Source organism: Episyrphus balteatus, chromosome 1, assembly GCF_945859705.1.
Source record: "Episyrphus balteatus chromosome 1, idEpiBalt1.1, whole genome shotgun sequence".
In the NCBI taxonomy this organism is placed as follows: Eukaryota; Metazoa; Arthropoda; class Insecta; order Diptera; family Syrphidae; genus Episyrphus; species Episyrphus balteatus.
The window spans coordinates 119,153,004-119,225,092 of NC_079134.1; the positions used below are offsets into that span (position 1 = coordinate 119,153,004).

General features: G+C 32.6%; 2 protein-coding genes across 8 annotated transcripts in view; both read left to right on the plus strand.

Moving 5' to 3' along the window:
• Positions 1-2,423: 2,423 nt before the first annotated feature.
• On the plus strand, positions 2,424-39,953 carry LOC129906269 (titin). 3 transcript variants are annotated; one of them, XM_055981944.1, is made up of 6 exons: positions 2,424-4,294; positions 10,506-10,781; positions 17,650-17,732; positions 20,499-20,596; positions 26,071-33,273; positions 33,796-39,953. In XM_055981944.1, exons 1-6 carry the CDS (start codon positions 2,780-2,782, stop codon positions 39,843-39,845), a joined length of 15,225 nt encoding a protein of 5,074 aa, XP_055837919.1. In that variant the 5' UTR covers positions 2,424-2,779; the 3' UTR covers positions 39,846-39,953. The 3 variants fall into 3 exon arrangements, with proteins under 3 accessions (XP_055837919.1, XP_055837920.1, XP_055837918.1); XM_055981945.1 differs by having other exon boundaries at positions 26,071-31,968; positions 32,491-39,953; XM_055981943.1 differs by having other exon boundaries at positions 26,071-39,953.
• Positions 39,954-61,860: 21,907 nt separating this feature from the next.
• LOC129906270 (zinc finger protein 665) overlaps positions 61,861-72,089 on the plus strand; it is a 21,616-nt gene continuing 11,387 nt past the window's right edge. For 2 of the 5 annotated variants that reach the window (XM_055981947.1, XM_055981948.1), the window contains exons 1-3: positions 61,866-62,697; positions 68,566-68,696; positions 68,760-68,842. In XM_055981947.1, coding sequence (XP_055837922.1) covers positions 62,572-62,697; positions 68,566-68,696; positions 68,760-68,842 — 340 coding nt within the window. In that variant the 5' untranslated portion in view covers positions 61,866-62,571. Of the gene's footprint in view, positions 62,698-68,229; positions 68,428-68,565; positions 68,697-68,759; positions 68,843-72,089 lie in introns of those variants that run through there. The other 3 variants (XM_055981949.1, XM_055981946.1, XM_055981950.1) reach the window with 3 other exon arrangements.

The following is a 72,089-nucleotide window of genomic DNA, read 5'->3' on the forward strand; positions in this document are numbered from 1 at the left end:
ATTTGAAGTAGGTATATTTGTTATTTTTTTAGGAAAGAAAATGAGGAGGACATACGAATATGAAAGAGTTGAAAATTGGAGGAGATTTGTTATTGTTATAGTTTTTTTTTTTTTTTTGAAGGAGAAGGATGTTTGTTGTTGTTTGAAGGAGTTTTTATCTATAAATCAATTCACTCTCATATTTTATTGATTATAATATTATTTCTTTTTTAATTTGCTTTTTATTAAAATGTAATGCTTAGCAGAATAGAAAAATTGATCTTTTTTATTTTTTTTTGTCCTATGGGACATTTGAGGTAGGACAAAGTACCACCTCATTTCAAAAATTGAGTACCTACCTCATACAAACTCATTTTAAATTCGTGTCCTATCCATCACTAATACTGATCAAGAGCCCGACTAAACTATTGGCCAATAGTTAGTCTTACCCAGTCGAAGAAGTCGAAACAGACATACAAAATAGGTAAACATTTTCCTTAACTTTCATTTAAATTTTAAACCTACCCGTACCGGGTTCTCTAAAATTAGTTTCGATTTGTAAAAGCTTCCATAAGAATGAGTTTCCCTTCTCAACAATCGAGTCGTTGTTGCCGGTTACCCGGTTGGGGCTGCCGGCTGCGTGTGAAATAGACTTAAAGCGTTTTTGTAGAAAATTAAACTTAATTCAAGCAACGAGAAAGTTGTTCGATGATGCAATAGGCGGCGTGAACGCACACAGTTATGTAGTGCCGTCATGAGTTTCTTTATAAAAATTTAATTATTTCACTATTTTTTTTTTCGAACTGACTTCTAGCAAGAAATTGGTATCAAACATAAACTTCAAACAACCTCATTGACAGCTTGCCAATTGGCACAATATTTCTGTATGATATAAACGCTGACCATTAGGGAAGAATAACCTATCTATATTCAATTTCAACTTTTCCTGATGCATTTTTTTCTGACTCGTTCCATAATAAAAAAAAATATATATTAAATACAAATACTAATCTGAAGTGAAATGCAAGCGAAAAAACTAACAATAAGTAAGCTCTTGCTCACGCCAAGTACGTACTTATGCGTGGGGTATTTAAAAATTACTTGAACGTGTTCCTTGGCGCCGCAATGGCCCGCCATGCCAGAAGTCTGCCCAGATGATTCAAACTTAATTTTAGTACAGAGACATATTGCAATTGCTTCTTATAAACACAACACAAGCAACTGATGAATTGTTACAGTTCAAAACTAAAATAACAAAAAAAAAATAAATAAAACTTGAACCAACATAAGATTATTATTATTCATAAACCGGTATCAGTCTGTTACGAACCATTCGTTGACTTACCATTTTTCATGGCTTTTTTAGGAAGAGGTCTCGCTACAGACAGACGTTTCTGAATTTGTATCATGAAAATGCCTACTCACAAGAGTATATCGGTCGGTATACATATATAAATATGTGTAGTCTGATTTAAAGCCTTTAAAAAATTATATTGCAAAATGGAAGCTGTATGTCAAGTCGGTATGTGTAGGTATTTGTTTTTATTTTGCAAAAACTAAAAAAACAAAATAACAACTTAAATAATGAACTAAGCAATGAAATTGAGACTGGGGATACTTTTGTATTTATATACTTGTTTGTATAAGAAAAACTGACATCATACTTTAGTCTCAAAACCCCAGACCAAGCTTTTTTAAGCGATCGTATTCGACTAAAAAAACATTATTTTGCCCTGTTAATGCATACAAGGCTATAGTATTCATTCTGATTTTATTTTTTTTTCTACATTGAATCTGTGTGTAGGTTCATTTATATCTGCATAGATACTTTTGCGGTCAGTTTTTTTTTTTAATAATTGGGCTGGTTTATATGTATCCATCCACTTTACGCTATTATTTTGAATAATACCTATCTACTAAACAAGGCTACAAGCAATAATTAAATTAAAGCAAAGCTAAAGTGGAGATTTGATATACCTATAGTGTTTTTATTAGCCTAGAGAAGACAACCACAACAGCAAACAATCTGAATTGTTTATTATTTTTTTTTTTAGTAAACTACACATTCAACTTTCAAAAAGGTTAAAAACTCGTAAGAACTTCATGAAAGGTGTTAGACAGGTTAAATTTCTACTTTGTTAGCTTCAGGTTCGCAAAAATAGTTAAATAAAGATTCACAGACTTTGGAAAAGATTTAAGCTTTTGTCCAAAAATCACCTCGGGTGTCTCCAAACAGATATACCTAATTCGTATATGAAATAGACAGTTTGTTAAATTATTAATTTGAAGCTTTTTTTTTGTGTTTTGTTTGTGTTTTTTTAAATCAAATGATTACTATCGGTATAGAGACTAAAAAAGCACAGATCGTGGTTGTATTGTGTAGGAAGGCAGGTAGGCGCGCTTGGCCTACGCAGGTCTCTTCCAGCTTTGGTTGTGCTGTTGAATGTGTAGACTTGTAGACACTTAATTCAGATACTCCAGCAGAAATGAATTTCAGTACGTTTTCAACCGAGTTGTGTGTCGGTCGCATTTAATCCGCATTTCTATATTTTTTTACCCTGATTTTTTATAAGAAGAAATAAAGACATATACATTCCCTAAATTAAGATTAATTGTTGATTCTGTGGTTCGTTGCGGTGACTGTTATTAGGTGGTGACGTTGTGAAATTTTATTCAGTGAAAATATATACATACATATATGTATATTAATATTTAAGGTGCATATAAGTTTTTAATTTGAATATTAAAAATATCCATACGCAAAAAAATTTTATATAAAAAAAAATAATAATAATAAAAAATGGTGTCTAAAAATAATAAGAAAAAAACCGGTAGTAATGCTGGGGATAAGAAAAGCCAGATATCAAAAGTATCTGAAGCCTCTGCAACCGAAATTTTAAATCCCACAGTCGGTAAAAATAAACATTCCGAAGAATTATCAATTATGTCTAAAAACAAAAGTATCACACAAACTAGTAAATTTAAGCACTCATCGACTGAAAAATCCTCTCAATATTCTGAGTTTTCGGATACGAAAATCATTCCAGCAGATGTATCATTTGATACAAATCCTTTGATCGAGGATATTATTAATTTACCATCAACATCGGGTACTAAAATGTCTTCAGCATCAAACGAACAAAGTTTTGAAACAACTTCAAGCACAAACGAAAATAAAGAAGGACTCATAACAACATCATCCGAATCAAAAGCACAAAAATCCCAATCAGCTTCCATAGTAACAGATAACCAAGAACTTACGACTATCTCATCAGATTCGAAATTTCAAAAAACTCATTCAACAAGTTTAATGGAGAGCCAAGGACCAACAACAACAAGAATGATTTCAGACAAAAATAGTGAACACTCGCAAACTGCCTTAGGGGTTTCAACTTTTTCATCAAAATCAGAGCAGTATAAATCGCATAGCTCGAATACAATGAAAAGTGAGAAAATTTCTCTGAGTGAGGGCGCTTCCGCCACATCAACCACTCATGCATCGGGCAGTATTGTTTCTAGTTCAAATGAACAAAGTTCAAAATCGATTAATATTTCTAGCATTGAGCAATCATCATCATCACACAGCCAAACCAATATATCTGATCAACTTGCTACCACCATATCATCGACCGATTCAGCAGCTTATACAAACTCAAAAGCCCATTCATCATCGTCGACTACTCAACAGTCGTCATCAACATCAAATATACTTGCTTCCTCACATTCAAGCACCTCTATTTCCAAGAGGTCCTCTGAATCAACTTCTATTACAAATGAACAAAATGTTGTACAACGCATGTCCGACAATCAAACCGAAACTAAAAATCAATTATTGCTGCAAAGTGCAGGAAATAATAAAATTAGTCAGAAAAATGTAGAATCTATTGAGTCAGTTGCAAAAGAGCAAGTTTTTGATCATAAAACAAAAACTTGGACTGATTTTAATGAAAAGACTATTGTTAAAAATCAACCATCTTTGTTACGTTACGTCAGCCAAGATTCGGATGGATCCTATAAAGTAACATACAAGAAAAAAATATTTGACCGCAGGAACAACAAGTGGAAGGTGGTAGAGCAGAAAGTAGTTGACAGTGCACATGATGTAGGCTACCCTGAAATAGGCGATGATGTCACCAACAGCACAACCACAACTTATACCACAAAAGTTTACGACACAAAGCTTGGCAAGTGGAAAATCGTCGACGAAAAATCGTATGTGGACCCAAAAGCTTTCGTTCCCACTGATATTGCTCGTGAGATAGAGAAAGATAATACCGATGTAGCTAATATAACAACTACCACAGAAGTGACAAAGGTAAGCTTTTTCGCTCTTATTTTTTCAATGTTTAAGTGGTGGTTTAGTCTCAATGTCTCAATGACATACATATGTTTACATACCTACGTTATGAAAACTGAAATTATTAGGTATTTTTAAAAAAATAATCAACAATAAATGCCGAATACTTGAACCGCATTCAGCTGATTGGATGATAAACAAATTTTTATAATGAGAATGTTTTGAGGAAAAGATAGATAAGTTATGTCAATTTCGTTTAAGACGTTTTCTTTTTTTTTATTGCTTGCTCTTGTTGTAAATACTTGAGTAATCAGTTATTGGAATTCTTTAAGTTTGAAGCGCAACAGATGTTTTTAAAATATTAAAATATGTATACACCGGCATTATTTATATTTTTAAAAACTTAATTAGGTGTTACAGATAAAATAAATTGTCCGTAATATGTTTTGAAGTTTATTGGTAGAATGTTATAGTTCGAGTTTTTTAACTTTAATATTTAATTCAAGAAATGAACAAAAAAAAAATAAAGGGCTGTTACTCAGTATCTTTCAAATTTCTTTTTGTATTATGTATATGTAATTTGCTTTTGAGTAAAATTACTTTATAAAAAAATTATGTTTGGTAATGTCCCTGATTCTGAATTGTCTGCGTCCATTGATTTATTCAATTGAATTTTCGATGAATTTTTGATTCGAATTGAACCACCCTCTATGATGGAATGTATTAAGCACTTTTGTCCAGTGTTTTGGAAAAATATTTAAAAAAGCTTTTTATAAATTGAATGAATACCTAGCTAGACTTATGTGTCATATTACCTTAATACAATAGTGTATCTCATTCTCATGATTAATACGAAACAAAATACTCGTACATACGAGTAGGTACATCATAAAAACACCTGTTTATAAAGAATAATACTTTTACGTGGGATGTACTCGTTCGTATATTTGTTATGTAGGCCAATAAGTAAATAAATTTAAAAATTTATGAGATGATTTTTACGCTAAAAAAAAATAAGCCAACAATTTTTGTATTTATTTATTTAAAGTATAAAATTTTTAATAAGTTGAATCACCCAGGAATTCTAAGAAATAAAATCATTACATTTTGAAATTTGCATCTACTTTCTACGGAAAATTTCTCATTTACGAAGGGGGGTGAAAAATTTCGCAGAATGAAGGGGTTGGAGAAGCAATGGAATTTGTTTACCAAGTTTGATAATAAACGGGTCATTAACTGTGCTTTCGTTGAGTTAGCAAGTGAATCGGAGAGATAAATTTAGTTTATGGATACAAATCAAGGGGCACGGTAGTGCCCAGCCAAGTTCTCTAGCAACTTTGGCACTACACCCTTATTTACAGGAAACAACTCAGGCCATTTTCGACCCCCTCTAACTTCCACACCAAAGATGCTAGAAATTTCAAACTCTCTACATTTATTGAGCTTGTCAAAACAAAACTCCTTACAAAATTTCAGCCTTTTACGATGAGTAGTTTCTGAGATATAGGGCTTCAAAAATCACAAAAACCGTAACTGACTGACTGACTGACTCACTCACTCACTCACTGACAGATCATCAAAATTATGGAGAACTTCCCGTTAACGTAGAAACTTGAAATTTTACACGGTGATAGGGCTTGTGGTGTATACAAAGGGAAAAATCGAAAATTTGAGATTTTCACTTCAGGGGGCGTGGCATCCGCCCATTTCCGCTGAATTGTCATCAAATATTATAGAGCACTTCTGACTATCGTAGAATCTTGAAATTTGGTAGAATGGTAGAACTGGTAGTTTATACAAAGGAAAAAATTTAAAATTTGAGAATTTCAGCCAGGGGGCGTGGCATCCGCCCATTTCCGCTGAATTTTCATTAAATATAATAGAGCACTTCTGATTATCGTAGAATCTTGAAATTTGGTAGAATGGTAGAGATGGTAGTTTATACAAAGGAAACAAATTTAAATTTGAGAATTTCAGCCAGGGGGCGTGGCAACCGCCCATTTCCGCTGAATTTTCATTAAATATAATAGAGCACTTCTGATTATCGTAGAATCTTGAAATTTCGTAGAATGGTAGAGATGGTAGTTTATACAAAGAAAAAATTTAAAGTTTGAGAATTTCAGCCAGGGGGCGTGACAACCACCCATTTTCACAGAATTTTCATCAAATATAGAGATTTTGAATTCTACAGCCATACCTTGCAAAAAGTAGTGAAATCACAACAAAAACATTACTGTTAAAAAAGTAGCCAAGTTCTCCTATGTTGAAATTATGCTGGCACAAAAAGTACTGAGATGTAAAAGTGTACCAAGTTCTAAAGTTTGGGTTCAAATTCGTATCAATAAAATTTTGATTGTTTACTTGGCAATTTTTGAAATAACTTTAAAAATCGGTAATTAAAAGAAAAATTGTCAAGAGAACAATCAAAATTTTATTGATACGAATTTGAACCCAAACTTTAGAACTTGGTACACTTTTACATCTCAGTACTTTTTGTGCCAGCATAATTTCAACATAGGAGAACTTGGCTACTTTTTTAACAGTAATGTTTTTGTTGTGATTATTATTTTCTAGCTATGAGTAAGGCCTTGAATAGACGAGGACAAAACCCGGCAGATTATTTTGAGCGATGGCATTAGGCATTAAGGAATCATCTAAGAATTTTTGGAAAGCATTTGAGTTTGATATTTCATGTAGAGGCACATTGCGGCAAAACTTAAAAAAATATGTACTTATATTTTTTTATTTTAATTTTTTATCTGGGTGCCGCATTTAGAAAAATGCAGTTTTGTGATTTTCTCGGCTTCTGTTTATTGTAGAACGAATTTTCTGTGGTGGTGCAAAAGTTTTCATAAAAACTGTACTTTCTTGTACATATCTACGCTGTAAACTGTTTTAGTTATATCCTGACGACTTCAATATTTTGTTTGGTTAAAATGGTTTCAACAACATTTTTTAAACAAAAAAAACAAAATATACTTTTCTGATGGTTTATTGGCCACCGCTTTTGAAATATTAACGTTATAAAATGCAAAAAAAAAAGTTATTTTGAATGTTTTCGAGGTTATACTTATATGTGAGGTAATTCATAACAACGAATTTTGTAACGGTTTCTATAAAGCCAAAACTATAATTGACTGAAGCGTCGGATGAAACGGAGGGGAACAGCGCTCGCAGTCGACGGATGAAAACTTATCGAAAATACAAAGAAAACAACAACAATTGACAGTAGCTTCCGACTCCATCCGCCAATTTAGAGTTCTGGCTTAAGAACTGTATACTATAAAACTGTTTAAATATTTTCAATATCTCTTTTATTGTCAGATAGTTAAAAACTAATTTAATAAGTAATAGTAATAAGCTAAAGACTTATATTACTTAAACTTAAGATATTATCTTAAGCAATAAAATAGATATTGGGAAAATTAAAACAGTTATTATTGGATTGATTCGTTGTGCAATAAATCAAATATTGATAAAATAAAACTTACGCCACTACAATGCTTCTTTGTAGGTCCTCGACGTCCTTGCAACTTAATTATGTATATTAGACTGATTCAAAAAAAAATTTTTTTTTTGTTCAAAGCAGTGTTGCCAGAGAATTTTAGAGGCAAGGAGCCGAATTTTAGAAGTCTTGGAGCCAAAAATCGCTTAAAAAACTCATATTTTTTTCAAACTTCAAATTAACTTAGATATATGTACATTATGATAATATAAACAAAAAATATAAAAAAATAATAAAAAAGAAATAATACTCGGCATTAAATTTATCAGACGTCAAGTTAGATTCTTTAATTTTTATTTTATGAGGCGTTCAGAATAATAATGGGTCAAGTCCATTTCAGATTGTGCATTATTCTGAACTTTGAGAAGCTTTTTCTCAGAAACTAAAGGAACTTTTGAAATAAATGTTTCACAGATCGATAGCTTTAAAATATCTTTCTTTTATTTTATTTGACATAAAATGAAAATCTTAATTTTTAAGACCTTAAAACATCCAACCTAAAGAGAAGTGCACTTGACCTATTATAATTCTGAACGCCTCATAATATATGAATGAAAATGGAAGTAGGTACATTCACAATTGCGCTTTTCAGCAAGACGTCAGATTCTACTTCGAAGAAGTTTAGTTCTACTTCGAAGACTTTTAAGGCGTGATCATAATAATCAAGTTCTTTTATTATAAAAGTTTTTAATTTTGAAGGAGCCGAAAATCGCCAAATTGAAAACTTAAGGAGCCAAATTTTGATAAATCGGAAATCAGAATTTGAAGGAGCCGGAGAATACTTGAAGGAGCCGGTTTGGCTATAAATAGCCGGTCCTGGCAACACTGGTTCAAAGCATTACCGAAAATATTGTTTGAAATGACGAAAAAAAAAATACTGTAAAAGTTTCAGCCCTTAATGTTAACATTTAGTACCGCCGCATCGCAAAATTCTATTTCCCATACGATTTGTATGAATCAGTCTAATGTTTATGTGCTCAAGAATGTATGAGTCAGTTTTACGTATAAGCGACCTTGTTTGAGTGTGTGCGACCAAAGTACGAAGCGACCTTTTCATAATTTCAAATAGCGACATTTTTCATTTTATAAATTGTTAAAATAGATTTTCCGAACTCGGCCTATATAAAATGCAAAATACACCTACCTAAGCATTAGGGCGGTTATTTTTTTATGGTAAATGTGTATGCTCCCAGAGGGTAATAATAAGCTTGTAAAAAAGAAAAAATACTCAATAAATTTCAAGTCTCTAACTTAATTCTAACCCGTGCTTAAAGCACCTTAAATATCTTGCCAAACAAGCTATTCCAGCCAAACAAGCTATTTGTTCGAAATATTTGAAACTTGCCATTCTTATATTGCAGTATACCTAGTAGCTATCTATTGTTTCAAACTTTTTACCTTTTACAATTATTCTGGAATATCGGCTCAGCAAAAAACTTCAGGTTTCTTATTAGCAATAATAATAAAGAAAATTTTATAGTCGCTAACAAATGCCCAAAAATGTTGTTGCATTTAAAACTCTTCGGCAGTTATTTGACAATTTTAGTTTTAACTTCTTAAACTCCGTTTCAAGAGGAACTGTATCAAAAGATGGATGTATCAAAGCCTGGATTTTTAGAGTTTTATTTTATTCGTAATTCCCATGGAAAAGACAACATTTTTAATAAATTTCGTAAGGGTAACTTTCATATTATTGATTTTATCGGACTCATCGCGGATTTTCCCTATTTCCCAAAAAAACCACCCTTTAACCTTAAATACTTGTATACACTGTTTGGGTTCTTGGTTTCTGTTATAAATGAAACATTGTTACCAATTTTCATTGGTGTAACAAATAGAGATTCCGAATTTCATCATTTCTTAAAAAAAAAAACACCCTTTCACTCAAGATAATTTTGTACACTTTATAGATTCTTAATTCTAATACCAACCAAAACTTTTTCACCAAGTTTTGAAAATTAATGAAATATAAGTCAGCTGTTATGATACCTTTCTCACACATAACTCAACCCATCCAAAAAACACCCCTTCACCAAAAATATTTTTAAGAACTTTATGAATCCTTTGTACCTGCTTTATCTAAAATCTTCATCCCGAATTTTACAAGTATGTTTTTCACATAGGTTTCGGTTATATTTTACCTGTTGAAGTAAAAAAACAAGGCAATAACTTTTCTTAGAGCAATCGTATTGAATTTATTTTTATGTCATTCTCATTAGAATCAGCATCAAAAAATACCCTGTAAACATGTTGAGCTTCACCTATTCTTCTCCCAACTTTTTTTATAGACTTTAATGTTTTGTTCTTGTCCTGTAAAACAGTATTAATAATAGGTACAGTATTAAATTGATGAGGTCAAACAATTGTTTGGCCCCCTTGCCCTTTTTTCTGTACATAAATGCAAAGAATATCATGCACATTTCATTTATTGGATTCTCAGTGAGGTTATGGGCAAGTACTGTTCCTCTTTTAGACACTTGTTCTTAGAAATGTAAAATTGGAACGTGATTGGGCACAACACTGTGTAGCCACGGCCTTTCAAAGGTCTCACAATGCTATATAAGTTTTAAAACTTAAAAAAATATTTAAAGTTAAATTAAATTAAATGTGAAGAAATAGAATATACTTTGAACTATAGAAACTTTAAATAAAACAAAATTTAAAAAACAATTCAAAAATACCTAATATTTTTGTCAACTTACCTAATTTTTATTTTATTTTCAGATATTTGATGCCAGCATCAACGATTGGCGTGTTGTTGACGAACGAACTCATACAGACGTTATAGAAAAAATAGTCGATCCACCAAAGAAAATAGTTTATGTTGACGAATATACCAACATCGAGAAAGATACTCAATATCTGGAAAATATTAAAAACGTAACTGACATATCTAACAAATACTCAGAACATAAACATATTTCGAAAAATATATACGATGAAGTGGATCATGTTGCCCGTGACACCAGAAATACTTCAATGCATCTCGATTCACGAACCGTAAGTTTTATAATAATTTATATATTTGTATTAACCATGAAGTTATACTTTTAATAATTTTCTTATGACAGGATTAAATTTTTAGAATAGTGTTTTGCATCGTTTTTAATAAATTCGATCTTATATTGAATAAAATCTTTCCTTCTATTCTCCGGTTGCCAGTAGAAAAAAGAGAAGGCCACTTAAAAAAAAAAACTAAGTATGTAGTCTTACCTTTTAAAAGGTTAAAATATTTACACTTAGAAATAGACCCAAATTTAGCGAAAGCTCGATTTAAACAAAAAATAAAACATACATCTCACTTCCAAATTAAAAAAGTGCTAGGGTAGAGTTGCCTAATTCCGGCCCTCTCCAGTAGCCGGCCACCTTTGTTGTTTTGTGGAAACAATTTCAGAGCTAATGCTTTGAAACGTTATTTTTCTTATTAATTATATATTATTCTTCAAATAAAATAGGTTTTAAATAGGAAAAAGATGTGAGTTTTGGTAATTTTAAGGGGGGCCGGAGATAGAACACAAAAAAAGCTTTGAAATTCAAGAGTTTCCTGTATTCGGCCCAATTTTATTGATAAAAGTTTAAAAAATGGGGCCGGCTACTAGCAACTCTACCCTATGACTTTAAAATCGACATAGTTATAGGTGAATTGCATTTAAGCCATTTCTAAGTTTATATTTTAGATGCATATTTAATTACCATTAATTTTTTTTTGAAAATCGAGTTTTGCTAAATTCATTTTCAAAATGTTTAGGTTTAATTTTAGTACGCAGCTGAAGCGAAACGAAATTTTCCATACAAAAATAGTACATACAACGAAATCTGGACTATTAATGTGAGTGACAATTTATTTGAAAACTCCTTAAATATTCTAGTACAGGTGAAAATGCTTACTGTGAAAAGAAAAGTTACAAAATTTTTCGTTAACGATTTTGTGCAAATTTATACAATTTAAACGATTCTAAAAATGTTAACAAATCGGTTACACCGTTTCCGAGGAACAACCATTAAGAAAAGTGGGCGGTACAGAGGTATTCCCCTCCATAGGTCGGGTTGTGTAAAAGGTTCGAGGTCTCAAATATGGAATTGAGTTCACTAACTACCCCAGAAACAAATATTTATTATATATATAATCCTATGTGGGCTTGAGGTCTTTTACTTAGCTTTTTCTAATTTATTAATCCGACGTTTCGAGTGTGTTTACACTCTTCTTCAGGGCTAAAATTTTAAATCAAATAAAAGATGCTTATTACAACAAAAATCCAATATACTTACATTCTATTTAATCTAAAGAAATTAATCTTAAGATCTTCTTAATCTTTGTTTTGCTTTTTGGTTTGTTTATGCTTGAATATTTCAAAATTCCAAAATTAAAAGCCTTGAAAAAGACGTTTTCAATCATTGAAATTTCAAAATATAAAAGTTTTCAAATTAATTTGATAAGAAATTCAAAATTTCTTATCAAATATAATCTACAAAATCAAGTAAAGTTTAAAACGAAACCTAAATTTAAATTTACCATTAAATAATACTTAACCTAAATTAATCCTTTGAACAAACTGACTATAAATATTACTATGTCCTTCAAAATCAGATCTTCTATTTACCGTATTATCGGTATCTAATATATGTAACATTTCTATTAACATTCTCTTACTATAATGTTTTTCTGTGTCTAAAATATCTACGTCAGTGAAATTTGGTCTATTGCCCTCATTTGCGAATGCCCATTATTTATATCAGATCTATGACCAGCTATACGATTCTTTAGTTTTTGCATTGATGTACAACATAAACTGAAGGACAAGAATTTGTCCCATCTCCTAAACATTTTATTTTATAGACAATGTCAGATTTTTCATTTTTAGAAAGTTTACCTTTTAAATTCGAAAACAATGAAGTTCTTAGGATATTTGCCGACTTAAAAGCAATGCTAACATTTTCTTTATTTCTTATCGGAGCGTTTAAAATTCTATTAGAGAGATGAGGAATATATTGAACACTTCTGAAAGAAAATTGTGTAACATTTGTTACTAAATTTGTCTGAACCAAAGGATTGAAATATTGATTCAATAATGTTCGTATTATATTCAAAGGAAAGGAATTGGAAAGTAAAGTATCCGTATAGCCCAGGGAAATTAGTAATTTAAATCGCATTTTTCGCGGGACAAAATTTCTTTCATGGAATGTGTTCGGGTGGTTATCCTTATCATAAAAGTCAATTTGTTGGGAAAATTGGAGATTGGGAACAGCCGCCATCTTGGAAAAGAGATTGGTATCGTTTTTATTGAATAGCTCCATTGTTATTCATTTTAACAGAAAATGACAAAGGTAGGACTTATTAACAATAAAATTATCTAAACAATGATATACAAAACAATTCCGTGAGTTGATTAAATAAAATTTTATAGTTGGTCAAAGTGCGGGTTTGTATCGCAAGGTTGGGACAAAATGACATTTTTTCATATATCTGACGAACTTTTGATTTGTTTGGATAATTCTTCAAGAATGAATTGTAGTACTTATAATTACCTATAAAATGAGCCCACAATCGTTATTGTAACCATCGTATTGTTCAAGTAATCTAACTCCGAAACTCTCCATGTACTAGTCAAAAGTGAGAAAAAAGCTAGTTTTTTGCTAGTAGGCCGAGAAAATTTTGGGAGTAGAGGTATAACCAAAATATAAGTACGCAGTTTTGCTGCCATACTCGTGTTAATGTCGATTTCAAAGGTCTGACAACTCTAATTTTGGGCTTTATACGGTTTTTGGGGGGTTAAATAACCTAAGTTTTCCAGTTAACGTGAATGGGCTAAATTTATACTATTTGAAATTATAAATATACAAGCTGATGCTCTATTATTTTTCCTAAATCTGGACACCTCAATCTCTGCGATCGGGTTAATAGAACTCACGATATAAGCTTTTTTAACTAACCATATCAGGCTTTTCAATTCAAATAAACAAACAAAAATCTAAACAAAAAAAGCTTCTAAAACATAATCGTATAAACGGCTTATATATAGTTCTATTGGTCACATCCTCAAGATTGGGGTGTTCAGATTTAGGAAAAATAATAGAGCATCAGCTTGTATATTTATAATTTCAAATAGTATAAATTTAGCCCATTCACATTAACTGGAAAACTTACGTTATTTAACCCCCCAAAAACCGTATAAAGCACAAAATTAGAGTTGTCAGACCTTTGAAATCGACTTTAACACGCGTATGGCTGCAAAACTGCGTACTTATATTTTGGTTATACCTCTACTCCCAAAATTTTCTCGACCTACTAGCAAAAAAACAGCTTTTTTCTTACTTTTGACTAGTACATGGAGAGATTTGGAGTTAGATTACTTCTACAATACGATGGTGACAATAACGATTGTGGGCTCATTTTATAGGTAATTATAAGTACTACAATTCATTAATGAAGAATTATCCAAACAAATCAAAAGTTCGTCAGATATATGAAAAAATGTCATTTTATCCCAACCTTGCGATACAAACCCGCACTTTGACCAACTATAAAATTTTATTTTATCAACTCACGGAATTGTTTTGTACATCATTGTTTAGATAATTTTATTGTTAATAAGTCCTACCTTTGTCATTTTCTGTTAAAATGAATAACAATGGAGCTATTCAATAAAAACGATACCAATCTCTTTTCCAAGATGGCGGCTGTTCCCAACCTCCAATTTTCCCAACAAATTGACTTTTATGATAAGAACAACCACCCGAACACATTCCATGAAAAAAATTTTGTCCCGCGAAAAATGCGATTTCATGCCCATATTTTGACTAATTTCCCTGAGCTAGTAATTATTTTAATGTTTTTTTTTCGCGAAAGACAATGTCACTAATATTCAATACTCTATTAACGAAATTTTTTGCTGTATTGATTATAACTTGTTTAGGCTGTTTGAAATTATAATTAATAAGACGACCTGAAGATATTGGTTTCTTATACCAATCAAATATTAATCGATTATTTCTTCTTATCCCTAGCACATCAAGATATGGAAGTTTTCCATTTTTTTTCAAACTCAACTGTGAACTGAATTTTCGGATGAAATGAATTTAAAGCAGTTAGAGTTGAATCAACATGACTAGATTTAAGAATAATAAAAATGTCATCAACATACTTTGTAACTATTATTGGTTTATTGGGAATTTTATCAAAAACATTGTCTAGTAAAGCTTCCATTACAATATCTGCTAATATTGGAGAATCAAGACTTCCCATACATACTCCTTGTTTTTGTTGATAAAATATTTTATCATATTCCAAATAATTGTTGTCTATTACGCAAAAACGTAATATTTCTAAGAATTTCAATTTTGGAATTCTTGATGAACTTTAATAATATCCCAACTCTTCTCAACTAAATCTAATACTAATGGGATATTATATATTTGATAAGAAATTTTGAATTTCTTATCAAATTAATTTGAAAACTTTTATATATTGAAATTTCAATGATTGAAAATGTCTTTTTCAAGACTTTTTAATTTTGGAATTTTGAAATATTCAAGCATAAACAATTCAAAAAGCAAAACAAAGATTTAGAAGATCTTAAGATTAATTTCTTTAGATTAAATATAGTGTAATGTCGTTTTCTTTCGATCCAATGAGAGTACCCTTTTAGTACTTATTTTTGCACTTTTGAAGGTTTTGTGTTCTTTGACGCCACAAAAGTGTAAAAAAAAAATTACTCCGGAGTAATTTTAGTACTACGGAGTACCCCGGATTTACTCCACATTTTTAGTGGAGTGCTTAGCCAGTGCTCTTCATCAATAAAAAAAAATCCCGTGCCAGATAAAAAAAAATCCCATTTTTTTTCTGCGATGATGGGATATTTTTATTTTACAATTATCAAAGTAAGGGTGTGTGTCAATTAGGCTGAAAAAAACCGATCAGAAGTATAATGAAAAATATATCAAAAGTTAATTTGAGTCCGCTTCTACACGAAGACGCAAAGCGCGAGACGCACTAAGAGCAAGGGAGAAATAAAGTTAAAAAAAAGGGAAAGAAGATAAAAATTGTGTGACTCTTTTTGACGTTTCTCTTTGATCTTGTTCTTTTTTTTTTGCTGTTTTGCTTGAAATTAAAATACATATTCTGCTTCTACACGAAGACGTAGACGCACAAGATGCGCTTAAGAGCAAAAAAGAAATCAATCTTTCTCTCTCCCTTGTTCTTATGTGCATCTTGTGCGTTCACGTCTTCCTGTAGAAGTCGTCATATGAAAACAAGAACAAAATAAAACCAAAGAAAATAGCTGTCAAATTTTGTCTTCAAAAAATACTACGTGTAGAAGCGCGCGACGCAACGAAAATCAAAAGTAAATTCGAAGATAATTTTTGCGCCTTGCGCCTTCGTGTAGAAGCAGACTAATCAACGAACGCTTATTATGCTTCATATGTTATTAATAGCCCTGTTCCATTGGAGGTGGTAGTTTACTACTAGTAGTAGTAGATGTTAATCTAGTACTATCATCTACTCATGCTCTTCTTCCCGAGTAGATACGATTTGTATTTAATTCGTTAAAATTGCGTTCCATTGAAAATAGCTAGTAAAGTACTAGTAGTACTTTGCCACCTCCCAAAGGAACAGAGCTAATATTAATTTTTTTTTTCAATTTATAAATTTTTTTCCCTAGGCCTGTTATCACTATTTTTTTCAAGGAAATTATCCATTTTTGCCTTGTCACACACACAATTACAAAAAAAAAAATATTCTCATTATGTTCTTTCACTCCAGAAAAAGGAGTAAAAATTTAGAGTACTCCTTAATAGAGTGAAAGAAAACGACATAAGTATATTGGATTTTTGTTGTAATAAGAATCTTTTATTTGATTTTAAAAAATTTCTAGCCCTGAAGAAGAGTGTAAACACACTCGAAACGTCGGATTAGTAAATTAGAAAAAGCTAAGTAAAAGACCTCAAGCCCACATAGGATTAAATATTTAATTCAACAAAGGTCACGAAGTAAGCAATAATTTACCCCAGAAACAACAAACAAAATTTCAGCCTCGAGATTTATTCTAAATCTAATCAGCTAAATCTCGGATTTATAGAATAACACTGCTAACAGGCTCGCGCGAGGTCCTTTAATCAATGCACATCGCATAACTTTTAAGGCAAGACCATATATTAAAAGAGCGTAGTAATTTAATTGTTGGGGTCGGATTGTCTTGCTTTTTACCGACTTCAAAAAAGGAGGAGGTATTCAATTCTTCTGTATTTTTTTTTTATTTTTATGTTTGTTACCTCATAACTTTGGACTGAGTGAACCAATTTTGTTAATTCTTTTTTTTTTTTGTATTGGAAAGCTGATGCCCGCAATGTGGTCTTGTTCTGGCTATAAACAGTGAGAAAAACCATAAAACCCAGTTTCAATCCATGGAAGTCGGTTTTGTTTTTTTGATAAAAATGATTATGATCTCTTCGAATCTATCATTAAAAAATTAGTCATTTGTTGCAAACCTTAAATACTCCCAGGTGGACCTTGAAAAACGCAACATGGTGACACGAGATTATAAGATTTTTGAGGAGAGTAATAGAATGATCAAGAAAAGATTAATATCTACAAAACTTCTTGACTTTAGCCTTCATTTCTATATTTACGAAGAACATTGTAGCTATGTATGAGTAAGAATCTAGTTGCAGAAATTATGTATTATGTTCGTAGGTACATTCCTATTAACAAAAAACTCTTTATTATATTGATGGAGATTAATTTAGAAGTTAGAACTCAAAATACATTGTTTTGAAAAACTAAATTCAATAAACATTTAAGAATTAAGATCCTTATTGATGCAAGTACAAGCGTTTTACTATAATTTTATTGTTTTTTTTCTTTTTACAGATTGGAGTCGGTAACAGTAAGAAGACAATGTCTACATCTCATCAACAGAACGAAAAGTGCATTTGTGAAATTTGTACATGCGGGTAAGTTTATAAACTATAATAGTTGTAGAATCATTTTTAAAAAGTTTCTTAGTCCTAAAAATTGTTTTCTATTCTATTTCCAACTAAATGTATGCTGTTGATTCTAAAAACAACTTTAATGTTTCTCTAGCTAGCAGCTCTAGTTTTTAAATTATTCATACAAATGAACCAAAAATAAATTCACTGTGCAAGTTTTTTCAAAAAAAATTTGAGACAAGTGCGCTGTTGACTTTTTCCCCCTATTTCGGACCTGAGAAATCGATTGGCATCATTAGTTTTTCGATTTATCGGTACGATTTCGAACAAATTTTATTTCGGAAGTTTTTCAATAATTTTAAGCATTTTGCCCGGTTTAAAGTCATTTTTCTTGTTTATATTACTATTTTTTCTCCTTGAACGTTATTTACTACCAGCATAAAGACAAATAAACAATTGTATGCAATTTATTTAACAATTTAGCAAGTTTTTGTTGCAAAAATTCAAGAAATTTGGATTTTTTTGCATTGTTATCGTTTTATTAGGTTTTAGTGGAGTAACTAAAGCAAATTACAGATCCAATTTTAATAATTTCTGTTCTTAAACGTCGGTAATAAAAAAAACTGTAATATCTATGTGTTACAAACTGCCAGTGTTGCCGTTTTGTTTTTCAAACTAATAATAACTTTATTTTCAAAACTTTTTTTTTAATTTCACAAATAAAATGATGTATAAATATTATTTAGATTTTTTACAGAAAAAATTATACAAGAGTGAAGGATAAGATTAAATAATTTAGGCGATAGAAGCAATTTTATCAAAAATCGGCTTCAAATTAAAAAAAAAAAATGTATTACAACACAACGGCAACACATTCATTACATTTAAATTTTGTTTGTATTGTAAAAGTAGTAGTAGTAGAAAGTAGTTCCTTTCAATGTTCCAAATACTTTTATTTTGATATTGCTTTTCATTTTTTAAGTCATACTACTTTTTCTGAATTTTAACAGAGTGAACATTTATTTTTTGATAAAAATGTTGTTATCAGTTTTCCAAACATAGAAAATGTCGTTTGGAGCTTCTCAAGACAAATGTTGCAGAATACATTATAACAGTAACATTCCAAATTACATAGCTGCTGAATAAGCTTTGTGGTAATTTAAGATTGATAACAAGCTCAAAACTAAAATTGAACCATGTTTGAAGGCGCTTATTGTACAAAAATGGGAAACATACGAAATTTCCAAAAAACGTGGTTTCCCCTTTTGCATATTATTTTTTATTCCAATGTGTACATTTTTACTTTTTTAAGTTTATCCGTATTTACGTAATAAGATAAGTTAATAAGACCAAAAAAATGTAAGCTACTTCGATAAAAACCTCAGAAATTGAGCAAAATAAAACCAAAAATATGTATTTTTTTTCGTATGTGAGTGCAATCTAGTCATCTTCTCTGCGCTCTACTCCCGAAACAGTTCATTTTACAGAAAAATGTAACAGGCATAATTTCACGATGACATCCGATCAATAGTTTGCGAGATATTTGCGAAAAACTTTTCGTGACCTTTTGACCTTTATAACTTTTTAAGCCGGCACGATATCAATGTCGATTTTTCACATCTTCATTAAAACGCCGTAATAAAGGTGAATACAAAAATTCAGCCTACTAGAAATTTTTCCGCAGTTAAAACCTAAAATTACCGGATTATATAAGAAACTATTCTGTTGTGAGAAGTTCTTTTTTATGCCACAATGCCTAACGACACACATAGGAGTATTCTGGTCGAAAAGCTGGACAAAAGTCGATTTTCCAAAAATCAAAATTTTGAATTAAAGTTTTTACAAAGCGGATGCTAAATATACATGGGATCATACAATGCACTTCTTTTTTTTGTGGTAAAGTGTTTGGTGTGTCAAAACAAGTTCAAAGTCAGCTGTTTATTTTCTGGAATTTTTTTTGTAATTTTTGCTGATTTGGTGAGTATATTTAGAGATTGATTGTGAGCAAGTGTGCTTTTAAACATTAAATTTTCATATGAAAAATACAATTGCAGGTATTGAATAATAATTAAAGAGTAGTTATGGAAATATTAAATTTTTTTTGTTTGAGTAAATGACAGTGGGAAAAGAGTCTGCCACATATAGATATTTTTATTACTTTTTTTTAAAGTCTAAGTGTTTTGTTATAGTATTCCCTCCTATTCTGCTTCGATACATAGATTTATGATAACTTTGACTATTCTTTAAATTTAATATCAAAAAATTGGGTGCGATTTTTTGCGATTAACAAAATAATTTGCGAGTGAAATTTTCACTTTTAGAAAAATCACTCATACGCCCTACGTTTAATTTTAACTGGTTGTTAACATTTTCCAGAAATTTTTTTATTGATATTAATGCATTTGGATTCACTAAGCCTAAAAATCACAATGGTTCCATTCTAGAAGGTCTAATATTTTAGATATTTAATTTTTTTACATTTTGGGTGTATTAAATTTCATACTATTTTTTTAGTTTTTCTTCTCACAAGCGTTTTTAAAGTTTTGCTGAAAAAAAATTATTTCCTTGCATAAATAATAATTTTTAGCAAAAATAATTACTTTTACTTCAAAAAATAATTTTGTCCAGGTTTTTGATCGAAATACTCCTATGTGCGACAGTACAAGCACAAGATGACCACGTCTATCGATGAGAATAATTATCTTTTTTTTAAAAATTAAGTGTATCTATTTATTTGAAGCTTACTCATTACTTCAAATATTTAAATTTATTCGTTTGTCTTCATTTCAGTCGGCACCACTGCATCAACAGTCAAACGAAATCAACCGAGTATAATAATAAATTAACTAACCGCGAAGATATCAACATTACTCATAGTGAACAACATGGTAAGAAGAGAATTTTTTTTTTGATTAATAATAATTAAAAATAATCCCACAATATTTTTTTCAAAGTATAAGCACATGTACAAATTTGAAATTTCAATTTATTATAAAAAAAATAAGGAGAATGCCCGAAAATATGTGCAGAAAAAACACTGTGAATGCCAAAAGTATTAGGCATCTCTTATGTCGTTTTCTATTGACGAATCTCAGAATGAGATTTGTGAATTTGACAGCTGAAAGGGGGGGTGAAGAGGGGAAATAGTGGACAAATCTCAGATTTCATGATCTATTTGCGTCCTGAGATTCAAAAAAATGACAAAAAAATGAATCTGAGATTCAAGAATCTGATTCTGGATTTTTATCAAGATTCACGCATACAAACACAAGCACTTTCACATACACTCCTCTGTTTGACATTTGTCTGAACATTTGTTGTTGTTTTATTTTTTTTATACGCACAGATTTCGCACACAATTACAAAACTAGATTTCATATTCTATTTGCAGTGGAAAATCTGAGAATTTTACACAAAAATCTCAAAAGTCAATAGAAAACGACATTATTTAAGATGCTGCATTTTAAAAAGAAAATAAAATAGAAAAAATAATGAGTGTAAAAATCCAATATACCTACATCAATTACTGGGAAATAGCTATTATGCCACCTTCGATTTTGAATTACTTCTGAAAATTTTTTAAAATACAGAAATGTCCTCAGGTCAGCAGTTTGCTGAAACTAAATACGGCTTTAAAGTTTTATGCGCTGGTTTTCATAGGGCCGATTTCACTTTCACTGATCATTATTGTTTGTATTACCTAAATCGGGATGAATCAAACCATAGATCTTAATTTTTCCTCGACATACTGTATTAAGGAGATGATGATTCTCCTTCAGCACCGAATCCCCTTCTTATTATTTTGCTGCATGAATTAGGAACTAGGATTTCAGAAAAAAGTAATATTTTTTTCAAAGCACCTTCACTGTAACAAAGACAATTACCGCAACTTCTTGTGGTCAGGTGAATGAGATCTTGATGGTTGATGGTTGCATTATAGCAAAGCCTTCTAATGTCGTTTTCTATTGACTTTTGAGATTTTTGTGTATAATTCTCAGATTTTCAACTGCAAATAGAATATGAAATCTAGTTTTGTAATTGTGTGCGAAATCTGTGCGTATAAAAAATAAAACAACAACAAATGTTCAGACAAATGTCAAACAGAGGAGTGTCTGTGAAAGTGCGTGTGTTTGTATGCGTGAATCTTGATAAAAATCCAGAATCAGATTCTTGAATCTCAGATTCATTTTTTTGTCATTTTTTTGAATCTCAAGACGCAAATAGATCATGAAATCTGAGATTTGTCCACTATTTCCCCTCTTCACCCCCCCTTTCAGCTGTCAAATTCACAAATCTCATTCTGAGATTCGTCAATAGAAAACGACATAACTCACTGAAAATTTATAATTTTGTACGATTTGCTTCAGTAACACATTTGTAGTTCTATTAAGATCAGTGTTTTTTTTTTTAAACAATTTACACTTAAATATTGAATGACACTATAATCCTGAAGCGGCAGCATCAATTCTTTAATACAGTGGAAAAAAATTAAGATCCGATATATTTAATAAAAAATAATGATCAGTGATAGTGAAATTGACCATATAACGTACACTAACTTGATGTAATCCAGCAAATAAAATGTTAAAGCCTTATTTATAAGGACACTCACATTTCTTACGACTTATTTCAGGAAAAAAAAAATGGAACCCGAAACAAGACCTGAATATATTCGCCAACCTGGGTTGCAAAAGTCGATACGATTGTACTTTTTTCAATACACTTGGCTTTGCTTAAGTACACAAATACACTTTTACTAAATTCGATACAATTATTTTTATTTGAGAATTGAGTATTTTCAATCAAATAAATACCGAACGACTGACTGTATTTGCAAGTTTCCAAGAAAATTTTTGTTGAAAAAATCATCATTAATTTTTCTGAAAATATTTTGTTTTGTTTGATTTGTCAAAGATCTTGTTAGAATTAGTCAAAAACATATTTTTGATTTAAACCTGGGATGTAAAAATATCAATTAAAAAATGCATAATTACTTGGCTTAAAAAATAATATTTAATTTTATTAAAATTTTGTTTTGATTTTTTTCAAAGCAGAAAATTTTTTATTTGCAAAAACATTTTTTTAATGCAAAATATTTAAATTTCCAATTCAAATTTTGTTTTCATTGCAAATTTTTACTTTCTCTATTAAAGGGCAAGCATTGGTTTCGTGTCGAAAAAAAATTTCGAGATTTTAATCCAAATTAACATCATTTATGATTCGAGTAATTATTGCACTTTTCTCGAAACGACTTTAACGATTCTGATGAAATTTAGTATAAATAATGCTGCTAGTTATTCTAACATTGCTTTTTTTTTTAATTTTCACAATAAATTCGGATAGTGGAAATATGGACTTGCCGTTTTAATCAGAAACTCACATTTTATTTCATTTACCAATTTTATTCAAAATTTACGAGCTGATATTTCTTATCATTTTAAAGGATAATATCTATGAATTCAAAATTTCAAGAAAAAAAATTGGAAACAAAATTTAAATGCATATGCATCAAAAAATTGTATTTTCTTTGGTTAATCTTAAAGTCTTTTGTTCAAAAAAATAATTTTTTGAATAATTCTTCAAAAAACGTTAAAAGAATCAAAAAGTACAATTCGATACACTTTTTATTTCACTTTCGATACAATGCTGAAAGACGGTTTGTCATCCCTGTCGCCAACACCTCAAAAACTGTATCACAGTATTGTAACACAAGAATTGAATGAAGTGAGGTCGCATGTCACGGTGGTCTTAAAAACGCGGCAGGTTTTATTAAAATGGATCCCAAAAGTAATGATGCAGATTTGTTCGAAATGATCTTAGGATTCCAAATTTGTAAGTTTCAAAATCGTACCTGATCCCTTTTTTGAGTTACAGGCATTATACATATATATACATTTGACTTGCAATGGAAAAAAAAATTAAACAAAAAACAAAAGCACACTATAATGTCCTATATCTTTTTGGAAAGCTTAAATGTACTCCTTGAATTTGATGTTTATTTGAAGTTGATTGAGTTAATAGTTTTTGAGAAATTTAATTTTAAAGTTATTATTTTAGAAAAAAATAATTTTTTTTCTTTTAGTTTATTTTATTCTATTGTTTTTGATAAAGGTTGCAATTTTTTTATACAAATCAATGCTCTCATTGATTTTAAGTAAAAAAAAAACCGCATGTTTAAAAGTATCCTAGTTTTTGAGATTTAAGAAAAATGTATCTTTTCTCCATTTTTTTTTAGCTTTTTTTAAATTTTTTTTTCAAATAAAAAAAAATTAGCCTCAAATTAAATGGAAAAAAGGTCACTGTAACACGCTGCTGATCAGGACGTCTTCTTTTTTTTTAAATTAACCGGAAAAGTCAACGTGGATTCATGAAAAATGGCTCTCACGATGAACATCGAGAAGAGGTTTTGTGGTCCCTGAGGACCTTAGCTGTCCTGAAATCTATGTAATGTGGGATATTTTTCTGTTATACGTAACATTATAACTCTTACATTTCAAAAATAGTTCTGAAATATTCAGAACGTAATAAAAATAACTTTAAAATGTATAAAAATTAAAAAAAAATACAAAACTCTGAAAATGGCAAAAAAAACATTAAAAAAACACCAAAAATGAACAAAAAATCTCAAAAAAGGAGCCAAAATACCATTTCGTTCTTGGGGTTGATTCTGAGTCACACTAAGTGTGATTCGAACTTACAAATCTGTTGATTAAATAACCATTATACAAATTTTTCCTTAGGAACAAATAAATCAAATATAAAAGTGTTTATCTTTTCTTTCCATTTTTGAAAAACTAGAATAGTTTCTTGCATCTATTTTTAAGGATTTGACTAAGAACTAAATATAACATTCAATTTTGAAAAAAACTTGTACCTTTTAATTCAAAGGTTAAAAAAATTAACATAAATACAAAAATTATTATAATTTTTTTTAATTTTGACTTTGAAATTAAATTTCTCAAAAACTATTTACTCAATCAACTTCAAATAAATATCAAATTCAAGGAGTATATTTAAGCTTTCCAAAAAGGTATAGGACATTATAATGTGCTTTTTTTTTTTGTTTAATTTTTTTTTTCCATTGCAAGTCAAATGTATATATATGTATAATGCCTGTAACTCAAAAAAGGGATCAGGTACGATTTTGAAACTTACAAATTTGGAATCCTGAGATCATTTCGAACAAATCTGCATCATTACTTTTGGGATCCATTTTTATAAAACCAAGACCACCGTGATGTAGATTGTCTGAAATTACCGCAAAAGTCATTAATTAAAAATCGAATTTGGCAACAGTACCTAATAGATATTTCCTATGTTTTTGTTTACGTCGTATTTTCTTTTTAAAATATGTATAGCATTTATAAGAGGTCCCTACTACTTTGGGCCATGACTGTATATGGCTTGAACAGGTATCAGTCGTAGATAACAATATTATGAAATTGTTTCTCAAAAAACCATCCCCGTAAATTGCTATGCCAAATATTAATTTCGGATTGTCTTGGTTTAAGTTCCATTTGAACTAGCACCGAAAAATACCCTAAAATCATTAGATTGTTTTTTATATGGCGATTTTTGCTTGTTTTTAGTCAAAATACATTATAAAATGATGGTCCACAGGACCCACAAGAATAATGTAGATTTTTAATGTATGAAAAAATTCCAAACTTGAATATTGATGTTCCAGTTTGGGATTTTTTTTCATAGATACAATTACCCGTACTGCTTGGCCATACCTTTTTGGTGTGGCCAAGACTTTATGTTGTATTTGAATTTTTGAAAAGAACTAATTCTTGGGGATTTTATGGGTCTATGAATTTTTCAGTGCAAATTTTGTTTTTTTGATTATCTCCTAAATTTAGAGTGGACAAACGATGATTTTAGTTTGTATCTCCAGGTGGACAAACGATTGCCGTTTGAATTTTTGAAAAAAAAATATTTGGGCATTTTAGAAAAAATTAATGGAAGTTGCTATACAAAAAATTGTTTCTTAAATATCTCATAAAAAGAGTGTCCAAACGATTATTTTTGGTATACATTTGTACTCGAGATGGACAAACATTATAAAAGCAAGAATTTGTTCTAAAAGGGTGGACAAACAAATTTAGGGTGAACAAACGAATTAACTAGTTTGGTTCAAATTTTTTCTGGTCATAGTTGTAGCTTCATGGAGCTTGATTCAAATTCAGATCACGTTAGAATTATCCCTGGACGATATTATTTAGACGTATTCTCATACTACAAATTTCTACACGCACCGATTGTTCAGTACAATAAAATATGTATTACACTGCCCTGTTTTTCTTTAAAAAAAAAATTAAGCAATTGAGAAATAATTCGAATAAATTTTTTTATATTTCAGACACATCTGAAGAAAAATCAACTATTCGAAGAAACACATGGACCAAATCCGATATTAAAAACGCTAAACTGGGAATTAAAAACGACTCTTTTTCAAAATGTGATACAGAATCTCAAAGTGAAGCACAAAACGTTTCAAAAATTATAAACTCAATAGATCTTCCAACGGTGAAATCTGGAGATAATTTGAAATCAGGAAACGAATACACATACAATGACCGTTTGCAAAAAGAAGAAGAAACCACACTTCAACAATCAAAAGATTTCATATCGTTAACACGAAGGAAAGCATACACACCGAAGGATAATTTGTTCTTAGAAGGAACATCGTACTTTTGTCCCGAAAATTCATACAAGGTAACAGAGCCTCTTGATAGCCCCGTTGCATATGGCAACCAAAGACCCATTCAAAAGCGCCCTGTTGACAACCTTAAACTAGAAGGAGAGTTTACGGTACACAAAAAGGAAGCTTTCCAAAGTGCTGAAAAAACAATCCGTATTATTCATGAAGATAATCTAAAAACAGAAGGTGAAATGTCATTTGAAGAAAAACATGAATATCAGTATGTAACAAGGCCTGATCAAGTTAGACATTTAGATAACTTGAAACCTGAAGGTGAATTTTATACTCCAGACAAAGTTAAGTTCCAGCCAGCAGACAGACCAAGTCAAAAGCGACCCGAGGATAATCTTTACCCAGAGGGCGAATTTTATTCTCCAGAGAAAGGCAAATACAGGCCAGCTGAGAGGCCAGTTCAAAAGAAACCAGAAGATAACTTGCATCCTGAAGGAGAGTTCTATACGCCAGATAAAAGTTCTTTTAAGCCTGCTGAAAGGCCTGTCCAAAAACGACCAGAAGATAACCTCCGTCCTGACGGTGATTTTTATGCTCCCCAAAAAGAACCATTTCGGCCCGCAGAAAAGACTATTCAAATTATTCGAGAAGATAATTTGAAAACAGAAGGTGAAATGACATTTGACGAAAAACGAGAATATCGTTTTGTAAGCAGACCCGATCAAGTAAGACCTTCTGACAATTTGAAACCCGAAGGAGAATTTTATACTCCAGAAAAATCTTCCTATAAGGCTGCCGAAAGGCCTGTCCAAAAACGCCCTGAAGACAATCTCCACCCAGAAGGTGAATTTTACTCTCCAGAAAAAGAAAAATACAGACCAGCTGAAAGACCAGTACAAAAAAAACCTGAGGACAACCTGCGGCCTGAGGGCGAATTCCATACTCCCGAAAAGGCTAAGTTTCAACCAGCTGAAAGGCCGAAACAAAAGAGACCAGAAGATAATCTCCGTCCTGATGGTGAGTTTTGCGCTCCCGAAAAGGAACAGTTCCGACCTGCTGAAAAAACTGTTAGGATTATCCGTGAGGATAATTTGAAAACAGAAGGCGAAATGACTTTTGAAGAAACACGTGAATATCAATTTGTGACAAGGCCAGATAAAGTTAGACCTTTGGACAACTTGAAAACTGAAGGTGAATTCTATACTCCAGATAAAGTTAAGTTCCAGCCAGCAGAGAGGCCAAGTCAAAAGCGACCAGAAGATAACTTACATCCTGAAGGAGAATTCTATGCTCCAGATAAACCTTCGTTTAAGCCTGCCGAAAGGCCTGTCCAAAAGCGTCCCGAAGACAATCTTCGCCCAGAAGGAGAATTTTACTCCCCAGAAAAGGAAAAATACAGGCCCGCTGAGAGGCCACTTCAGAAGAAACCTGAAGATAATCTCCGCCCTGAGGGTGAATTCCATACTCCCGAAAAAAATAAGTTTAAACCCGCTGAAAGGCCTGTTCAGAAGCGTCCTGAAGACAATCTCCGTCCTGATGGTGAATTTTACGCACCTGAAAAGCAACCGTTCCGACCTGCTGAAAAAACTGTTAGGATCATTCGTGAAGATAATTTGAAAACAGAAGGAGAAATGACGTTTGAAGAAAAACGTGAATATCACTTTGTGACAAGGCCAGATCAAGTTAGACCTACGGACAACTTGAAACCTGAAGGTGAATTCTATACTCCAGACAAAGTTAAGTTCCAGCCAGCAGAGAGGCCAAGTCAAAAGCGACCAGAAGACAACTTACATCCTCAAGGAGAATTCTATGCTCCAGACAGACCCTCGTTTAAGCCTGCCGAAAGACCGGTCCAAAAGCGTCCCGAAGACAATCTTCGCCCAGAAGGAGAATTTTACTCCCCAGAAAAAGAAAAATACAGACCAGCTGAGAGGCCAATTCAGAAGAAACCTGAAGACAATTTGCGGCCTGAGGGTGAATTCCACACTCCTGAGAAATCTAAATTTCAACCAGCTGAAAGGCCGAAACAAAAGAGACCAGAAGACAACTTGCACCCTGAAGGAGAATTCTATGCTCCAGACAGACCCTCGTTTAAGCCTGCCGAAAGACCGGTCCAAAAGCGTCCCGAAGACAATCTTCGCCCAGAAGGAGAATTTTACTCCCCAGAAAAAGAAAAATACAGGCCCGCTGAGAGGCCAGTTCAGAAGAAACCTGAAGATAATCTCCGCCCTGAGGGTGAATTCCATACTCCCGAAAAAAATAAGTTTAAACCCGCTGAAAGGCCTGTTCAGAAGCGTCCTGAAGACAATCTCCGTCCTGATGGTGAATTTTACGCTCCTGAAAAGCAACCGTTCCGACCTGCTGAAAAAACTGTTAGGATTATTCGTGAAGATAATTTGAAAACAGAAGGAGAAATGACGTTTGAAGAAAAACATGAATATCACTTTGTGACAAGGCCAGATCAAGTTAGACCTACGGACAACTTGAAACCTGAAGGTGAATTCTATACTCCAGACAAAGTTAAGTTCCAGCCAGCAGAGAGGCCAAGTCAAAAGCGACCAGAAGACAACTTACATCCTGAAGGAGAATTCTATGCTCCAGACAGACCCTCGTTTAAGCCTGCCGAAAGACCGGTCCAAAAGCGTCCCGAAGACAATCTTCGCCCAGAAGGAGAATTTTACTCCCCAGAAAAAGAAAAATACAGACCAGCTGAGAGGCCAATTCAGAAGAAACCTGAAGACAATTTGCGGCCTGAGGGTGAATTCCACACTCCTGAGAAATCTAAATTTCAACCAGCTGAAAGGCCGAAACAAAAGAGACCAGAAGACAACTTGCACCCTGAAGGAGAATTCTATGCTCCAGACAGACCCTCGTTTAAGCCTGCCGAAAGACCGGTCCAAAAGCGTCCCGAAGACAATCTTCGCCCAGAAGGAGAATTTTACTCCCCAGAAAAAGAAAAATACAGACCAGCTGAGAGGCCAGTTCAGAAGAAACCTGAAGACAATTTGCGGCCTGAGGGTGAATTCCACACTCCTGAAAAAGCTAAATTTAAACCCGCTGAAAGGCCTGTTCAGAAACGTCCTGAAGACAATCTCCGTCCTGACGGTGAATTTTATACTCCTGAAAAGCAACCATTCCGACCTGCTGAAAAAACTGTTAGGATTATTCGTGAAGATAATTTGAAAACAGAAGGAGAAATGACGTTTGAAGAAAAACGTGAATATCACTTTGTGACAAGGCCAGATCAAGTTAGACCTACGGACAACTTGAAACCTGAAGGTGAATTCTATACTCCAGACAAAGTTAAGTTCCAGCCAGCAGAGAGGCCCAGTCAAAAGCGACCAGAAGACAACTTACATCCTGAAGGAGAATTCTATGCTCCAGATAAACCTTCGTTTAAGCCTGCCGAAAGGCCTGTCCAAAAGCGTCCCGAAGACAATCTTCGCCCAGAAGGAGAATTTTACTCCCCAGAAAAGGAAAAATACAGGCCCGCTGAGAGGCCAGTTCAGAAGAAACCTGAGGACAACCTCCGTCCAGAGGGTGAATTCCATACTCCCGAAAAAGCTAAATTTCAACCAGCTGAAAGGCCGAAGCAAAAGAGACCAGAAGACAACTTGCACCCTGAAGGAGAATTCTATGCTCCAGACAGACCCTCGTTTAAGCCTGCCGAAAGACCGGTCCAAAAGCGTCCCGAAGACAATCTTCGCCCAGAAGGAGAATTTTACTCCCCAGAAAAGGAAAAATACAGGCCCGCTGAGAGGCCAGTTCAGAAGAAACCTGAGGACAACCTCCGTCCAGAGGGTGAATTCCATACTCCCGAAAAAGCTAAATTTCAACCAGCTGAAAGGCCGAAACAAAAGAGACCAGAAGACAACTTGCACCCTGAAGGAGAATTCTATGCTCCAGATAAACCTTCGTTTAAGCCTGCCGAAAGGCCTGTCCAAAAGCGTCCCGAAGATAATCTTCGCCCAGAAGGAGAATTTTACTCCCCAGAAAAGGAAAAATACAGGCCCGCTGAGAGGCCAGTTCAGAAGAAACCTGAAGACAATTTGCGGCCTGAGGGTGAATTCCATACTCCCGAGAAATCTAAATATCAACCAGCTGAAAGGCCTGTACAGAAGCGTCCTGAAGACAATCTCCGTCCTGATGGTGAATTTTATGCTCCTGAAAAGCAACCATTCCGACCTGCTGAAAAAACTGTTAGGATTATTCGTGAAGATAATTTGAAAACAGAAGGAGAAATGACGTTTGAAGAAAAACGTGAATATCACTTTGTGACAAGGCCAGATCAAGTTAGACCTACGGACAACTTGAAACCTGAAGGTGAATTCTATACTCCAGACAAAGTTAAGTTCCAGCCAGCAGAGAGGCCAAGTCAAAAGCGACCAGAAGACAACTTACATCCTGAAGGAGAATTCTATGCTCCAGATAAACCTTCGTTTAAGCCTGCCGAAAGGCCTGTCCAAAAGCGTCCCGAAGACAATCTTCGCCCAGAAGGAGAATTTTACTCCCCAGAAAAGGAAAAATACAGGCCCGCTGAGAGGCCAGTTCAGAAGAAACCTGAGGACAACTTGCGGCCAGAGGGTGAATTCCATACTCCCGAGAAATCTAAATATCAACCAGCTGAAAGGCCTGTTCAGAAGCGACCTGAAGACAATCTCCGTCCTGATGGTGAATTTTATGCTCCTGAAAAGCAACCATTCCGACCTGCTGAAAAAACTGTTAGGATTATTCGTGAAGATAATTTGAAAACAGAAGGAAAAATGACGTTTGAAGAAAAACGTGAATATCACTTTGTGACAAGGCCAGATCAAGTTAGACCTACGGACAACTTGAAACCTGAAGGTGAATTCTATACTCCAGACAAAGTAAAGTTCCAGCCAGCAGAGAGGCCAAGTCAAAAGCGACCAGAAGACAACCTGCATCCTGAAGGAAAATTCTATGCTCCAGATAAACCTTCGTTTAAGCCTGCCGAAAGGCCTGTCCAAAAGCGTCCCGAAGACAATCTTCGCCCAGAAGGAGAATTTTACTCCCCAGAAAAGGAAAAATACAGGCCCGCTGAGAGGCCAGTTCAGAAGAAACCTGAGGACAACCTCCGTCCAGAGGGTGAATTCCATACTCCCGAAAAAGCTAAATTTCAACCAGCTGAAAGGCCGAAACAAAAGAGACCAGAAGACAACTTGCACCCTGAAGGAGAATTCTATGCTCCAGACAGACCCTCGTTTAAGCCTGCCGAAAGACCGGTCCAAAAGCGTCCCGAAGACAATCTTCGCCCAGAAGGAGAATTTTACTCCCCAGAAAAGGAAAAATACAGGCCCGCTGAGAGGCCAGTTCAGAAGAAACCTGAGGACAACCTCCGTCCAGAGGGTGAATTCCATACTCCCGAAAAAGCTAAATTTCAACCAGCTGAAAGGCCGAAACAAAAGAGACCAGAAGACAACTTGCACCCTGAAGGAGAATTCTATGCTCCAGATAAACCTTCGTTTAAGCCTGCCGAAAGGCCTGTCCAAAAGCGTCCCGAAGACAATCTTCGCCCAGAAGGAGAATTTTACTCCCCAGAAAAGGAAAAATACAGGCCCGCTGAGAGGCCAGTTCAGAAGAAACCTGAGGACAACCTCCGTCCAGAGGGTGAATTCCACACTCCTGAAAAAGCTAAATTTCAACCCGCTGAAAGGCCTGTTCAGAAACGTCCTGAAGACAATCTCCGTCCTGACGGTGAATTTTATGCTCCTGAAAAGCAACCATTCCGGCCTGCTGAAAAAACTGTTAGGATTATTCGTGAAGATAATTTGAAAACAGAAGGAGAAATGACGTTTGAAGAAAAACGTGAATATCACTTTGTGACAAGGCCAGATCAAGTTAGACCTACGGACAACTTGAAACCTGAAGGTGAATTCTATACTCCAGACAAAGTTAAGTTCCAGCCAGCAGAGAGGCCAAGTCAAAAGCGACCAGAAGACAACCTGCATCCTGAAGGAGAATTCTATGCTCCAGATAAACCTTCGTTTAAGCCTGCCGAAAGGCCTGTCCAAAAGCGTCCCGAAGACAATCTTCGCCCAGAAGGAGAATTTTACTCCCCAGAAAAAGAAAAATACAGGCCCGCTGAGAGGCCAGTTCAGAAGAAACCTGAGGACAACCTCCGTCCAGAGGGTGAATTCCATACTCCCGAAAAAGCTAAATTTCAACCAGCTGAAAGGCCGAAACAAAAGAGACCAGAAGACAACTTGCACCCTGAAGGAGAATTCTATGCTCCAGACAGACCCTCGTTTAAGCCTGCTGAAAGACCGGTCCAAAAGCGTCCCGAAGACAATCTTCGCCCAGAAGGAGAATTTTATTCCCCAGAAAAGGAAAAATACAGGCCCGCTGAGAGGCCAGTTCAGAAGAAACCTGAGGACAACCTCCGTCCAGAGGGTGAATTCCATACTCCCGAAAAAGCTAAATTTCAACCAGCTGAAAGGCCGAAACAAAAGAGACCAGAAGACAACTTGCACCCTGAAGGAGAATTCTATGCTCCAGACAGACCCTCGTTTAAGCCTGCCGAAAGACCGGTCCAAAAGCGCCCCGAAGACAATCTTCGCCCAGAAGGAGAATTTTACTCCCCAGAAAAGGAAAAATACAGGCCCGCTGAGAGGCCAGTTCAGAAGAAACCTGAGGACAACCTCCGTCCAGAGGGTGAATTCCATACTCCCGAAAAAGCTAAATTTCAACCAGCTGAAAGGCCGAAACAAAAGAGACCAGAAGACAACTTGCACCCTGAAGGAGAATTCTATGCTCCAGATAAACCTTCGTTTAAGCCTGCCGAAAGGCCTGTCCAAAAGCGTCCCGAAGACAATCTTCGCCCAGAAGGAGAATTTTACTCCCCAGAAAAGGAAAAATACAGGCCCGCTGAGAGGCCAGTTCAGAAGAAACCTGAGGACAACCTCCGTCCAGAGGGTGAATTCCACACTCCTGAAAAAGCTAAATTTCAACCCGCTGAAAGGCCTGTTCAGAAACGTCCTGAAGACAATCTCCGTCCTGACGGTGAATTTTATGCTCCTGAAAAGCAACCATTCCGACCTGCTGAAAAAACTGTTAGGATTATTCGTGAAGATAATTTGAAAACAGAAGGAGAAATGACGTTTGAAGAAAAACGTGAATATCACTTTGTGACAAGGCCAGATCAAGTTAGACCTACGGACAACTTGAAACCTGAAGGTGAATTCTATACTCCAGACAAAGTTAAGTTCCAGCCAGCAGAGAGGCCAATTCAAAAGCGACCAGAAGACAACTTGCATCCTGAAGGAGAATTCTATGCTCCAGATAAACCTTCGTTTAAGCCTGCCGAAAGGCCTGTCCAAAAGCGTCCCGAAGACAATCTTCGCCCAGAAGGAGAATTTTACTCCCCAGAAAAAGAAAAATACAGGCCCGCTGAGAGGCCAGTTCAGAAGAAACCTGAGGACAACCTCCGTCCAGAGGGTGAATTCCATACTCCCGAAAAAGCTAAATTTCAACCAGCTGAAAGGCCGAAACAAAAGAGACCAGAAGACAACTTGCACCCTGAAGGAGAATTCTATGCTCCAGACAGACCCTCGTTTAAGCCTGCCGAAAGACCGGTCCAAAAGCGTCCCGAAGACAATCTTCGCCCAGAAGGAGAATTTTACTCCCCAGAAAAGGAAAAATACAGGCCCGCTGAGAGGCCAGTTCAGAAGAAACCTGAGGACAACCTCCGTCCAGAGGGTGAATTCCATACTCCCGAAAAAGCTAAATTTCAACCAGCTGAAAGGCCGAAACAAAAGAGACCAGAAGACAACTTGCACCCTGAAGGAGAATTCTATGCTCCAGATAAACCTTCGTTTAAGCCTGCCGAAAGGCCTGTCCAAAAGCGTCCCGAAGACAATCTTCGCCCAGAAGGAGAATTTTACTCCCCAGAAAAGGAAAAATACAGGCCCGCTGAGAGGCCAGTTCAGAAGAAACCTGAGGACAACCTCCGTCCAGAGGGTGAATTCCATACTCCCGAAAAAGCTAAATTTCAACCAGCTGAAAGGCCGAAACAAAAGAGACCAGAAGACAACTTGCACCCTGAAGGAGAATTCTATGCTCCAGATAAACCTTCGTTTAAGCCTGCCGAAAGGCCTGTCCAAAAGCGTCCCGAAGACAATCTTCGCCCAGAAGGAGAATTTTACTCCCCAGAAAAGGAAAAATACAGGCCCGCTGAGAGGCCAGTTCAGAAGAAACCTGAGGACAACCTCCGTCCAGAGGGTGAATTCCACACTCCTGAAAAAGCTAAATTTCAACCCGCTGAAAGGCCTGTTCAGAAACGTCCTGAAGACAATCTCCGTCCTGACGGTGAATTTTATGCTCCTGAAAAGCAACCATTCCGGCCTGCTGAAAAAACTGTTAGGATTATTCGTGAAGATAATTTGAAAACAGAAGGAGAAATGACGTTTGAAGAAAAACGTGAATATCACTTTGTGACAAGGCCAGATCAAGTTAGACCTACGGACAACTTGAAACCTGAAGGTGAATTCTATACTCCAGACAAAGTTAAGTTCCAGCCAGCAGAGAGGCCAAGTCAAAAGCGACCAGAAGACAACTTACATCCTGAAGGAGAATTCTATGCTCCAGACAGACCCTCGTTTAAGCCTGCTGAAAGACCGGTCCAAAAGCGTCCCGAAGACAATCTTCGCCCAGAAGGAGAATTTTATTCCCCAGAAAAGGAAAAATACAGGCCCGCTGAGAGGCCAGTTCAGAAGAAACCTGAGGACAACCTCCGTCCAGAGGGTGAATTCCATACTCCCGAAAAAGCTAAATTTCAACCAGCTGAAAGGCCGAAACAAAAGAGACCAGAAGACAACTTGCACCCTGAAGGAGAATTCTATGCTCCAGATAAACCTTCGTTTAAGCCTGCCGAAAGGCCGATCCAAAAGCGTCCCGAAGACAATCTTCGCCCAGAAGGAGAATTTTACTCCCCAGAAAAGGAAAAATACAGGCCCGCTGAGAGACCAGTTCAGAAGAAACCTGAAGACAATCTTCGTCCTGAGGGTGAATTCCACACTCCTGAAAAAGCTAAATTTAAACCCGCTGAAAGGCCTGTTCAGAAACGCCCTGAAGACAATCTCCGTCCTGACGGTGAATTTTATACTCCTGAAAAGCAACCATTCCGACCTGCTGAAAAAACTGTTAGGATTATTCGTGAAGATAATTTGAAAACAGAAGGAGAAATGACGTTTGAAGAAAAACATGAATATCACTTTGTGACAAGGCCAGATCAAGTTAGACCTACGGACAACTTGAAACCTGAAGGTGAATTCTATACTCCAGACAAAGTTAAGTTCCAGCCAGCAGAGAGGCCAAGTCAAAAGCGACCAGAAGACAACTTACATCCTGAAGGAGAATTCTATGCTCCAGACAGACCCTCGTTTAAGCCTGCTGAAAGACCGGTCCAAAAGCGTCCCGAAGACAATCTTCGCCCAGAAGGAGAATTTTATTCCCCAGAAAAGGAAAAATACAGGCCCGCTGAGAGACCAGTTCAGAAGAAACCTGAAGACAATCTGCGGCCTGAGGGTGAATTCCACACGCCCGAGAAATCTAAATTTCAACCAGCTGAAAGGCCGAAACAAAAGAGACCAGAAGACAACTTGCACCCTGAAGGAGAATTCTATGCTCCAGACAGACCATCGTTTAAGCCTGCCGAAAGACCGGTCCAAAAGCGTCCCGAAGACAATCTTCGCCCAGAAGGAGAATTTTACTCCCCAGAAAAAGAAATATACAGACCAGCTGAGAGGCCAGTTCAGAAGAAACCTGAAGACAACCTCCGTCCAGAGGGTGAATTCCACACTCCTGAAAAAGCTAAATTTAAACCCGCTGAAAGGCCTGTTCAGAAACGCCCTGAAGACAATCTCCGTCCTGACGGTGAATTTTATACTCCTGAAAAGCAACCATTCCGACCTGCTGAAAAAACTGTTAGGATTATTCGTGAAGATAATTTGAAAACAGAAGGAGAAATGACGTTTGAAGAAAAACGTGAATATCACTTTGTGACAAGGCCAGATCAAGTTAGACCTACGGACAACTTGAAACCTGAAGGTGAATTCTATACTCCAGACAAAGTTAAGTTCCAGCCAGCAGAGAGGCCAAGTCAAAAGCGACCAGAAGACAACTTACATCCTGAAGGAGAATTCTATGCTCCAGACAGACCCTCGTTTAAGCCTGCTGAAAGACCGGTCCAAAAGCGTCCCGAAGACAATCTTCGCCCAGAAGGAGAATTTTATTCCCCAGAAAAGGAAAAATACAGGCCCACTGAGAGGCCAGTTCAGAAGAAACCTGAGGACAACCTCCGTCCAGAGGGTGAATTCCATACTCCCGAGAAAGCCAAATTTCAGACAGCAGAAAGGCCGAAACAAAAGAGACCAGAAGACAACTTGCACCCTGAAGGAGAATTCTATGCTCCAGATAAACCTTCGTTTAAGCCTGCCGAAAGGCCTGTCCAAAAGCGTCACGAAGACAATCTTCGCCCTGAAGGAGAATTTTATTCCCCAGAAAAAGAAAATTTCAGGCCTGCTGAGAGACCAGTACAAAAGAAACCTGAGGACAATCTTCGTCCTGAGGGTGAGTTTTATGCTCCTGAAAAGCAACCATTTAGACATGCTGACAAAACTTTTAGAGTTATTCGTGAAGATAATTTGAAAACCGAAGGTGAAATGACATTTGAAGAAAAACGTGAATACCAATTTGTTAGAAGACCAGATCAAGTAAGGCACATGGATAATTTGAAACCTGAAGGTGAATTCAACACTCCAGATAAAGTTAAGTTCCAGCCAGGAGAAAGGCCAAGTCAAAAGCGCCCTGAAGATAATTTGCGCTCAGAAGGTGAATTTTACTCTCCAGAAAAAGAAAAGTACCTTCCATCTGAACGGCCAATTCAGAAGAAGCCTGAAGACAATCTTCGCCCTGAGGGTGAGTTCTATGCTCCTGAAAAACAACCGTTTAGACCTGCTGACAAAACTGTTAGGATTATTCATGAAGATAATTTGAAAACAGAAGGTAAAATGACATTTGAAGAAAAACGTGACTATCAATTTGTGACAAGACCGGATCAAGTAAGGCAAATCGATAATTTGAAACCTGAAGGTGAATTCTATATTCCAGACAAAGTCAAGTTTCAGCCAGGAGAGAGGCCAAGTCAAAAGCGTCCAGAAGACAACTTGCACCCAGAAGGAGAATTTTATGCTCCAGACAAAACTTCATTTAAACCTGCTGAAAAGCCCGTCCAAAAGCGTCCAGTCGATAATTTGCGTTCGGAAGGTGAATTTTATTCTCCTGAAAAGGTTGAGTACAGCCCTGGAGAAAGGCCTGTCCAAAAACGGCCTAAAGACAATCTCAAACAACAGGGAAAGTTTACAACACCTGTAAGGGAACCCTTCCGACCAGCAGAAAAAACTGTTCGAATTGTTCATGAAGACAATTTGAAGACAGAGGGTGAAATGTCTTTTGAGGAGAAACGTGAATATAAATTCGTTACAAGGCCAGATCAGGTTAGGCCTGTTGATAATCTTAAACCAGAAGGTGAATTTTACTCACCAGAAAAGAATGTTTTGAAATCTGGAGACATTTCAAAACAAAAGAGGGTTGAACATACAAGTGATACCGTTGACTCAGTTGTTATGAGCACACAGACGAAAAACAAGACTCATGGACCCGTTACACCTTTTAAGCCCAAGGATAATCTTAAATTGGAAGGTGAAATGAGTGTTTACAAAAGAGATCAATTTCAACTTAATACAACCATCGAAAAGGTTGAACAAGTTTTCCAAACAGACAAGATTCATAGTGAAAACTTAAAGACAGTCAAACATATTCAAGAACATAAGCAAGGTAGAAGGCCAGAACCAATAAAACCTGTAGATAACTTACGTTTAGAAGGGGAAATTTACTCTAAGGAAAGCCCTAAATATCATCCTGCTGAAAAACAATTTCCTAAAAAACCGGTAGATAATTTGAAATTAGAAGGCAGCTTGACAATTCAAAAGAATTCTTCAAAGACAAGCAATATGACTAAGGAAATAAACAGTTCAACAATTTCAAGAACAGTTGCTTCTAAGCCCAGGGACAATCTTCGACCAGAAGGTCAACTTGAATTTCCAAGTAAGGTCGTCATGAATTCTAAAACCACATCCGACTCGGCAACCTATAACAGATCCTTGGTAACAAAATCAAAGCATACGCACAATAAGTCTTCAATTTCTCTAGGGACGGATGAGTCTATTTTGAAAACAACCAACCAGATAAGCTTCGTCAATGCAAAGTCTGCAGTAAGTGCTAGTGATATGACCACGGGTAAGCCTACTGATGGATTAGTTGTAGTTTCTACAAAGAAAGTTACAACTGTTGTAAGCAATAAAAATCGTAAAGAGCCCGAAACGCAATATATTAAGAGGCAAGAAAAGGTCAATATTATTGAGAAAACTTCTAAGGCCAAGCAAGAAACTAATATTGTCAATTCGTCTGATATAAAAGAATCTTCTGAAACTGTTACTATTAATAAAATAAACCAACCAATTCAATTAGCTTCACATACTCAGATACAACAATCGCAAAATGATAGCTTGGCAGTTTCCTCATCAACTTCTAAATCGTCAAATCAAACAAACTCTTTTTCAAAGTCTTCATCAAGTTCTTCTGTACTAAATCAATCTTCCCAGCTCCGAGGTGCACAAAATGAAAATTCAGCCATTGCCTCTTCATCAAGTAAATCATCAAACAAGATAAATTCCTTTTCAAAGTCTGCATCAAGTTCTTCTTCAATAAATCAATCGATTCAGTTACAAAGCACGCAAAATGAAAGTTCAGCCATTTCTTCTTCAACTAGTAAATCATCGAATCAGATAAGCGCCTTTTCGAAATCTTCAACAAGTACTTCATCATTGAATCAAAGCTCGAAATCTATTGCAACAACCCAGAATGTCCAGAGTGGAATCCAGTCAGCAGATGCCAAACAATTCCATCATAAAAAAACTGCTTTCACGTCAGAAGAAAATGTTGCCAACTCTATATTGCATAGAAAAGGCAATTCAAATGAAAACTATCAATTTGGTGGGCTAAGTACCAGCGGAAAAATTCAAAGGCGTAGCATAAACAATTTGCATGAGCAGTCTTCAGTATTCAGTAACTTAAGCGGGGAAAGACAAAGTCATAGCACTATTCACAGGCAAAATAGGGAACATGATTCCAAGTCGGTTTCTTCTCACAGCCATCAAAAACAAGTAGAATACAATGGTATAGCGTTCCCATCATATGGTCAAGATCGGACGATTACTCGAAGAACCGGCAATCAGTCAACGTTTTCTTTAGGAAGTGACAAATCGGTCTCAACCAGCCAATACAAGTCTGAATTTTCGATAGTTCCAAACGCAACGTGTGCTGTCCATGATATTAAAAGAGGTGCTTTTCATCATACAAGGGATACAAAAGATCACAAGTTCTTCAAATCTACATTGAATTGAAAGATTGAAATCTTGTTCACATATCGCACCTAATCATACCTAATAAGAATTTTTTTTCCACTAACAATATTCACATAAACTTTAAAAATAAATATGAGTTTTTTCAAACCTTTTATTTTTTTTTCAATTCTGCTAAAATGAGTTGTAGATGATGTTATAAGCAGGTGGAATAACAACAGAATAATAACAGAATAGTTAACAATAAACACATACCAGTTAGCCTGGTCAACATGTCGCTATGTCGCCTTGTCGCTATGGCGCCTTGTCGCCATATCGCCTTGTTGCCATGTCGCCTTGTCGCCATTTCGACTTGTCGCAATGTCGCCTTGTCGCCATGTCGCCTTGAAATAAAAAGGTGTACGAAGTAGGTTTTAAATTAGAATGACTTTATTAGACATAATTCATTAGATGACGTTTCTCAAGATATACAATGTTTACATAGTTTGATGAATGTATTCAGTGATAGTTTTTCATTTTCAACACCTTCCCTGAAGAACTATTCATTATTTTTAAATAATTAATTTTAAATTATAAAAAAAAGGTTAACAATTAAATCTGAATTTAAAGATGTAAATATTGGCTGAAAGTTATTTAACTGTATAATTGTGACATAACCTCTGCTTCGGTCGATGAAAGCGCGACAGTTCGTTGACGTTTCGTAGCCCATGATATAGCACCTGCTTGAAGCTTCTCATTCCACACTCTACTGAATTGCTTGAGTCCATATAGAGATATTTACGCAGCTTACATACTCGACCGGAACCATCTTCAAAACAGCTTGGCTGATTCATATAAATGTCTCCTTTTAGCTCGCCGTTTAAAAATGCCGTAACAGCATCCATATGATGCACACGAAGATCATGTCTTGCTGCTAAAGCCAACAAATAGCGGATTGATGTGTACCTCACCACAGGTGCGAAGGTCTCCGTGTAGTCGATCCATTTTTGCTGGCAAAAACCCTTCACGACCAATCTTGCCTTCCGTCGAATTGGTTTACCTTCAGTGTCAAATTTAGTTTTGTACACCCATTTGGAACTAATCGCCTAATCGCGGCAACTCAGTTAAGGTCCAGGTCTCATTTAAAAGCAATGTCGCCTCCTCACCTTGTCACCATGTCGTCTTGTCGCCATGTCGCTTTGTCGCCATGTCGCTTTGTCGCCATGTGGCCTCGTCGCCTTGTCACCATGTCGTCTTGTCGCCTTGTCGCCATGTCGCCTTGTCACCATGTCGCCGTCTCAAGGCGGTCTTGCCAGTTTACGTGTAAAAAGTTGTCGTCCTTGGTTTTGTTCTTGTTTTCTTTGTTTTGTGTTAAAAAAACATAATTGTTGAAATAATATTGCTATATTTTTGATAACATTAAAATATAATGTATTAGATATATCTCCGTAAACGTGAACAGTAAAAAAAATTAATTCTGGCTTCAAAACCATAAAAAGGCCGAGATCACCCCTACCGTTCTTCGAGGCTACTGGGCCAACATTTGAGCCTTCTTCTGGAGGATTTACGGGTACGCTTAGTTCTATAACAAAGGACCCGAAAAAGCTTGCCAAATTGATGAAGAAAAAAAGGTGAACCTGGCTTTGACAGGGTTATTTCGAATTCCAGCTTTCGTAAACAAACTAAACGAGCGGTTCGATTCGATACCTAAATCAGCAAGACTCTGTGTTGACGAACAAATGTGCAGTACCAAGCCGAAACACCATCTTCGTCAATATATGCCAAACAAGCCGCATAAATGGGGTGTCAAATTGTTTGTTCTTTGCGATTCGAACGGATTTGCCTACAGTTTTGAGGTGTATAATGGTGCAGGTGATAATGTCATCCTACCTGGTAAGCCAGATTTAGGAGCCACATCAAATGTTGTTATTCGGTTAGCAGAATCAATTCCTGAGTTTGCTAACCATATAATATACTTCGAGAACTTTTATACATCGCTCCCTCTTTTGGTCTATTTACGGGCTCCATTTTTTATTGAATAACAAAAATTTGAATTAATATTTATCTCACTACCATTGAATAATTATATATAGAAGTGACACCGATAGTTTCTAGCGCCACAGAATTTTTTTTTTTTCGGCAATTAAATGAACTAAAAAATCCCCAGAGAGAATGGAGCTTGTCCTAGAAAATTAGGTTTCGAAAAATTTGTTTATGAAAAAGGAAATTTCACTAATACAGACATAAGGAAACAAATATCAAATAAAAATAAATCGTATCGACACGTTGACATCCTATGACAGCAAATAGAAAATAAGGAAATTTTACTCACACATAAAACATAAAACAAATATCAAACAAAAATAAAATGTACCGACGCGTCAGGACGATGAGAATTTATAAACAAAAACAAATATTGAGAAAACAACTAGCATAATAGACGTATCTATAGCAACTTATTTTTTTTTTTTTTTTTTTTTTTTTTTTTTTATGTTTGTTACCGCATAACTTTGGACTGAGTGAATCAATTTTGATAATTCTTTTTGTATTGGAAAGCTGGTGGCTGCAGTGTGGGCCAACATTTGAGCCTTCTTCTGGAGGATTTACGGGTACGCTTAGTTCTATAACAAAGGACCCGAAAAAGCTTGCCAAATTGATGAAGAAAAAAAGGTGAACCTGGCTTTGACCGCTTATTTCGAATTCGAGCTTTCGTAAACAAACTAAACGAGCGGTTCGATTCGATACCTAAATCAGCAAGACTCTGTGTTGACGAACAAATGTGCAGTACCAAGCCGAAACACCATCTTCGTCAATATATGCCAAACAAGCCGCATAAATGGGGTGTCAAATTGTTTGTTCTTTGCGATTCGAACGGATTTGCCTACAGTTTTGAGGTGTATAATGGTGCAGGTGATAATGTCATCCTACCTGGTAAGCCAGATTTAGGAGCCACATCAAATGTTGTTATTCGGTTAGCAGAATCAATTCCTGAGTTTGCTAACCATATAATATACTTCGAGAACTTTTATACATCGCTCCCTCTTTTGGTCTATTTACGGGCTCCATTTTTTATTGAATAACAAAAATTTGAATTAATATTTATCTCACTACCATTGAATAATTATATATAGAAGTGACACCGATAGTTTCTAGCGCCACAGAATTTTTTTTTTCGGCAATTAAATGAACTAAAAAATCCCCAGAGAGAATGGAGCTTGTCCTAGAAAATTAGGTTTCGAAAAATTTGTTTATGAAAAAGGAAATTTCACTAATACAGACATAAGGAAACAAATATCAAATAAAAATAAATCGTATCGACACGTTGACATCCTATGACAGCAAATAGAAAATAAGGAAATTTTACTCACACATAAAACATAAAACAAATATCAAACAAAAATAAAATGTACGGACGCGTCAGGACGATGAGAATTTATAAACAAAAACAAATATTGAGAAAACAACTAGCATAATAGACGTATCTATAGCAACTTATTTTATTTTTTTTTTTTTTTTTTTTTTTTTTTTTTTTTTGTTACCGCATAACTTTGGACTGAGTGAATCAATTTTGATAATTCTTTTTGTATTGGAAAGCTGGTGGCTGCAGTGTGGTCCCATTTCAATTTCTTTCACTTTTAGCCATAGGAACTATTTTAAAAACAAAAAAACCCATGGATCCATGGAAGTCGGTTTTGTTTTTTTGCTAAAAATGATTATGTGTGCAAAAATTGAAAAATATAAAATTTTTAAGAATAAACTATTTTGGAAGTTTTTTTGTGGTGCTTCAAATATATAATCGTTAATTTTTTTTTATCGTCTTGAAGTTTTTGTTAATTTAATTGTTTTTGTTATTTAAAAGATTATTGTTAGCTCATAATGGTTTATTGTGACTATAAGGATTGTAAAAATAAAAAAAGTGATGGTATTCCACGATTTGCATTTCCGAAAAATGCATTATATAGACAAATATGGATTTTAAATTCTGGAAACTCCTTTTCAGAAAAACTTATTGATGGTCAGAAAATGTTTTTATGTGCTGACCATTTCGAAAAACATTTTTTAAATTTGGGTTGTTTTAGACCGCGAGTTTCAATGACAGCAATACCGTTTGCTGTTAAAAGTGAAAAAAGTGATAAAAGTGAAACTCAAGCTCTTTTTGAAAACCAAAGTGATTTACGTGAAAGGTAAGTTCTGAATTTTTAGTTAGTTACTATATAGTACGACATATTTATGTAGCAGAAGGCCTCAATAAAATGTTTGCCACAGGAACTCGCAGAATCTTAACTTGTAGATTATAAGAGGAATAATGAAAGCTAAAAAAATAGCAAAATTGGGAGCCGGGTCCAACAACTCGGAATTAATGGTTGCAAGAAATTGAAACATCAAAGGGTACATTTAGACCTGGTTATTCTTGATTTAGCTATACATTAAATTAAATAAGTAAATCGTCACTAGGAAGAGTTCAAAGTGCGATCGCGGGTGCAACAAAATCGGCCCTGCCATTTTAGATCTTAGTACAAAAACATAAAAGTTCGTACTCACTCATTTTCATTAAAGCCTTCCCAAGCGCAATAAAACAAAAGTTTCTGTTAAATTTTCCCATATTTGTGTTTTATTTTTATTTAAAACAGTTATTTACTTTGTCATTATAACAAAAAAGTATAAAATATATAAAATTAAAATTAAAATTAAAATTAAAATTAAAATTAAAATTAAAATTAAAATTAAAATTAAAATTAAAATTAAAATTAAAATTAAAATTAAAATTAAAATTAAAATTAAAATTAAAATTAAAATTAAAATTAAAATTAAAATTAAAATTAAAATTAAAATTAAAATTAAAATTAAAATTAAAATTAAAATTAAAATTAAAATTAAAATTAAAATTAAAATTAAAATTAAAATTAAAATTAAAATTAAAATTAAAATTAAAATTAAAATTAAAATTAAAATTAAAATTAAAATTAAAATTAAAATTAAAATTAAAATTAAAATTAAAATTAAAATTAAAATTAAAATTAAAATTAAAATTAAAATTAAAATTAAAATTAAAATTAAAATTAAAATTAAAATTAAAATTAAAATTAAAATTAAAATTAAAATTAAAATTAAAATTAAAATTAAAATTAAAATTAAAATTAAAATTAAAATTAAAATTAAAATTAAAATTAAAATTAAAATTAAAATTAAAATTAAAATTAAAATTAAAATTAAAATTAAAATTAAAATTAAAATTAAAATTAAAATTAAAATTAAAATTAAAATTAAAATTAAAATTAAAATTAAAATTAAAATTAAAATTAAAATTAAAATTAAAATTAAAATTAAAATTAAAATTAAAATTAAAATTAAAATTAAAATTAAAATTAAAATTAAAATTAAAATTAAAATTAAAATTAAAATTAAAATTAAAATTAAAATTAAAATTAAAATTAAAATTAAAATTAAAATTAAAATTAAAATTAAAATTAAAATTAAAATTAAAATTAAAATTAAAATTAAAATTAAAATTAAAATTAAAATTAAAATTAAAATTAAAATTAAAATTAAAATTAAAATTAAAATTAAAATTAAAATTAAAATTAAAATTAAAATTAAAATTAAAATTAAAATTAAAATTAAAATTAAAATTAAAATTAAAATTAAAATTAAAATTAAAATTAAAATTAAAATTAAAATTAAAATTAAAATTAAAATTAAAATTAAAATTAAAATTAAAATTAAAATTAAAATTAAAATTAAAATTAAAATTAAAATTAAAATTAAAATTAAAATTAAAATTAAAATTAAAATTAAAATTAAAATTAAAATTAAAATTAAAATTAAAATTAAAATTAAAATTAAAATTAAAATTAAAATTAAAATTAAAATTAAAATTAAAATTAAAATTAAAATTAAAATTAAAATTAAAATTAGTTTTTTTTCTTTTTTCATTTTGAATTAAAAAAAATCATTATTATTCTATCTACGCAATGTATAGTTTCGAATAAAGTTAATACTTTAGAAAAAAATATAAAAAATAAAGTTTTAATCTTTAACTTAAGTACCATACTATGAGATGGTATTATTATCTTATAAATTGTTTATACGAAAAAGTAGACAAAAAGTTTGCAATGATTCATCAATGTTTTCTTAGGACGTAAAATTTATTGCCCAAATACCTTCTTTACAAACAACCACTTTTCTTGCACACAGTTCTCCTAAAGCAAATTCGAAAAGAAAACATATATCAATTGATGAAGATGAAGATTTTACCCTGAATCGAAAAATGCCAAAAAAATGCTATTCTAATAAACTAAAAAATGTTGAAATAACACTTGAAAATCTCAACAATACTCAATTCCCGATACCAGCACATATACCTTATTGGTTGGTTGATAAGGATAAAGATAATTCTGAAACAGCCAATTCCACCCAATTATTGTCGCAACCCAATTCTCTCATCCAAGTTAAAGAAAATGTTCGAATCCCAATCGAAGAACTCTTAAAGTCACCAATTGCTAAAAAGAGACCAAACGAAGTTCTAAAAACCACATGTTGTAATATCATTGACGAGGTTTTGGATGGCAGGGGGAAAAGTGTAAAAACTTTATTTAAAAGTCAAGTAACACATGTAAAAAAAACAAAGTGGGACTCAGATGAAAAAGATTTGTATTTAAAATTCCACTACAAATCCCCTTCTTTTTATAAATTCTTACAAAAAGAAGAATTTGCACTGCCATCGGTGAGAACAATAAATCGGTGGTACGATAAGCTGCCATTTGAAACTGGAGTTTCTAGAAGCGTCCTTGAAATGCTGAAAAGAAAACTAAAGGAAGAATTTGCACTGCCATCGGTGAGAACAATAAATCGGTGGTACGATAAGCTGCCATTTGAAACTGGAGTTTCTAGAAGCGTCCTTGAAATGCTGAAAAGAAAACTAACTAACTAACTAGCCATAAAAAGTGTGTTTTGGTTTTTGACGAAATGTCTACAAAGTTGGAACTAGAATATAATGAAAGAGAGGACACGGTTTACGGGTTTGAAGATTTAGGGGAAATGGGAAGAAATTCAAATTTTGCGAACCATTGCCTTCTTCTCATGCTCCGAGGACTGAATAAATCTTGGAAACAGGTATATATTAAAGATTATATTCATACTAAAATAAAGTTGGGTCTGTTTCGTGTTTCAAAATAAATTTAAAACATATTGGCTCAAAATTTGTAACGATTTAGTAAAATGCTAAAGCCATGTTAGTAATTTTCTAACTTATAAAACAGTCTGCCTTTTCGCCTAGTAACTTACTAAAATGACTTTAGCATTTCAATAAATCGTTCAAAGTTTTTCGCTATTATGTTTTTTAATGTACCTGCATTTGTAATTTAAAATATCTACATACATTTAAAACATTCGAACAATTTCTCAGTTTGAACAAACATGTTGTACATTTTCTTAAAAAATTCGAAATAATTTCTGAAAGGTAATTGGCTATTACAATGCAAATGTATCTGGGGCCGAACTTACAAACATCTTACAAAACACACTGGAATTGTTGATTAAAGAAAACTTTGATGTCGTTTGCATTTCTTGCGACCAAGGGGCTCCAAACAGAATGGCCTACAAAAAACTAGGGGTGTCCAGTGCTAAGCCGTAATATATTTCTTTTTTTAGCTTACCAAAATATAAAAATATGTTCTTTAAATATTCTTAGGTACTGTATGATATCAGACAAAAAAATTTATTGCATTTTTGATTCAGTGCACCTATTTAAAAGTATCCGTAATAATCTTCTTATTTCGGATATTATAATTGGAAAAGAAGTTGTGTCATGGAAAATATTGACCAAACTGTTTTTTTGTGAAAACACTACTATTAGGTCCATGCATAAGCTTTCAGAAGCGCATATCCAACCCGACAGCTTCCAAAAAATGAATGTGAGGTTAGCAACGCAAGTTTTTAGCCACCATGTGGCATCAGCGATTTTTGCTGCTACCTCTACAAACACGTTCAATGACGAAGAAAAAATTATTGCATGGAACACGGGCAACTTCTTTTTTAAACTAAACAAGCTGTTTGACAACTTAAACAGTTCCAATAAATTCTCAAAAAATCCTGATAAGTGTGCCGTTTCTGATACCCAGATAGAGGTAATTCTCATACATACAGTATAATTGCCATTTCTTTTTTCTTAAGCAAACAATTATGTAAAATTTTAATAAAACAAAAATAAAGAATCTTATCTTATCTATAGGTATTAAGAAATATAAAGGAATCAATAGAATGGGTAAACTTGTGGAAACGACAGAAACCTGGAACTGTTTACTGTTTTGATGGTTTGTGTCAAACATTGAATGGCATTGTACAATTGTGGGATCACATTAAAAGTGATGTGCAACAGTATCTTATCACATCGCATCTGAATACTGATTGTCTTGAAAATACAATTTCCGTTATAAGAAACAATAAAGGTTCTTATGAAAAAAATCCTTCTTCATTTCGTCTTCATAAAAACTTGAAGCAAATGTGCTTCTATAACATAATGGCTCCCGAAACCACGAGTTATGAACTCTCTAATGCCAACAATGTTCTTAACATGGCTGACGTCGAAAGTACATTTTAATAATTTTAATTTAGTTTTAAAAAATAAATTTTGTTTGGTAAATTTAGATTTTTTGGACCCGGAAAAAAAACCGAACCCGGTAAAAAAAAATGATGAATCCGAAAAGATACCACATGATGTACTTCCATTTCAAGCAATCCCTGCTTGTAAGCAATAAATAATCGATTACAAATAGCAGACTCCGCTTAACTCGAAAACCATAATGCGTTGCAATTAAGCGGAGTATAGAATTTTGTTTTTATTTTGTAGCAACTAATTACAATTTTGAAAATATGTATTAACAGTATAAAAATAATTTATTTTAAAGATTTTGTTGAAAACATCAATGCTTTAAATGATTCTGTTTATGATGACGATGAACCTAATGTTTGTGAGTTTGACGACTCAGATTCGGAGGAGGAACAGCCTTTACCAAAACAAAGCAAGATGTCTAATTGTTACTTCGCTGGATACATCGCCAAATCAATATTCAGAAAAACTAAGTGCGACACGTGCAAACGGTTTATGATGAAAGAACGTCAGCAAAACAATAGGTACGAATCAGGAGAGGATTTAATAAAACACCGGGAGTATGAAGGGACAACCAATGGAGGCCTTACAGTTCCAAATTCAAAGTTTGTAAAATTTATTGAAAAGATAATTAAGGCTTTTGAAAATAATTTTGAAAAAGTTTCTTATAAAAAAAATAAGGTTTTAAAATTACTTTTAAATGAGATAAAAAATGAAATCCCATGTCCGGTAAAAGAGCACACCTAAATTTTATTAAAACATACGCTTAGAGTTTTGCTGCGAGCAAAAATTAAAATAATAAATCCCAATTTAAAATGTTCAAAAAAAAAAACTAAAAAAACTCGATATAATTAGACATTTATAAAAAAGAACTTATTATTAAATTACATTACATTTACTTATTAATATTATTAATTTCAAACTTTAAAAACTTGATAAAATTAGAAAAAGAACTTAAAACTTAAATTATTAAAATTAATTAAATTATTAAAATTAATTAAGATTTTTATACTGTAAAAAAAAACTCAAAAATACTTGATATTGTTTTTATTGATATATAAAAGAACTTAAAACTTTCATTATTATTATTAATTAAGTTTTTATAATGAATAAAAATAATTATATGCGTTTCAAAAAAGGTTAAAGTTTTTGGCAATTATTTAAAGGCACATTGGAGTTTGTTTTATGACGAATAGTCTTTGTAAAAATGGATCTTAAGGTAATATTTTTCTCATACACATTTTAATCGTTGTATTTAGCCAAAAGACACACTGTAAGCTAGCTAAAAGATATAATAGCTATATTATACTTTTGTTTGCGATTAACTTATGTATGTAGAGAAGGCAAGTTTAGGATTCGTTACAAAAATTGAACTCGATAACAATGAGATGTGTTATTACGATGATATCCAGAAAAAACGGGGCCCGCTATTCTGTCTGGCTGTCTGTCAGCTTAAAGTACTGAAGCGATTTTCTTCAAACTTGGTAGCTATATGTTTTGTGGATTTCCCTGAGGCAAAATTTAAATTTTATTTTTTGGATCATAATTATCAGTACATTCCATACGAACAAAATGGAAAAAAGTATTGTTCTCATAAATATTAATTAAAAAATATGCATGTTCTTTAGCTAGAAGATATAAAAGCAATGTTTTTTTGGATGGTTGTTAAAGATGTCTGCCATAGAACCGTTTTCTTGATGCATATAGCTTGCTCGTCAGTAACGAAACGATTAAAAAAAAAAACAATAATTTTTTGATTTTTTTTTAATTATAATTTTTTCTTGAAAATACAATTTTTTTTTGAAAATTTTTATGTATTAAAAAACTATAACAAGAACGGGTCATCAATTTCCAAAAAAAATTCTTCGTAAGACAAGAAATTTTATGGCTATATTATAAAACTATATTATTTTCAAGTATTAATAATGAGTCTTTAAAAAGCTAGCTTTTGTATTTACAACAATATTCATCAAAAGAGGAAGTACTTGCGACTAGGGTTGCCAACTTTTTTAAGAAGGAATAGAGTATATTTGATTTCAGAGACGAAAAAATAGAGTACATTTGAAAAAAGAAGAGTACCATTTATTTCAAGTCTTGAAAATGTATTTTTTTTTTTTTTTTGCTTTTTACAGTACACAACAATTTTTTGATGTTTTTCAAATATGTGTATGACTAAACGTTCAAATTCAAAATTCATGTACATACATTAAGAGCTCATTTTTAAACAATTTCAACGAAGCCCTATTCCTCTCGCCATTTCATATTCAAGACCGAAAATATTCTCTCAGTGAATGCTGAATATGGCTTCCAATTTTTGCAGTTATCAATATAATTCATCGAAATAAAAATATATAAAAAGGTTAACTCAATTTTAAATACCTTGATATTTTGCAAGAAAAAATTGAATATTTTAAGGCCTTAACAAAACCAAGTAAAATAGAGAACATAATCTTTTTTATCAAAAAAACAAAACCGACTTCCATGATTTAAAACGGGGTTTTATGGTTTTTATAATAGTTCCTATGGCTTAAACTGAACGAAATTTAAATGGGACCAAATTGCAGCCACTAGCTTTCCAATACAAAAAGAATTATCAAAATTGATTCACTCTGTGCAAAGTTATGCGGTAACAAACATAAAAAAAAAAAAAAATACAGACGAATTGAATACCTCCTCCTTTTTGCAAGTCGGTAAAAAATTTGAATAAAAAAAAATTAAAATTTAAGTAAAAAAATTAAATTTTAAGTTTGACTAAGAAACAAACAAAACAAATAGGTCGTACTAAAACAACGACAAAAATTATAGTGCTTTGTACTCTCTAAATAACAATTGTTCAAATTTAGAAATTATAAGGTCGAATATTTTAAGCCTCGTTTTTTTTTTTCATTCAATTCTATCTTTAGAAATATGAAAGTTATCCACCAATTTGTAAACGTTAAGATGCTTATTTTTATGTGGTAATACACTCAGCTTTAAGTAAAAAATAGTATTTTGACGTACTCTATCAGAGTTATAGATTATAGAGTACACATACGTGAAATAGAGTACAATACTCTTTTTTAGAGTACGGTTGGCAACCCTACTTGCGACCCCAGTCGTTTACTAAACTTATACAGGAAACCATTATACAGGTCAAAACCATTTAGAAACACGTTTTAGAGTTTATAAAAACAAATTTTATGTATTTTTTAAATTTTGTACTGAAATTATAATTTATTTTTTTTTAAATTTTTTATAAGAAAGCAAGTGCGTGATACTAAGTCAGGCATATTTTTTGCTGTTTTTGTTTTGAAACTTATGTGAAGCTTTGAATGTGTAGCTACATGAAAGTTGTGGAAAGTTTTTACGAACAAGCTGTTCTCGTTTTCAAAATGATCTTAAAATTGTGAGTGCTATCATTTATTTGAGAACAAAAAAAGTGTGGAAATGAATTTGAATAAACACAATGCATGTGGACAACGTACTTCAAAGTACGAAATTAAATAAATACTCATTGATTGAAATCTCCCATTTATCGTCAAAGTAAATAAATAAACAAATAATTTTCAAATATGAATAAAAAATGTACATTGTATCCTGTTTGAAAATATTTCTTCTGCCTCGTATATCCCGCTCATTGTTTAGGCCAGTCATTATACAGGGTGTCCCACAGTCACCGCCCCAAATGAAAACCATGGATTCCTGAGGTAGTTTTAAGTCGAAAAACTTAAGAGGTAATTTTCTCGTTTTCATCCCGTTTTCGAGTTACCACGGTTTTTATGATTTTTGCTCTCTTGTCCTTTAACTGGCCATATCTTTGCCAAACTACGTTTGATTTGAAAGATTTTTTTTACAACCAATCAAGAATTTATTACAGTTTAAGATTGTCTCAAAACTTTTTTTTCTGCGGACAACCGTTTCTCCACAATTTTGCATCAAACACAATTTTCTTCGTTTTTTAAGTTGTTTTTTACACTTTCATATCATTTAAGTCAGAAAAACACGTTAATGAGTATTATTTTTTTGTGCTTTTTATTAAAGCCCAGTTTATTTCCATAAAAAAAATAAGTTTTATTTCATAAAACAGGCTACTCAAAGTAATTAAAAAAAAAAACATACTGAGTGAATTAAAACAAAAAAATAATTTTTAAATAAAAAATTAATTTAAATGAATTATAAACTTTTTCTGAGCTATTGTGGTTAAGAAAAGAACAAATAGATAAAGCTCAGAAAAAGTTTTAATTCATTTAAATTAATTTTGTATTTAAAAATTATTTTTTTTTTAATTCACTCAGTTTGTTTATTTTTTTTTAATTACTTTGAGTAGCCTATTTTATGAAATAAAACTTATTTTTTTTATGGAAATAAACTGGGCTTTAATAAAAAGCACAAAAAAATAATACTCATTAACGTGTTTTTCTGACTTAAATGATATGAAAGTGTAAAAAACAACTTACAAAACGAAGAAAATTGTGTTTGATGCAAAATTGTGGAGAAACGGTTGTCCGCAGAAAAAAAAGTTTTGAGACAATCTTAAACTGTAATAAATTCTTGATTGGTTGTAAAAAAAATCTTTCAAATCAAACGTAGTTTAGCAAAGATATGGCCAGTTAAAGGACAAGAGAGCAAAAATCATAAAAACCGTGGTAACTCGAAAACGGGACGAAAACGAGAAAATTACCTCTTAAGTTTTTCGACTTAAAATGACCTCAGGAATCCATGGTTTTCATTTGGGGCGGTGACTGTGGGACACCCTGTATACATTTGGAAATGCAAAATGACCGAGAAAGCCAAATTTTGGATATGTTGTAGAGGATGCTTAAAAAAGCTTAACTTGAAGTTTTCGACTAAGATTTCCTATGAGCTTTTTCCGCCATTTTGAAAAAAAGTTTTTTGACAATAACTCGGCTATCTGACGAGATGCGAAAATTTTACAAGGAGCTTTTTTGTAGCTTTTAACGAGTTCTACAATTCATGCATACACATTTTTTGTGTATCATGAACCGTTTTCGAGATATCGATTAAAAAAGTCAAAAATTTAGGACATGCAATTTGTTTTTTGACATAATCTATTTTTGGGTGATGAATATCGAAAAAATTATTAACATAAAATTTGTAGCCCACATTCAGACCTACTATGTCGTATTTTTATATTTTTTTTTGGACAAAAATTACGACTTCCAGCCGGCCGCAAAGTCGTTTAGTCCGCTCCACCGCCAAGCAAGCCGCCCGTTCGGTTGTAAAAAAAACAATCATTCATGTTTTTTTTTTTAATGTTTATATCATTATATCAGTAACACATACATACAAATGTATGTATTTATTTAATAAATAATGAGAAGAAGATGGTAATGGTTTTTTTGTTACCCCAATTTTATTAACCCAAATTTTGTAAATACAGTATACCGGCTTTTTGTGCATTTTGTAATTTGCTTCAATCTTAATATTATTTAGTTCATCAAAATTGCAATTAGATCAGTGCCAATAATTTTTGAAAATAACGATTGTGGGCTCATTTTATAGGTAATTATAAGTACTATAATTCATTCTTGAAGAATTATCCAAACAAATCAAAAGTTCGTCAGATATATGAAAAAATGTCATTTTGTCCCAACCTTGCGATACAAACCCGCACTTTGACTAACTATAAAATTTTATTTAATCAACTCACGGAATTGTTTTGTATATCATTGTTTAGATAATTTTATTGTTAATAAGTCCTACCTTTGTCATTTTCTGTTAAAATGAATAACAATGGAGCTATTCAATAAAAACGCTACCAATCTCTTTTCCAAGATGGCGGCTGTTCCCAACCTCCAATTTTCCCAACAAATTGACTTTTATGATAAGGACAACCACCCGAACACATTCCATGAAAAAAATTTTGTCCCGCGAAAAATGCGATTTCATGCCCATATTTTGACTAATTGCCCTGAGCTATTAAGTCAGTATAATTTGCAAATACTTTTTTGTTTTTAATTTTGATGTAGATTCTATGTGATACAAGCAAATTTTAAAATACAGGACATTTATGTCGATTTGCATGTGTTTACATTTACCCCAGAATATTTTTCATAATGAGTAAATGTAAACAACGTATTCTGGGGGTAAATATAAACATATATTTTTGCTCAAATTATTGGTTTTAATAAAAATAACGTATTTTAAGTCAATTACTATTGCTAAAGTGAAGCGGAGTCACATTTTAAAGTAGCCAACACCATAATTTTCAGTGGATGATGTTGCAAAATCGGTCTTTGACGTAAAAAAACAAAAAATTTGACGTTCGGAGCTGCTCAGGATGCATATTGGTCGCCTATATAAAGAATCAAAGGATGAAAACAAAAACTTTTATTGGAATTTGAAAAAGTTTTTGTCAAATACCTTCTTCAACGTTTTTCAAGTTGTTATCCATATGGTAAAGAGGAAATTCTAAATTTTTTTGTAAAAAAACACAAACATGGTGGGGTATTTGTAAACATGCCATATTTGACAGTAATGTAAACAATTTGGGAAATATTTGTTTATATTTATAAAGAAGAATTGCCATCATTTCATATTTGCATTTGAAGATACCATTCAAGTTGTTCCGTGAAAACATATAAAAATCTAAAGTGGAAAGAAAAAAAAGACATGAAATTGTTTACATTTACCCACATTGACCCTATACAAACTATATCTTGTCGAATCGAACAAAATGGACCTTATGCAAGTAAAATTGTTACTTGGAAAGTCTTATAGAGGCCTTCTGTCACTTGAAAATACAAGGCTTTCTTAGAACGGTTCAAAAAGGTCTTAAAAAGGCCTTCTTTAGCTAAAATTTACAAGGCTTTTTCTAAACACTTCTAGGTAGTCTTAAGGAGACTTGCGTAATCAAGCCTTAAACTAAACCTATACAAACTATAACTTGTGGAATCGAAAAAAATGGACCTTATGCAAGCCAAATTGTTACTTGGGATTGTCTACATGGAACAACACTGCTCACGAGTAAACTACTACTGCCAATAGAACAAAGGTGGAATCGCATAAGGTTATTGGTGATAGTCAAAGGAGATGGCACATTTTTCTATGGAGCTTGGGCCCAGTGTGTTCACTAACGAAATTGGTATCAAATGAAAGGTGACGGTAAGCACATTACGTTTGTAAAATATTTTCAAATTAGTTAGTGGGGTTTTGGAGATATTTGAGTTTGAAGTTTCGGATTTCACAATCAAGATTTCAGCTAATTTTTCGAACAATTAATCGTAGAATGCGTAATAATGGGTGTACAGAAATAATATTGGTATCAAATAAAAGGTATTTCTCTTGTCTATAAATCTGTATCAAAAGTTTTTTTCTTTGTTAAAAAAAATAATACATATTAGGTATTTACTTCTCAAAAGGTGATTTTTTTAAGCGAGGCATTTGGCACATCGAAATATCAAAATATTCAGTGGTGACATGCACTTTTTTTTGTAATTTTTCGATAGCTTAATGTGTTACCTTTAATTCTATATATAAAATAGTTCTATAAAACATACAAAAACCTTATAATAAGCAAAATACACAAAAACGCGCTGAAATATGCCTATTAAATAATAAGAATAGAAACTATAGTTCAGTCAATGGGGAAAAATCTGGAAAAAGCTATGACGTGAGCTAAGTTTGAATGCAGTATTGAAGAGGGGTTTATCCCAAGTACAAATCTCAGATTGCGTATTGTTTGGTCTTGTGGGGCGACCGCCATTTTGAAAAACGCATTTGTCTCAATATCTCGAGAACGACTGGTCGGACAGAAAACTAGAGAGGACTTTTTAGATTGGAAATTAGTTAATCTTTCTTTTTCTAGTACATCATTTTTCTCTAGGAGTTATAATTTCAGAGTTACACTACCGAAAATTGTATGTTTTTTGATATTTTAAATATTTTAAACAACCCTTAGAGTTAAGTGCGGAATTACTGAGAATGAGATACTTTGCGGTTCTGTTACTCTGAAAGTATAACTCCTAGAGAAAAATGATGTACTAGAAAAAGAAAGATTAACTAATTTCCAATCTAAAAAGTCCTTTCTACGCATTCTACGATTAATTGATCGCAAAAATAGCTGAAATCTTGATTTTGAAATCCGAAACTTCAAACTCAAATATCTCCAAAACCCCACTAACGAATTTGAAAATATTTTACCCACGTAATGTGCTTACCGTCACCTTTCATTTGATATTCATTTCGTAAGTGAACACACTGGGCCCAAAAATGTGCCATCTCCTTTGTGATTAAAAAATGTGATCACATAAAATTTTCCGTCTGTGTAAGGTGATTACAAAAAATCGTATCGTTGGATTCGTATTTTCAAGCGCTGTCGAATGAGCGTACTGGCATGTACCATAATTTACCCTATAAAGCGTAAAACGCAAAAATCTATGGTTCTATCAACCAAAATGTATGTAGATATTTTAAGAACTATAAGGTTCTATGTAGAAAAATTGGCTTTGTTAATCTCTTTTTAGTCAGTTTTTCAAGACTTTGAGCTCGAAAAATCTTTAAGCTATTGGAGTTATATTATTTTAAAATTAAATTCAAATATAATTTAGATTATAGCTTTTTCTTTTTTAATCTAAAGAATTTAAGTAATTTTATACAAAAAGTACCTAAAAATACTGCACTATGTACTGCATATATATTACGCAAATACTACAATAGGGGTATTCACGATCCGATGCAACAGGACTAGTATCATTGCAAAAGTGTAAAGGTGTAAAATCTTACAACACTACAACAACAAAATATACGGATACAAATTTTACAACAGTCTTGCACTTTAGCTATACCCTTACCCTATTGCAACTTTGCAACATAAAAATACAATAGAGTAAAATTGTTTTTGACAGATCCCAAGTAACAATTTTACTTGCATAAGGTCCATTTTCATCGATTCGGCAAGCTATAGTTTGTATAAGTGTAGTTTAAGGCTTACTTACGCAAATCATCCATTTTGGAAACAAAGGAGGTCTCCTTAAGGCTATCTGGAAGTGTTTAGAAGTGTTTGTAAATATAAGTTAAAGAAGACCTTCATAAGACCTGTTTGAACCGTTTTAAAGAAGCCTTCTATTTTCAAGTGACAGAAGGATTTCATAAGACCTGTTCCAAGAGGTTCTTGTAAGTATGCAATGTTTTCATCTCTCAAGTATGCAATGTTTTTCACCAATAAGTATGCAAAGCTTTTATCCTGCAGATATGCAATGTTTGTAACACTTTAGAAAAAAACATTGCATTTTTATGTGAGGTTTCAATTAGCTCCCTTTTTTCCACTCATTTTTAATATTCGAGTATGGTCTACTGGTAAGGTGCTGGCTTGGTATGCAGAGGTACGTGGGATCGATTCCTGGCGGGGCCATTTGTGAAATAAAAAAAAATGTGTTCTTTTTCAATTAAAATAAAATTCTTCCCATTTAAGAACGACAGGAAAAGCATAGACATGGTCAAAAAAGAAGAAAAAACAAAATAGAAAAAAATTAAAAGAAAAAAATCAATAAAATCTTTTTTTTTATTCATAAATTCAACATCTTATAACAACCTCCATAAGGCCTTATTATAACATCCAATGCAAATGATAATTTCCTTAGCGAAGCTATAGTTTCCCTAAAATGTTTCATTGTTTTGTAAAAAGGCCTGCAAAAGGTCGTTTTACGCTGTTCGTCACAAGCTATTAGCTTGTGGATTGCCTGTGGAGGAAGGTCTTGGGAAAATTCGTTAATGTGCGCCAAAATGATTTGCATAAGACTTGTCCTTCTTCTTAAACAAGTCAAAAAATAGCTTGCATTGACCCTTATGAAAGCTTAATTGTTACTTGGGATGGCAGAGCTCTCCGTCACATCGCCCTTGAAATACAGTTTATCTCATTTGTTCTGTTTGTAATGGTCGTCGTAACTGATGTCCCGCGATTTTGTTTCTTTTGTTGTAAAATAATTTGTAAAAATTAATAAACCCGAACAAAACAAAAAATTAAACTATTAAAAATGGAAAAAAAGAAGAAGCAACGGGGGAGGGATAACCCCGAAAAAAACGTGGTGAAGCTGATATTCGTTCATGCTTCAATAGGTGTGTTTTTTATTACCACCGGGCTTAACTGGACAAAAAAAAACACCTCGGGGCTTAGCGAGAAAAATTGGCAGCACTGCATATTAAATGTTCCGAAAAAAATATAAAGTTGTTATATTTTTCGCTTTTGGGTTTTCTTGTGTGTTTTTGAAAAAAAGTTTAACTAACTATTAAATAAATATTTAAAATAATAATTGTCATTCCAAACATTAGTTTTAATGTTTTTAAACAAATTCTAAACAATTAACGAACAAGTTGATTTGGTAGCACAGATTTAATTCTGTTGAAAAAGTTAAGCCCAGAGAATTCTCTGGGCTAAACAACTAAGCCCAAGGGGCTAAAGTGTTGTTGTATTTAACATATGTAAATTGCTTAGCCCCGACTGTGTTTTTTTTGTCCAGTTAAGACCGGTGGTAATAAAAAACACACCTAATATTTACTATAGATAAAAAGAGGTGCGTTCACGATCTATTGTAAAATAAAATAAAATTTTACATTTTTACTAGGCCTCTTGCACCAGATCGTGAATACCCCTATTATAAGTTTTTTTTTTACTTAAAACTATGTATGTTAAAATCAACTATTTTTTTTTATATTCATTTAAAAACAAATTTTTGCTGCTTTTATAATAGTTTAATATAGCTTTATAAGCAATCTCCATACACAGCACACATAACATAATAAGGTAATATTTCCGAACGTTGTCAAAATTTGATGGTCAAAAATGGGCACCAATCTGGCAGGTCGGCCTTTAATTTTTATATTTCAATCGTAGTAAACAGGAAATTTGTTTTTTTTTTTTAATTTATAAAAGCTGTTTATTATTATTCCACTTGATCCATATAGATCATGAATTAACACGTATTACAACAACTACATGCGATCTTGCTTTTCATCAGGATCACGAAATAAAAAGAAAGGTAGGCCTAAAAACGGGATCGGGTCAAAATTCTGGCTTCAAAATTCTGCTTTTCAAAATTCTGCTTTTTTAACGAAAATTCTGTTTTTCAAAATTCTGCATTTTTTCTATTCTGCTTTTCAAAATTCTGCTTTTTAAAATTCTGCTTTTCAAAATTCTGCCAGTATTATACTTAAACAAAAAAATTCTTCCAATTCTGTATATTTTTTTAGAGCATATGCGCTGACTAAAGAAAAATACAACTCATTAATGTAATTCAACATTGGTTCTTTCCTAAATTTTTTTGTTTAAGTGTCGCAAATATTTTTTAAAATGCATAGACTGACTTTCTTTCAAATAAAATCTACATATGTTTAACTTATTGGAACCGATGTTGTTTGATACAAGATATTCCTTTTCTTACTAAAATTTTTGAATATTCATCTTTATTTAATAAATTAAAAAATTTTGAATTTTTTTCGGAAATGTTTAGTATTAAAAACCTTTTCTTAATATTTTCAAATTTATTCATTTATAAAACAAACATTAATTTGCATTCAAAGAATGACAAATTACTAAGGTAAGTAATCAAATAAGCAGATAATTTTTCAAGAAGATGATTTTACAGAAAAGCGCGCGCTTTTTAACATTTTCCAAACCCTTTTTTAATTTTTTGCAGAATTTTGAAAAACAGAATTATGAAAAGCAGAATTTTGAAAAACAGAATTTTGAAAAACAGAATTTTGAAAAGCAGAATTTTGAAAGCAGAATTTTGTAAAGCAGAATTTTGAAAGCAGAATTTTGACAAAAGAATTTTGACCCCGGCAGAATTTTGACCCCAACCCCCTAAAAACTCCTGGTACAAGCAAATGCAAAAAACACCAGCATTCAGTTGGCCTTAGAAATGGAACAATACAAAACCGGGAGGCTTGCCGCCGATTTCTGAGGTCAACCCGGCGAACCCCACAGGCGGATCACTAGTGTGAAGCAGTTACGTGGGATAGTTATGATCCCCTCGACATCGAGATCATAACAACAGGTGTGTTTTTTATTACCACCGGTCTTAACTGGACAAAAAAACGCAGTCGGGGCTAAGGAATTTACATGTTAAATGCAACAACACTTTAGCCCCTTGGGCTTAGTTGTTAAGCCCGGAGAATTCTTTGGGCTTAACTTTTTCAACAGATTTAAATCTGTGCTACCAACTCAACTTGTTCGTAAATTGTTTAGAATTTGTTTAAAAACATCAAAACTGATGTTTGGAAGGACAATTATTATTTTAAATATTTATTTAATAGTTAATTGAACTTTTTTTTTTTCAAAAACACACAAGAAACCCCAAAAGCGAAAATTATAACAACTTTATATTTTGTTTGTGTCAGCTGATTTCGGAACATTTAATATGCAGTGCTGCCAATTTTTCTCGCTAAGCCCCGAGGTGTTTTTGTTTGTCCAGTTAAGCCCGGTGGTAATAAAAAACACACCTAACGCCGAGAAAAAAGAAGAAGATGAAAAGCAAGATCTCATGTAGTTGTTGTAATACGTGTTAATTAATGATCTATATGGATCAAGTGGGATAATAAAAAACGGCTAAAATGTCATTTAAAAAAATTATAAATTAAAATAATAACTTTTCTTTGTGGTTCTCGTCGGAAAAATGTGAATAATAAGTGTGTTTTTTATTACCACCGGTCTTAACTGGACAAAAAAAAAACGCTTCGGGGCTTAACCTGAAATCTTGGCAGCACTGTATATTGAATGTTCCGAAAACAACAGACACAACAAAAATTTAGAGTTGTCATATTTTTTCGCTTTCGTCTTTTTATTGTATTTTTCATGTATGTTTTACAAACAGATATAAAAATTTATGCTAGCAAAACTAGTTAAATACATTTTGCCCTTCCAAACGTCAGTTTTCACGTTTGTAAGCAAATTCTAAACAATTTATAAAAAAAATATTTTGGTAGCACAGATTTAAAACTGTTCAAAAAGTTAAGCCCAGAGAAATCTCCGGGCTAAACAACTGAGCCCAAGGGGCTAAGGTGTTGTTGTATTCAACATGTGAATTGCTTAGCCCAGACTGCGTTTTTTTTTTTTTGTCCAGTTAAGACCGGTTGTAATAAAAAACACACCTATTATTAATAAACAAGGGTCGGTGCACATAGAACCCTGTAATTCTCAGCCGACTTTATATTTATTATCACTAGTTTGTGCACCTGCATTTACTGCAATATCATTACGTATCGTTGTACCTGTGTGATGTAAATTTTTCTGCTGTGTGAGCTCCTTAAAAAAGCACACAAACGTTGAAAATTGCTTTTTTATAAATCACCACAAACAGATCTAGTCAAAGAAAAAATTTTTGTTTCCAACTTAAATAATAAATTTGAATCACCCTATATTTTCTCGCATCACTATCGCCACCTACTAGACAATAGCATATATAAAACAAATTAATAAATATTTTCTTCACACATTCAAATATCATCTCTGTATCGTTCGTTGAGTAATGTTTGCGCTTGAACTTAATGGTGTTCGTGTGTGTCGCATTGTATTCGTTTCGTTTCATCGTCGTCGTCGTTAGTTAGTTGCTTCCTTTTCGTTGTCGTTTAAAGTGGGTAAGAGGGAAATGACAGATAAAATATATTTTACGTATAACCTTCTTTGTGTTGACACTACTTGCTTGGGTATAAAAGAATAGACATATTAAAAATGGCGTCAGTGTTGGAACATAGTATTTTTTTCAATGTGTAACTTTCCGCTCGAAAATCTTTAATTGTAGTAAGTGCGGATAGGTGAAAATTCCTGTGTTGTTTCATATCACAAGTAAAAAAAATGAAAGTGATAATCTGATAACCCCCATATGAATAAAAAACCAAATAATTATCAAAACAAAAATTTACTTCCACAAACTTTTTTTTTTAAGAAGACACTCTTTGATATAATACGCATAGTTCATTTCGTTTCGTCAGCGAAAGATTCGTGGAAATTAAAAAAAAAAGATGAAAATTCAATAAAAGACAAGTGAACAAGAGTGAGATGGGGATATGAATTTCTAGAGAAAAGAAATATTTTTTTTTTCATCATATAAAAAAAATCGATATGTGGCTTCTGAATTGATTGCTTGTGATTACTCAATTGAAAAAAAAATATTAAACAATATTAAAAACAATTTAAAAAAAAAAATAAATTAGCGAGATTCCATCAAGAAAACAAGAGACTACAAGATGTGTGCAGCACAAAGTAACCCCCAATCGAGCTACGGCTACACTTGGAACTTCGCAGACAGTTCTCGTGCTGATTCTGTAGTTGAAATATCGCCCAATATAAACTATACGGTCAGCAGCGATGCGGTAAGATAACACAAAAATGAAACCCAACAGATCTAAACCAGCACGGCGATAGCCACAAATTACAAAAAAAAAAAAAATATAAAAAAAAAAATATGTTAAAATAGCGCACGTATAGTCCGTCAGTTGTACATACATATATCATGTGTACGTATGCATTTAGAGCAACGCTATACGTGTGTATACTATATAGCATGTATATGGCGTGTAAATATGCATGAATATATACACGCACGCAACTTACATACATACAAGCCACACATACATTTATAAAACTTTTGGATGACGATGGAAAATTATTTCATCACTTCAACTCGTCTGATATTTATGTCATGCGAATTTCCATGTAGGAGTTAATACTCGCATACAAATTTGTTCATAGTTTTTGGCGCAATTCTTAATTCCCATTCCCATTGAGAAAAAAATTTGTTTTGAGCCTCACGTAAGACTTTTCTGCTTACGACTGGTTTATAAATATTGTTTTTCCAAAAACAAAAACGGAGAACTTTATTTTTAGCATAGTTTTTTTTTTTTTTTTTAACTTTTTGATTTATTTAGGTGAAGATAAATTTATACATGCAGGTCAAAATTTATATTATAATTATGGCCTGAAAAATATCTCAGCTTATCAATTGGTCAGATCCAATGAGATTCAATAGAAGCTGGTTTGGGTATTTAGTCAGCTTGTTTTTCACATACTCGATTCTTAAATTAACAACATAGCTTCGAGTTCTAATTTTGTCGATGTTTATGTTTTTCTTTGCTAGCTACCAACTGGATTTTTTTTTACTTGGTAAACGGTTCTGGACTGTACAGAAAAGTACAGCTTTTTGTTTTGTTCATTGAATTTGTTCAGTTCTGAACTGTTCTAGTTTGTTGTTCATTGACGCTGCCTAGTTTGGAATAAACGTAGACGTGCGTTCTTTTTCTAACAATGGTTAACTTTTGTCGTTCCTTTAGGGGGGTTCACATTGACTAACTTACCGGACAGACCAGCCGCCGTTTGGTCTGATCTGATGCTGTTTTGATAGTGTGAACACCCATCCGACGACCTGTCCGGTTTGCCGGATGGTTTTCAAAAAATTTTGATTTTTTGGTGGTCGGACGGACATGTTAGTCAATTGAACGACATGTCTGTCCGGCAGACAGTGATAATCCATTCTCTTGAATTTGAGAGCAGAATAGGTGAAAGATACATTAAAAATAAGATGAAAAATGGGTTTTGATGAAAATTGTCTGATGAGTGTGAACGAAAAATATAATTCAGCCATCAGGCCAAATGACAATGGGTCTGTCCGGTAAGTTGGTCAATGTGAACCCCCCTTTTAATAAAAATTAGTTACCATTTATAACTATTTGACAGATGAACATCGTTCCTAAACTCGTTTTGAAGTGTCAATTAGTTACGATTTCAAACTCACCTCCATGAAATGAGTTGAGCACACTCATGAGGTGCGTTCTTTTTCTAACAATAGTCAACGATCGTTGTTATGTCAAAAATTATTGTTGAAGTGCCATTGTTAGAAATCGTTGGATTTTTTACAAATCATTTAGGAACGATTTATTGTTAGAGATTGTTAGACTGTCAAATCACCAGCTAAATTTCTTTTGAGAATACTTTTATTTCCATTATTATAACAAAAAAAAATGTTTTTTATTCAAAATAAATTATCTTTCATCAAAAAATTACAAAACTCTCTTTTTATTTTAATTTTTTCCGCTTATTTCCAAAAGAAAAAAAACCTTTGAGTTTGTTTTGTAAACAAAACATACACTTTGACACATCAACAATCTCATGAATGTTCAACTCATATCATGGAGGTGAGTTGGAAATAGTAACGATTTGTAACTATTTGACACTTAAAAACGAGTTTAGGAACGATGTTCATCTGTCAAATAGTTACAAATCGTAACTATTTTGTAGTTTAGGAACGACAAAAGTTAACGATAGTTAACAATAGTTAACTATTGTTAGAAAAAGAACTCACCTATGATGTTTTTGATGTGTCAAAGTGGATGTTTTGTTTACAAAACCAACTTGAAGATTTTTTTTTTGGGAAATAGGTTAGCGGAAAAAATGAAAATAATAACGGAGTTTTGGAATTTCTAGATGCGAAAGAATTTTTTTTTTACTTAAAAAAATACACGATTTTTTACTATTTTGTATTTATGCAAATAAAAGTATTCTCAAAACAAAATTTTTTGGTGGTTTGACAGTATCTATACAATAAATCGTTTCTAAAAAAAACCAACAATTTCTAACAATGACACTTCAACAATAAAAAAATTCTAAAAATGAACCAAGATTTAAAATTTTTAAAAATAAACTTTAAATTTTTTGGAAAATAGTTAAAACCTAATTAAACTTAAAAACTAATTAAAATTAATTTTAAATTTCACAAATATAGTTTTAAAAATGTTGTAAAATATAGATTTGAAAATGTTGTAAATTAGCAAGCACGTTAAAACGCGTAACAGAAAAATTTGTTAAAAATTTGTAAATTGTATTTGTTAAAAAGTTCAACGAACTAATAAACTTTATTATTATTAATATTTTTTGACATAACAACCATAGTTGACATTGTTAAAAAAAGAACGCACCTCAGGAATGTTTGTTTTTGCTAATGACTCAGAACAGCTTCGTCAGAACTGTCAAATGTGTTTGTTGTTTTTTTCTGCAACGACCGACGCACGTTTCTCACGAAACTGTTCTGTTCTGATCCAACTGTTTCCTCATTGAACAGAACTATTATCAGCTAGATTGAGATTTACCCATGGTATAAAAAGACAAGGTATGATCAATTAGAGCCGCCATCTTACAAAATGGGGTAATAAGGTTTTGACGTTTAATTTGGCAAAGTGAAAAGCAACAACAATTTCCAAGACAAATTTGTTTACAACAACAATTTCAATGGGCAGCTGTCAAAACCTTAAGTAGCCATTTTTAAGTGTTGACAGTTCTCGATACAGAGTTTTTTTCTAATGATCATACCTTTTCTTTTTATACCATGAGATTTACCTAACTATGTTGTTTTCGATTAGTTTCACTGAAGGATTCTGGGTGGAAATTGTGTGTGATTAGGCGTTTTTCTCTTTTAGCTCAAGCCCGGTACGCTGCTCGCGATAAATTTTAGCTCCCATACAAATTATCGAAAAATTTTAGCCGAGCTAAAATGAGTCCCATACAAATTATCGATAACTTGTATGGGAATTTTATCTTGGCTAAAATTTAGCGCGAGCAGCGTACCAGGCTTCAGAAGAGAATTCTGAACAGAGTCCGAATATAAATCGAGCATGTTCTGAACATATTTTGAACAAACCGTGCTGTAATACTCAGAATATAATTTAAAAAACACTTGAGTCCTGAGCATTTGTCTATTTACACTTGTCATTTTCTTCTACACAGAAACAAGATTTAAAACTTAAATTAAAATTTAAAAAAATTATTTGAGATTTTTCATTTTCACTTGTCAACTCAGTTATTTTGGAACCAGTTTGTTCACACTCGATCATAATCAAGAATTATTCCACTCTCAAAAAACTGGCCCTAGGGCTCAGGGGCTCAAGAAATCTTCAAATTGTTTTTTTGGTAGGTATTTTGACGTCGAATTACATTACCGTTAAATTTTGCAAAGCTTGTTATGCAATCAAGCCGTATTTTATTGTCTTGAGTACCTGTATTTACTTTTTTCAAAAATAATATTTTTCTCAAAGATATTGGAAATAAAAGGTTTTATACCTCAAAATCTTAGTGGTCAACATTAAACATCAATAAGAATTTCATTGAAAATTAGTTTTTGAGACTTTCACATCCTGCATTCACTTGCCGAAAGTGAAATTAGGTGTTCTGTATTTTCTCACTCATTTAATTTTTTTTTAATCGAATTCAATTCACTTTGTTTCTGTTCGTGAATTTGGTGCCTTTTTCAATGAATCTGCAATTTTTGGACAAAATATTATCAAAACTTATATTTTTATTGTTTTGTCGATCAAAGATGAATAAAAATAATCATTTTTATCAAAAAACAAAACCGACTTCCAAAGATCAAAACTGGGTTTTATGGTTTATGTCATATTTTCTATGGCCAGAACTGAAAGAAGTTGAAATGGGACCACATTGCAGCCACCAGCTTTCCAATACAAAAAGAATTATCAAAATTGGTTCACTCAGTCCCAAGTTATGAGGGCCCCCTCCAAATTTTTGTCTGGATACGCCACTGTATGTACAGTGTTGCCAACAGAACACAGCTTTTAGCTACATTTACTACATCAGCGACCCTTAAATCAGCTATATGTAGTTTTGTAAATATTGTTTGTGGTTGAAATAGTTCAGACATCCTTAAATTGCGTCCGTAAGTTCAAATACGACGGAGGATATTCACTTTTATCGTCGTTGACGTACATAGTTGATACATGAACATCAACCTTAGAAACATTCTATCTACCATATTTTTGCCAATAAATCACTTTCAGAAGACTTCTGGGGCCTGTTTCTGAGCAACTACAACTACAAATTACATAAATCAAAATGTTCATACACGGCTTTAAGCATCAAGTTTCAATGAAACTGAACTGAAACAAACCCCTAGATCCTTCACCGGACGCTTCTGGAGGTAGAATCGAAAACGACATTAGAATATTAAGTAGTACTAATCGCTCAGTTTTATTGGCACAAGTTAGAACTTCCTAAAGTTACAACTAATTTATTTTATTTTTGTTTACATTTGTAAAATTCCAAATTGTACAAAAAAAAAAAAAACTCATTAATGTAAGAGTAAAATGATATAATACATTCAATCTCTTGCTACTTGCAAGTCAACTAGCATGCAATTTTTTAAGTTTGCTGAAATGCAAAATGAGTAACAAAAATGGTTTACAATGGTAAAGTGCCACAGTTCAAGTGACGATCATTCTTTAAAAAAAAACAAGTTTTTTATGTTGAATGACATCATAAAGCAACGTCAATATGAAACGGGTAGTGGGTAATATAAAATAGAAGCTGGCCGCTTCAAACTTCTCGTTGTAAATAAAGCTTACATGCCAAATTTTATCAATATTTGTTTGAAACGAGTTTTAATTAAAAAAAATACCCGTTGCATTGTAAACATTGTAAAGAGTTTAAGTTTACTTTGGTTTTCATAAGATTTGTCACTACAACCCGAATAATTAGATATAAAAATTATATTTCTAAGATTATTATTTTTCTAAATATAGCATAATAATGCATTAACCAAACTTGGGGCTAACGTGGAAACCACCGTTTTATGCACATCGAATTGTTTATTTTTTACTAATGTCGATTTCCATTTGAAACAGAAATTTTTTATAGCAAATCCAATTATCTCTTGTCACAAATGGATATTGGCAACTTTGTTTATGTACAAGTTACTTAGTTAACGTTTACATATCTGCCCTATCAAGAATTCCATTCGTAACATAGTTTTGTTACTATTCTGTTTCATGTCGTTGTTTTAATACAAAATATTAAAGCAATACAATTGCATGTTCTTCATGCGAAAAATGTCAGCTTGATGAAAAGCGCAGATGATTTCCGATAATATCGATGTTATGTCGGGCCTCAAGAAAAAAAAAGTTCTTCAGCGAGCTCTATCCTTAGCAAGCTGCTTTCAGTTTTGCACGCCAAGTTGATTGAGATCCCCTTTCACTTGCGTGCGCCACATTAGACGAGGTCCATTGAACGGTCCCCCTGGGTTGGAGTCCAAAAATATAAAGGTTTATGTGGCTTATATGTACATATGTATGAGTAAGAGATTCATTATTTACATGAATTCCATCATAAAATTAAGATTTGTAACAATTTGTTATTAATTGGTATTATATTATTAAACTTATCAAAAATTTAATTTATAGATGCCATATCTTTTTACTGATGGATCATTGACCCTTCAGAAAGATCTTAAAGGAACTTTAACAACAAACAAAGGAAGTGTTGTTCGCCGAATGTTTGTGGTCAATGAGCCATTCACGAGTGGAACTCAAAGGTAATATTATTATTTTCATTTGATTAGAAATATTTTTTCTCATATATTTAAATTTTATTTTAGAGTAATAACAACAGGTGGTGGTTCAACTGTTGTCAAAAAACAGGAACAGCAACAAGTGTTAAGCATCAATTGTGATAAGAATTGTAAGTACATTAATATACTTATTTGTATATTTGTTTTTAATTGTAGACTAGAGTAATCAGTAAAAATCAGGGAACGAAAATGTGGTCGGAAAATTTAGGGAAAAATCAGGGAATATTAAAAATGATCAGGAAATGGCAAGAAATATACTACTCGTTATATTCTCATTCAGTGTCAATAAAAATTAAGCAAACATTTTAACTTTTAAAGTATTTATCTACAAACGAGATGAACTGTGCCAACTGGAAATAACATATTTAGCTCGATTTTGGTACAGACCTTCGTTACGGCGTTGTTATGAAGATGTGAAAAATCGACATTGATATCGCGTCCGCGTTAGAAGTTATAGAGGTCAAAAGGTCACGAAAATCAGGTTGGATTTACAGAAAAATGCATAAGGCAATATTTGCAGATAATTTTATGACGAACAGATTTTCCATATATCCTATTGACCTCCGAGCAACAGGTCACGAGATATATGCGAAAAACTGATTTTCGTGACTTTTTGACCTCTATAACTTCTAACGCGGACGCGATATCAATGTCGATTTTTCACATCTTCATAACAACGCCGTAACGAAGGTCTATACCAAAATCGAGCCCAGTAGGAATTTTTCCGCAGATTGGGGCAAAAAATGCCTAAAATTACTGGGCTAATTCACATAATCAATAAAAAGATTGTTTTCTGTTTAAAGTTGGCTGTCGTTTAGCAAGAATTTTGTATTTTAATTAAAAATGTAAAAATTTAATCGTAAAGCCTGAACTACATCAAAACACAAAGTCAAAAAAGTACAAAAAAGTAAAAAAAAAGCTCAAAATATAAAAATCACATGTATATTTACCTGACATCTATTGGAAAAAAATTAATTAAAAAAGCTCTTTTGTTTTTGAAGTTTTAAATTTCAAATAAAAAAAAATTGAAAAATAAACAAATTACAGTCAACTCCATCTTAGTCGAATCGCCACAGGACACGAAAATTGGTTGGAGTTGGAGGGAAATTCGACTAAGAGGAATCTATTTAATCTTTTTGCTGCAGGCGGTTTCATTAAAAACGGTAAACAAAATTGAGTTAGAGCAAAATTTGACCTAAAGGAAGTACGACTTATAGGGAATCGACTGTATTTGAAATTTCAATTGTTTGTCAAAAAAAACTTTTTTTTCGCAAAATGACAGGAACTATGTGATCGAAGAGCTACCTAACGGAAAGGATAAAAAATATTGTTTGAGTGTATTTGTTTTTAAAAATTTGTGATAATTGAAAGCTTTGTCTTGTTCAAGCTTTTTGAATCGAATACTTTTTTAAAATGAAAGGGAGATATACAAACAAACTACTAGGGGGAAGAAGAAAAAACATCTTGTTTACTTTTTTGTACTTTTTTGACTTTGTGTTTTGATGTAGTTCAGGCTTAAGTATCCAAAATTAAACAATATAGATTCTGTTAAAAGCTAGTAAGAAGGAACTTTTACTTGACATTCTTATAACTTTTGCAGTGTCACTTGTATATGGTCTCAAACGTAGGTAAATGTCGTTGATTTATTTTAATTAAATAAATTATGGAAGAAAAAAAGCGCTAACGCTTGCGATCAAAGATTTGAAAAACGCGTTGCAACACAATCGAATCCGTTTATCGGTCAGATTTCAAACCATCAGATTAATTTATTACGGAAATAAAAAAAAAATAAATCTCGCACAGTTGCGATCAGAGATTTAAAAAAATGCGCCAACACAACCGAATCCGTAATTATCGATCAGATTTCAAAGCATCAAATTTGGTAAGAAAAAATCAGAATTAAGTCAGCAAAGCGTTTGTGATTGTCTGTTGGAACAAATCTAATGTAAGAGCAAAAGAATTTGGCATTAACGTTTGATGGAAAACACAGTTGTTTTTTCTCTTCTTAAAAAAAATTAAATTTTCACTAATGTTGCTTCAACAATCACCGATTCAAGTAGTTTTTTTTTAGTGAGTTTTCATTTTACAAGTATGATTGATGATGTTGAATTTCGGCATAGGGAGTGTCTACTGTCTAGCAAATTTTGCGAAGCTACTTGATGAATTAAAGTACGATATCGGATTGGTCTTTATAAATATTAGAAGATGAGTGAAATAATATTGTATTTGCGTAGCCCAAAAACGCACTTTAGGATATAAGGAACCGTACATGCGTTTTTTTGTGGAATGAAGCCCCTCGTGTTTTAAATAACACCCTTCATCTATATATAAAAAGAAAGTTATGATGTAATTTTCATGTCGGTGGTGTCATTGGGCTGTTTTTGTTTCTTTGATAAAAATGATCGCCACGTCACAGTTAGTGGAGGTTGCTGCAGATAAATTTTGCAAAGTTATTTCAATTCGATGTTTCAAATCTTATTTACCATTTTTACTTGCGATATATGTAGGTACTATATATATCAAGTTATGCATTCGTACAGAAAAAAAAGTTAAGATAACATTACGATGATAGAGAATGCCAAAAAAGTGGGTCCCAGAAGTCCGGCTGTCAGTCTACCAATCTGTCAGTCTGTCTGTATACGAAGCTACAGGCTAAACGGATGGACCGATTAACATCAAATTTGGTATGTAGAGTTTTTTTGCGACTCTCCAAAGGGGTTTTTGGAGCAAAAATAACGGTACCTGTCATGGCTCCAACGATTTTGTGAAAAAAATTCTAGTGTAAGTTTTAAGACAAGGTCTATCTTTTGATGAAATTTTTTTTAAAATCATTATTAACGGTACCTGCCATAGAACCGTTTTTTTTTTAATGCGATTTAATCCGAAACAACTTATTCGATTTCAACGAAACTTTTTTTAAAAAAGCACTTATATAATTTTTATATAAGCCAAAAATAAAATTTTGAAAAAATAAATTTTTGGATTAAAAAAAAAAATTGAAATGTTTTTTTGAAAAATCAAATTTTCGAAAACGAGACATTCAATTTTTTTGAAATTTTGGTTTTAGATATTGATCAGAATGGCATACCAATTTTATTTTAAAACTTTTTTTTTCCAAAAAATCATTTATAAAAAATTAGTTTTTTTTTAAAAACGGCTCTAACGATTTTGAATTTTTTTTTTTTTTCTAAAAACACATCATCAGTCGTGCATTTTATTTCATATTTGATTATGAAATCAGATGTTGTCGTAGTTAAAAGAACGTACATATTTGTAGATTCTGGTAGACAATTCAACCTAAAGCCTTATACACTGCTGATGCAAAACGCAAACTTTCATACAAAAATGACATAACGA

What these genes read in the sequence shown, in the direction of transcription:
- LOC129906269 (XM_055981943.1), top strand. Translation starts at nt 2,780, where the DNA reads ATGGTGTCTAAAAATAATAAGAAAAAAACCGGTAGTAATGCTGGGGAT. An exon ending in TGCATCTCGATTCACGAACC is followed by an intron (nt 10,782 to 17,649) that starts GTAAGTTTTATA and finishes TTCTTTTTACAG; the next exon opens with ATTGGAGTCGGTAACAGTAA. An exon ending in TACTCATAGTGAACAACATG is followed by an intron (nt 20,597 to 26,070) that starts GTAAGAAGAGAA and finishes TTTATATTTCAG; the next exon opens with ACACATCTGAAGAAAAATCA.